The following is a 68820-nucleotide window of genomic DNA, read 5'->3' as shown; positions in this document are numbered from 1 at the left end:
CACAGACCTCCTTCTTCTCTGCGGCCAAGAATATCTTCAGAATGTTTTTCACGGTGCCCTTCCCTGCGGAGAGCCCCTGCCGGGGCTTCTGGCTGCGGGGCAGCTCCCGGTCCTGCGTGGGGCGGCTGGCTCCCTCCCGGGCCTTGTCCAGGAGCTTGTTGATGGTAGCGGTCACCAAGCTCCTGCCGGGGCCCTGCTTGTCCTTGGAAATCAGCCTCCCTACCTCCCGGGCCTTCTTCAGGCGGGGCTCACGGCCTGTGCCCATGAACTTGGCCTGCAGGAGCTGGAAGCAAGTGGGTCTCCGGTGGGCGTCCTGGCTCTCAGGTGAGTGGCCGGCCCTGCTCTCCCCGCCCTCTGCCCTCCTGGCGGGCGGCGGCTCCGAGGGCCTGTCCTGGAGGTCAGTGATATAGAGCAGCAGGCTGCTGAGGACGGCTCGGGTGGCCGGGCCGCACGTCACGCTGCTGACCTTCTTCCTGAGGGCTTGGACGTCAATAAGCTTCTCGCTGCCACAAGTCTTGCCGTGCTTGGAGCTGCAGGAAAAAAAAGATCAGTTGTCACAGATTTTATCTTTGTTATTTTCCAGGGTGACTCCATAGAACATTTCCTGTGGCGCAGTCGCATTTCAAATACCCTCAAAGTCCGGGGAAGGACAGAGGGCTGAGAGCCTGGAGACGTGGAGACGAGAGACACGTGTTGCCTCTCGGGCCACCGCTCGTGCCCACTGCCAGCCCACTGTCCTTCCACGGGCTTCGGAAAGTGGTGTTAATAGCTCTGCAGAAGCAGTTTGGAATGCAGATGCGCGCCTGAGCGGGACTCGACGGTTTCTGTCCTGGAGACATTACGCTAGTATAAACAGGGGAGTTAAGTGCAGAGAATTCCCACTTTCTGCAGGTTCTGTGTATCTCTGACTTCCAGTGTGAGAAATGAAGTGATCGTCGTGGTTATATCCCCACTCAGGGGCGTGGGCGGACTGCAGGCCCTGGGCCGACACGGGGGCCTCAACCTTAGGGAAGGTCGTGGGGTGGGACCGGAGGGCGGTGGACCCCTGGAGCTGCAGGAAGTTGTCTCTGCTGCTAAGCAGAGTGGATGAGGCTGGCCAGGCCCACAGGGCACCCCCGAATGCTCCGGGAGGTCCCCGCCTGAGCCCCTGTCCAGGGGGAGACGTTATCAGCAGGCAGCCCCAGGCCCTCGACCTCAACCCAGCTACAGACGGGCCTCCTGGGGGTGGGTCTCGGAAACTGGGTGGAACTTCCCCCTCCTGTATAGCCTGGCACAGGAGGGTCGTCCCTGGTGGGCTGAGGCATGTCTGTGAAGAGGGGCCCGGAACGCAGCCCTGCCGTTCTGCCGTCGAGTGACTCCTCCCAAGCGGACGATCGCCACGCCAAGCAGAGGACCACAGCCCGCCCAGACGGTCTTCCCACGGCTGTGGGTGACGGTAAAACGTCGACAGCTTCTAAAGGGGTGGCACCGGGCCACCTTACGCACAGCGCGTCCCGGCGGGAGGGAGAGTGCCGTCCTGCCTCGGGACGTGCTCACGGCGTGGGCGCAGCGGCGACTGCACGGCCCTGAGTGGACTTTGACGCCGCATTGAAAGGGAACACACAATGTTACTTTTCCTGCTTTTATGCATTTCCCAGAAGAGGGCTCTGCTTAGAGAGTCCACACACGTCTTCTTAAACGGCTGTGAGGAGGTGCCCAGGGCCAGAGGTAGTCCATCCTCAGCAGCCTGACCACAGCCCCGGAGCCCAGCCTCGGGTCCCCACACCGGCAGTACTCCTTTCGGGGGACTGACTGGGCACGCCTCCCCGCAGGCTCCCGAGAGCCTCCAGTCCACCCGGTGTGGTCAGTTCGCTCAGGGGGGCAGTGCTAGCTGTCCTCGGACACCAGACAACCGTGAAGACCCTGCCTGCGGGCGGCACCGCCACCGCCTCGGACTCCATCATCCACCAGGGTTCCCATACGTCTCCAGAGCCGCGGCGGCTGCTGGCCCAGGGAACCCGCGGGATAGGTCGGGCTCTTTCCCAACATCAGACGACCGTGCATTTGGTGCATTAAGCTCTAAAACAAAACAGAAACCTGAACCCATTCCTAAGCCAGAGGGGTGTGATCTGGCACAGCCACCGGGCCACACGGTGAGCACCAGCCAGATCCCGGGCCACAGCTGTGCCCATCCAGCAGCAGGAATGCCAAGGGGCTCGCCAGGCACACGGGTCGCCCACGCCGCCTACGTCCCTGCCCCGGACCAGGGCAGCTCCTCCCATTCTGGTTCTCCGACTGCGCCCATGCGGCACACCCGCCTCACCGAGCGCCCAGGACTGCAGGGACATCCTTGCCCACTACCAGCCGCAGGGTCATCAGAAACCTCACTTCTCCCGCCAAGGTGGGTGGTCAGGGGGCACTCAGGCTCCACGACCCAGGCCTCCTCCAGAGCCCACGAGCTCTGTCTCCACGCCATCGAGGCAGCCCGAGGCGCTGCGGGCAGGACCCACAGGGACAGGGAGGAGCCGCGGTCATGGGGGCTCATCGGCACAGCCACTCCTGCTGCCCTGGCACCGCGGGAGTGCCGGTCCGTGGCCTCCTAGCCTGGCTGGTAGCTGGTTGGCCGCCCGGCTAGCCTCATGTCTTCTGTGTGGTTCGTCGAGACTCTGCCGTTGACCTCATGCACCTCACTGGGTGCCCTGTGCTGGCCCGGGCTGGTCTCACTTCACCTGGTTCTCTCCCCACCGCTGGGCAGACTCGCGGCCTGAGCGTGGCTCCGGGACTGGATCGCCATCGAAGTGGCTTGTGTGTGGGGGGGGGGGGGTGTCACCAAGGATGCCCAGCTCCGTGCCTCCACCCAGCACAGGGTCTCACAGGCACATCACACGCGGCCTTCCCGGTGCCCCCCACGGCCCACAGCTGTCACCCACCTGGCTGGGCTTGGCAACCCCACGTTTCCTTCTACCCCGTGGCCACCTCTCTGCTGCACGAGGTCTAGAACGCTGTCCAAACTCTGTGGATGAGGCTGTGGCCCTGAGTTCTTGGCACCACCTCCCCGTGCTGCCCTCCTGCCTGCCTGCCCGCGCTGGCTCCCTCCTTCTGGGACCCGCACTCTGGAAGACGCTCGCGGAAGCCTTGGCACCCTGGAGCACCGGCCGCAGTGCTCATCCAGCCAGACCGACTCCCGGCCGACACCAGAGTCCAGACCCTCTCTCCAGGCCATGTGCGTGCAGGGCCCGTTGATGCTGGCGGAGCTCACTGCTGGGACTGAGCGGCGGGCGGACGCCGTCACCGTGCAGTCTCCTCCAGGGCCCATCGCCAAGTGAGGGTCCAGCTTCGAGGGGGAGGGTGACCACAGCACAGATTGCCACCTGACCGCACCCAGGGGCCTCGGGGCCCAGGGCCCTGGTGTGCAGGCGGGGGCTGGTGACGACCTGCGGATGGGCCGGCCACCCTGCTGGGGTTCCGTTCACCTTCAGGACTGCGGGTTGAGTCACTTGATGGCTGAGATAGCTGTGGGGTCATTCTGACGTCGGAACACAGGCCCCGAGGACCCGCCAGGTGGCCTCGTGCGGCCTGGCCACTTCCTCGACTCAGACCAAGGGGCAGCAGCTCTGGAGGAGTGCGAAGAGTGAGGGCGCCTCAGTGTGGACTCAGCCCCGTTCCTCTGCCGTCGCTACCCGATTCCTCCTGCCAGGGTGGCCAAACTTCGACGCCGAGCGTCCCTCTGTGTCAGGAAGCACGGTGGGGACACGTCCCGATTGTGTTTACCTACCAGCCTGCGGCGGGGCTGATGCCCGGGGACTTGCCAGGACTGGCTGGTCACACAAGAGGATGAAGATTCAGAGTGGCGCTGGGGGCAGTGAGCACAGAGGGTGACCACGCGGTCTCCTCCCGTAGGTAGCTTGTGTGTAACCGCCGCCCAAACACGGGACCCTCCTCGCCCCCGCCCACTCCTGTGCCATCTCTCTGTCCTGCTCCCTTTAGCCTGGGGAGGCCCTGCCCCCCGCAGAAACGCTGAGCTCTGTCCACAGGACGGCTGTGCAGCGCGCCCTCACCACGTGGCTGAGCTGGGCTCCTGCCGCCCTGTGGGGACGGACTTCCCAGGGCTCAGGCTGTGAGCTGCCCCATCTGGCCCTCTGACCCCACCTTGTACTCTGCTCCAGCTGCACTGGCCATCAATTGGTCCCTAGCTCATTCCTATCCCAGGGCCTTTGCACAAGCTGTTCCCTCTGCTTCATACTGCCCGCCCTCAGGGTTTCACCTGGACCCTCCTGTGGTCAGTCCCTGAGCTTGCGGCCCTAGCACCCCGGCTGGGGTCACCGTCGCTGCAGCAATCGCCATCGTCTGAGACTCGCACGCCGTTGCAAGCACAGGGTAGGTTTGGCTCCATGTGGGCCGCAAACCCATGTATTCTGCACCTTCCTGGGGCTTGCAGAGGGGTCTGGAAGGAGCAGACACTCAGCAGACCCCCATGGAGCGGCCCCGTCCGGGGCTCTCACTCACCCTGCGCATTGCTGTGACTCAGTTCCCTCCTGTGCTCTGTCCCAGCCCCACACTGAGCCTTCCCTCCTACAACAGCCACACTCTTGACGAACTCCTATGCATCCTTCATGACCCAATTCAAATGGCCTCCTCAGTGGAGCCTTTCCCAGTGGCTGGGTTATGCTGCCCCTACTGGTCCTGGGGAGGCTCCTCTGTGTCCCTGCAGGATACCAACATGGCCCTCAGCAGGCCTGCAGTCACGGAATCGGAATGGCCGGAGCGTGAGTTCTCCCGCAGGGCGGTGCGCAAGCAACCCGGACTTGCAGACAGCCAGTGCTTTCTTCTCTGAGCCACACATGCCCGGCCTGAGCGGCATGCTGGACGGACGGGCCCTGTGCATGGCAGGGGAGGACAGTTTGGGGAGGGTAAGTCATTCGTGCCTCAAAGCCAGGTGTGTTCCCTTCTGGTTGGTGCTTCCCAGAGACGGTCTGGGATCCGGATTTCGTGTTGGGCTGCTGCCCGGCCGGCTGAGGCAGGCGGACATCCTCCGGCGCACATTTCTCTGGGGCCCGTGTGAGTAGCATGGCCGCGATAAGCTTTCCTGGTGGTTCTGTTGGTGCCTCTGGCTACTGAGAGGTCACCTGGAAATACAGCAACACTGGGGTGTCAGGTACAGGATAAGCCTTGGCTTGCCAGCGGCACCGGGTCCCTCGGGGGTCTCCGTGGGGCTCTTCTGGTGGACAGTGCCTGGCCTTCACTGTCTGCTTTTTCAACCGACATAGGTCAGGCTGTGTCAGCATGTCCTCAGGCAGCAAGGGGATGTCCTTTGGCCCCCGTGTCCTCTTCTGAGATATGGGGTCTCCATTTGGAGGCAGACCTCCAAATCCCATGGCAACAGAGACGCCCCGGCCCCGCCAAGTGCATCCTCAGAAAGAAAGGGGAGAGAAGCCGGCCAGGATCACCCCCACAGCACCACTCCCCACTTGTCCTCCCCACGGCGGCCCCGGGTCCTGGGTGATCTGCACGCACCCTTTCCTGCCCTTCAGAGGACAAGCCTAGTGCACTCTCCCACGGGCCGCACACACCCTGTGCCCTTTCGCGCCCTTGCAGATGTCCCTTGCAGGCGCTTGGGGGACCAGATCCCTGAGCAGGTGGGTCTTGCCGCCCAGAGGCTTGTGGGGTAGTTGCAGCAGAAGTTGTGGGAGTCAGAGTCAGGGACCCTGCGCCCCCGGCCAGCTGCTTGGAGAGACGGGTGGCGGCACAGCCCTGGCTGATGGAGGCCTTAAACACAGGCAGGCCGAGGGTCCTCGGGCGCTCTCCTCATTCTCTGGGCACGGCCACTGCTGGATGCATCCATCCGCATCACTGAGAGAGAAAGCAGGCAAGTGTGGCCTGGGGTGAACAGGTGGTGAAGGGAGCCTTTGGGGCCACTTTGTGGCTTTCTGTGGGTTTTAATGTACTTGAAAACAAGCTATTACAATGGGGCAGTCTGGATGTAGGGCTGAGGGCCGACAGATGGGCTGGGGGGTCTCCCTGGTGTCCATGTCCCCCTGGGCTGTGCCCTGAGAAGGCCCAGTGTCCCCAGTGACCTCCTCAGAAACGGGGGTGTTTCCAGTTCTCTCCACGGACACCTGGCCAGGCCTCATGTGCCTTCTACTGCACGTGCCCGTGGGCCTGGGGCTGCGGACAGGTGTCAGGGCACCGGGCAGGCATCTCGGAGATGGGGCCGGACGGGCAGGGCCGCTGGGTTTATATTCTCCCCTCATGACCGCTTCCCCCTGGGCTTGCCCAGCGGGGGCGACGACCACACCTGCTGCTGTTCCACCCCCGACCTGGGGAAATCCCCCGACGGAGGGGTGGGTCCCAGAGGACCCTGCTGAGGCCATCGTGCAGCTGGGAATGGACCCTTCCAGTCTTGCCAGGGGACTTCCTGGGTGGGCTGCCCCCAGCCATCAGGGGATAGTGCATCTGCCAAACCCACCCCCAACCGGCTTCCAGACTCGGAGCACTGGAACAAGGGTTCAAACCTGAACCAAAACCTCTTAACCAGAGAGCCTGGGGACACGAATCCATCAGGTCAGCCTGACGTCTCCACGTGTACGAGCAGAGCAGGGGACGTGCTCCCGCCCTGAGGCCAGCAGTGGCAGGAGCCGGGGCCTGTCCCCGAGGGCTCGGGGCTGCCGACGCTGCCCAGCACGGTCGGAGTGGCTGCAGCCCTGAGCCCCAGCTTCCGAGCCCGCGCGCCCACCTGCCGTGCCAGCGGAGCATGGAGGGGACGCCCCGCACTGCGGGAGGACGAGCCCCTGCCTGAGCCCCGCACGCAGGATGTGAAGCCGCAGGCTACCACGGACGTGGACGTCCCTGCAGGAGGGGCCCGCGTCGCCTCGGGAACAGGACAACCGAGTGACGTGGACCACAGTGCCCAAGAAAGTGTAGTGGCCAAAAGGACGGGTCCCAAAATGCCAAAAGGGAGTGTGCGCGTGCGCGCGTGTTGAAACGCTCCTGCAGGACATGCACGAGGCGGCTTCCGGGGCCACGTGAGGGGCCCGGGAGCGCGACCCCGCCTGGGGGCCTCCGGCTCTCCACACGGCGCCCCGGGCGCACGGCTCGGGGATGTCGGAAGCCGCGGGCCCCTCACGTGGCCCCGGAAGCCGCGTGTCACCGCGTGTCACCTCTCAGAGGGCGTCACCTCTGCGGGAGCGCGGGTCAGACCCGCAGGGCTGAGCCCCCCCTCACCGCGCCGTGGCCTCGTCTTCCGCGTGTGCAAGTCTCTGCAGCGAGACGGGGACACGGTCTCCTCCTCTCAGGGGCCCTGGGAATTTGCGCTCTTTTGCCGGCGGGCTGCGAACAGACCCCCTTCCTGACGCTCAAGGACGGGCCGTCCCGGGGCCGCCGTGGTGGGCGAGCCCGCTTACCTCCACGGGCCTGTGCTCCCGAGGCCGGCCGGGCGAGTCCCCAGCCCCGACGGTCCGGCTGAGGGGCCCCCGCGCGCGGCTTCCTGCCTTTCCCCCCGGAAAAAAAAAAGCGGCGGGGGCAGCAGGCGTTAGTCCGTGACTCGGAGACCTTCCTCGCCAGCGCCTCCCGGGTCCGTCGCCTGCCAGCCGGTGCCAAGCCTTCGCGCCCTCCTGGGAAGCAAGGGGGTGACCCCTGGAGAGAGCCCGCCACAGCCGGGCGGCCCAGCCAAGCTGCCGAAGCGCCGTGTTAAGCGCGAGACGCCCCGGCTTTTATTCACACCAGACGCTACTTCCGAAAGACCCTGTCGGCCGGAGCAGGCGTGCTCGTTCTCTGCGCTCGCGGGCAGGGACCCGGCCACGGCGAGCGGCTCCGCGTCCTTAGCAGCGAGCACGGTGGAGCCTGCGGTGGCCCAGGCCAGGCCCGGCAGGCCGCGCGACAGCCGCAGACCACACCGAAGGAGATGCGGGGACGCACGAGGACCCTTTATTTCCCGGTTGTCTCAGGCACTCGTGCCAAAGGGGTTGGTTTTTAAGATCTAAGATCTAGTGTGATTAAAAACGCCGGCGGAGGTGAAGCGCGTGCTTCCGGCTGCCGCGCCCGAGGCCAGGAGCAGCGGGGACGTGCGCTTGGTCCGCGCGGCCGTCCTGGTTAGCGTGGTGGGCACCAGTGAGCGAGCAGCGTTAGTGGTGCACACAGTGAAACACCCCGACTGTCCCCGAGGCTGTTTGTGCTGCCGCGCTGGGAGGCTTGGGGCCTCTGGCGTGGGGCCAGTGATGTCCCGGGGCCGTGCGAGGGCAGGACAAACATCCTCGTGGGACGGACGGTGCATTTCATGCGGCAGGTGGGGTTCTGACATTGGGGAGGGGAGGGTTAGATGCGATTCTGGCCGGGGAGGCGTGGCGCACACCAGGAGGGCCGTGGGCCCCAGACAGCGGCGGGAGGCTTTACTTCTCCTCTGTGGACAGGCGGTACAGGGCCTCGCCCAGGCGTGCCAGCTCCTCCCTGTGCTCCAGGTCCTGGTATAGGCCCGCGGGAACCGCGTCCAGGCCATGCAGCAGCCCGAACAGGCAGCCCGCAATGGTCCCCGTGGCCCCGCTCTCGCCTGGAATGAAAAACACAGGTGCTCAGGGGCCTCGGGGTCGAGGCAGGCAGCCATGGCTCAGGGACCTGGCACTAGCCAGATCCTGCCAGTCCCCCTGGCCAAGAACTCGTGTCAGAGACCCTCTGGGCAGCTCCCCGGACCCGACCCCAGCTTTGCTCTGGGTGCACCGACCTGAGGGGTTTGCTGCCCCCTCCCACCCTCCCTCCTTGCACACCCGGACACGCGTGATTGTGTACGGACGCCCGTGCTGTCCTGGGGGCCGGGCGCACCGGGAGCCCACGTTTGCGGGCGGCACTGGCCCTCACCACCTCAGCCTCGGCACCAGGAACCGAGGGGCTCCAATGCCTATGGAGACTCTGTGCCCAGTGCGAGCTGGTGTTTGCCAGGAACCCCCTCATTTCACACCCGCAGGAGAGAGTGGGCACCAGGGGGCGGGGAGATCCTTCGCAGCCTCGGGACCGTGACGGCTGCCCCTGTAAGGCTCAAACCCGCGGCCGCTGATGCAAAGTCCCACGGAACCCTGTTTGGCCACAGGGTCAGCAGAACCATGTGGGGCTGTCGTAGCAGGACACCCACTCTTAGCCCAGTGGCCTTGGAGGAGAAGGGCACGTACCGTCTTCCCCAAAAACCCTTTCCTAGTGAGCTCAGGAAAATGGCCACGCAAGGCAGCACCCGCCCAGAGAAGGACACACATTCTGGGGGGCAGGAGGCCGGGCCCTTGGAGACCCTGGGAGGACACTTTGGGGTGAGAAGAGGGTGCTGGTCGCCCAGAACCCAAGACCATTAAAGAAGGCAGTCCCACCTCCGTGATACATGGCCCGGTGGCAGAGCTCCGTCCAGCTGTTCCCAGCTCCGAGGAGAGCATCATAGGCAATCATGGGGGCATCGTGGCCCCGCCGGCCCCCTCGGCCTTCCGAGCTCCATTTCCGGTAAGCCTGAAGGAACAGTGGGGTCAGAGTCACACAACAGCAAACCAGTGTTGGCTGGAGCATGAGCTCCCGGGTTCTTCCAGGACACAGGTGTTTACCTACTGGCTGTGCACTTATGGGGCGCCATGTGTATGCCAGGCACTGCCCCAGGGCTGGGCTAACCGTGCACAGGAAAGACCCATCTCTGGAGGTTCCCACGGGTGCAGGCCTTCCCGTGACAAACCAGCCTGGCCACGAGTTGGGGCAGCTGCCAAGTCTATGGTGACAGAGCCTACGCGGCCCTCGTCTGAGCAGAGCGCGGGCCCAGCGGGCGCCAAGGCCCCGAGGCAGGGAAGGGTGGGGGTTCCACATGAACCCCCGTGGGGTGCACCACACGTGGTCAGGCTGGCGAGAGCAGGGATCGGGCAGGGGCCGGGGGTGTGTGTGATGGGCTGTCACAGCCCCGTGTCCTGGGGACCGTCAGCCTTGGTCTGGGGCAGCCATACCATCTGTAGGACTGCCCACTGGGGCCTTCCTGCATCCAGGTGAGGTCCAAGGGGGCACACAGAGGGGCGGCAAGGAATACCCGAGCAGGAAGGGTGGCCCTCCCTCTTCCCTGACACCGTCCTGACACCGTCCTGACACCTGGAACGCAGACGTGCTAGCTGGGGCTGGGGCAGCCGGCTGGGACCACAGGGGTGCCCTCGGCAGGCAGAGGGGCCGCCCACAAGTGTGCTCAGCGCCTGACTGCAAGGGGCTTCAGCTCAGCTTTGGGATCCCTGGACGTATGGACGACACGTGCGGATCTTGGCCACACCGCAGTGACTCAGGTCTCTCCCTCGTGCTACCACCCCCGACGCCGACAGCGTCCGCCCGCTGGGGTGTTTGCAGCACGAGGAAGGGTGATGGCGCGCGCAGCCTTGTTCATCAGCCTCGACTTGAAGTCCCAACCCCAGAGAGTGTGCAGTGGAACAGAGCGTCTTTAACAACCCTATTTTCAAATTTTCTAGCACATACCATGCTTTTAGTGAGAGAAAATGGAAAGATGAACTTTTATCTGTTTCAAACATGCTTCCTCCAGGAAGGTTTCCAACACACACCACCCCCCGCCGCTGCCACGGCTGCTCTGGGCCCCTCGTTGCTGCAGTGGGGGCCTCCGCGGCCAGGCTCCACACGGAGCCGGAACACAGCCCAGCCGCGGCGGCCCCTCGGCAGGGACACCGGCCATGGCCGTCCCCACCCTTGGACACGGCCAGACTTACCTTGTCCCTCTCCTCTGCGTCATAGCGGTCGGGGAAGATGGCTTTGCTCCCCGTGTCGTCGCTGATCTTTCTCTCCTCCAAGTAAAACTGCCACTTAGCTTCAAAGTAAAACCAGTGCTCCTGGTACTCTGCAGAGAGAGCAGGTGCGCTGTGCCAAGGGCTGCCAGCTGGCCGTGGGGGCGGGGTGGGCGGCCGGAGGTGGAGGACTGAGCCCACCCCGGCCACGGCTCCGTGGCTCCCGCTGGCATCCACCGCCACTTTGAAACCACCGTGAGGAAGGTGGAGACGAGGGACAAAGTGACCCTAAGCCTTGCTCGACTCTGTTTGGGACCCAAGGCCCAGCCTGCGGTCCCAACTGTTCTCCTGTGTGTCCTGAGCCTGTACCCTGCCCTGACACGTGCAGCTGGGGCGCAGGCGCCGACAGGTGAGCCCCTGGGCATCCCTCTGGCGGGCGGCTGACATCGTGGCGCCTCCTCGCCAGCTCGGGGAGCCTCTTGGCTCAGGGGGCAGAGCCGACACCCGCAGGATGGGGGACGGCTCAGAGGCACAGATAGGCCCTAGCACAGGTGTTGGTGGGGCTCCGGGTCCTGAGGGACCTGCAGGCTCGCAGGAAAGCTGGCCTGAGTCCGCTTTACAAAACTAACATCAAAGCCACTGAAGGCTGGGGCAAGGTGACAGGGCCAGACAGGAAGGCCCTGAGGAGACCCGGGCTCGGCCCACGTGGGGACACTTCTCTCCCGGCCACTGGGCAGCAAGTCTGGGGACAGACGCCCAAGCAGAAAGACAGGGAACGGAGTTGCTAGTGTCAGTACTGCCCACGGGCTTTGTCACCACTAAGCAGAAAGCCCTGGAGCATAATTTTCTCCAGACGGTTTTGGGTTTCTAGTGAAAAGGGTGTGTGTCCTAGAAGGTCATAAAACTCTAGGTTGAACACATTTAAAATTAAACAGAAAGGGACGCCTGGGTGGCTCAGTCAGTTGAGCTGCTGGCTTCGGCTTGGGTCGTGATCCCAGGGTCCTGGGATCGAGTCCCGCATCGGGCTCCTTGTCCAGCGGGGAGCCTGCTTCTCTCTCTGCCTCTGCCTGCCTCTCTGCCTGCTTGTGCGCTCTCTCTGACAGATAAATAAATAAAATCTTAAAAAAAAAAATTAAACAGAAAGATCCAAGTCCTCCCCATTCCTGTCCAGGAGCGCCCCTGACGGCTGCTCTGCGGGAAAGCCTGGGGAGCTCTGGGGACTGTCCCCCATGCATCGGGAACACACCGCGTGGCCCGCACTCGGCCTCATTGACCTGTCTCTCCCTGTAGAAGGACGCGGCCCCGGGCAGCCTTGCCACCGCAGAGAGCCCGGGCTAAGAGTGACTCAAGCCAGGCAAAATAAGGCAAGTGTGGAGCTCTGTTCTATGATTAGGTTTATAGGGGACACTGCAGTTCACGGTGGACAAGAGGTTCTCTGCTTCCCTCCAGAATGGGCCAGTGGGCAAGTTTCCCAGCACTACGAGCTGGCAGAAGCAGAGGCAAAACTCTCCTGGTCACGTTGGTCTGGAAGCTTCTCCACACGCATTTATAATGAGTCCCCACTTGTCAAAGGGTGACAGTGACTCGTGGGTTTCCTGTCTCAAGACCTCGGCCTAGGGCAGCCCCGAAGACCACAGCCTGCTCCTGCACCCACACCCTGAGCCCCCTCTGCCCCGGGACGAACACGGACAACTTCAGAGCAGCCGCGCGGAGCTCCGGGCCCGCCCAGAGGGAGAGAGCCCTGCGCGGGGCCGGCCCCCGAGGAGAAGCCATGGGCTTTCTGGCACTGCACCTGCTTCTCCATCTGGTCTGTTAGGTGTCATTTGCCCAACGCCAGTGACACCACGATCCCTAGAGCCTCTGCCGGACAAGCCAGTGGACACCACATGGGCAGCCAAGGGGGGGTGTCTTCTGACCATGGGTTTGGGTAACTGGGACAGACAGACATTTCTGGGTGTAGATGTCACCAGCGGGCACAGATACCCGTCTGGGCTCCGGGTCCGGCTGTCCGTAAGCTTTAGGAGCAGTGTGGACGTCAGTGTGGGCGTCCCTCGTCCCGGGGGACGGGCTACTTTAAGACCATCCGGAATGCCGAAGCCCAGTGTGCACCCCTGTCGTCTCTCTGGCTGCTGTCAGACAGCAGGACGGCTGGGGTCGGGGTGTGGAGCTCCAACTGCTCGACTGTTCCTGGTCTCCTGGCTACAGGGGCCCCCTGGGCAGGTGTCACCCTCTGCCAGGGGTGTCTTGGCCCGCTTGGCGGAGTCAGGCCTCCATCTCATTGTGGGGCGGGCTGACCCCGAGCTGTCTGGGAACCTGATCTGAATGAGTCCTGAGTGTGCATCAGGCCCGCTGATGGGGAGCGACAGGAAAGGGGCTGGGCTCACCTGCCAGGTGCCGGATTGTCTTTTTACAGTACTCCTCGGCCAGCGGGACTGTCCGCACCATGTCCCTGCCCCACTGCTCCAGCGGCTTGCCCTGCGCAGCGTACGACGCAAACAGGGCCGTGCACAGGGACCCGAGGAAGCCTGCAGGGCAGAGGGCAGAACGACAGAACAACCATGGTTCTGGGCATGCTGGCCTTCCGTCTCCTGCACGAAGGGCTGTGGTGGGGACACAGGAGTGCCCGCTAGGCCTGCCCGAGGCTCACGGAAAGGACAACCATGCAGAGAGAGGCACGGCCGTCTCAGAGCTGCCCTTGGGGTCTCGCTGGCCGCTCTGGGAGGCACTGCTGCAGGCTGGGAGTCAGTGTCGGGTTCCCAGACCTGTCACCATCCTGACCCCCTGCCGTGACCACCCCCCCAGGGGTATCCAGCGTCCAGGCCGCGTACCGCAATCCGACTGCGATGCCTGCAGCCAGCAGTGTCCGGAACACTGGACAGGAGCACCCTGCCTGCCCGGTGTTGCCCGCGTGCCAGCAAACCCTCCGTGTCTCATCGGGGCTTTCATCCGAAACACACCGTGTGACACGTTTCTTTCATACGAGCGGACAGTCCATCACCCAATGTAGAGGTCGGGGTTGCGGACCCGGAGTCCTGTGGACCTCGGACTGTCGGCAGACGCTCGCCCCTGTCACGCATGGAGGCTTCCCGGGCGCAGCCCGCCTCCACCTGCACCACGAGCCAGCGGGCGCTCAGCACGGAGCCCTCCCCAGCCGGCCGGGACACCGCCAGCCGCTCCAAACGTCTCCCTGCCGTGAGCGCCCCCCGCGGGCGCTGCCAGGAGGGCACAGTGTGGCCACACCAGCTACAGTAACACTGAAGGTGGCTTGGAGGGCGCCTGGGGGGCTCCGTGGGTGAAGCGTCTGCCTTCGGCTCAGGTCACGATCTCGGGGTCCTGGGATCGAGTCCCGCATCGGGCTCTCTGCTCGGAGGGGAGCCTGCTTCTCCCTCTGCCTCTCCCTGTCCACGCACCTGCTCTCTCTCTCTCAAATAAATAAATAAAGTCTTTCGGGAAAAAAGAAAAGTGGCCTTGAAAGAGGGAAGAGTCTCAGGACAGCGGCAGGCTGGGAGGGTGTCCCCCGCCCTGACTCACACGTGGTTACAGGTTTGCGAGTTTCACGTCATTTTTTTTTTTTTTTAATGTATTTACTTGACAGAGACACAGCGAGAGAGAACACAAGCAGAGGGAGGGGGCGGGGAGGGAAGCAGGCTCCCTGCCGATCAGGGGCTCAATCCCAGGATTCTGGGATCCTGACCCGAGCTGAAGGCAGACATTTAACGACTGAGCCTCTCAGGTGCCCACGTCATTCTTTCTTAAACTTAGGAGCCGACAGCCCTTCTAGGTCATGACTCAGGGTCAGCGCTGGGGCCCCGCCTGCCCTCATGCTGTATGACGGACATGCGGTGGGAAACCCCGGGAGCAGCAGGCATCATGGCTCCAGGAGGACAAGCCCACAGAGCTCGGGGCTCCATGCTCTGTCCTCCTGTGCAACTTGGCCTGGCTCCCAGTGCCACAGTCATCCCCACGACAGGTGGGGAAACGGAGGCACGGCTGGGGATGGGCGCAGCACTCAGCAGAAGACGCCCGACCTATGTGACACACAGTGTATGCCCGAGATGTCAGCCCGGGGCCCAGCTTCCTTTCCCTTCCCCCCAGCGCACAGGGAGCCACATCTGCTGGGTTCACCCTCTCCAGAGTTGCCACGTTCAACGCCAAGCTGGCTCTTAGGTCGACCACAGAGCGTACGCAGTGCACGCCGGCCGACAGGCAAGCGAACCCCGGGGACAGCGTCACCTGTGGGATGGTTGTGGGTCATCCTGCCGCACTCGACGCTCACTTCCACCAGTGTCTCCAGGCGCTCTGGCTTCCAGTACCGCATGCCGATGCACATGGCTTTGGTGGCGGCTCCGAACCCTGACCCTGGGAGGAACACACAGCGCACCCAGTTTCAGACTTTGCCCCGAGAACCCCGCCTCTGGCAGCCGGACTTCCACGAGTGGCCGGACACGTACACACACTTAGGGAGCACCGATCCCAGTGTCATGAAGGGAGTGGAAAACAGGCCCACGACCCAAGTGCCCGACGACGAACAGAGAGGAAGTGGACGGCAAAGCTTCCGCACGTCGGAAGGTTGCTCTGGCATCGGACACAGAATTCTGGGTGGCTTGGGACGCACTCCAGCGCGCTCTCCCGGGAAGATGTCGGGCACAGACCCGCAGAGACTGCGTGCTGTAGCCGGACACGTTTGCTCGCTGTGAAGACCGCTCTGCTGAGCGGGACCTGCCACGGAGCGAGGGCGCCATCCCGGGGTCCCAGGGCCCCGGGGCGGGGTGACCACCACCGCACTGCCCTCCCACCTGCTGACGGACGGCTGGGCCATTTCCCCGGGAGGTGATGGCGACGACAACACCGTGAACTCTCCTAACCAAACCTTCGTCCCAGCACACGCTTTCTTTTCTCTGGGGCGGACACCCCGGATGGACCATTCAGCTCCTCCGAGCAGTGAGTGGTCACCTCGGAAGGAGCTGGGGGGTCGTGTGCTGTGTCCCCCTGACGGGCCTCACGGTCAGTCTTTCCACATCCTCACCGACACCTGTCGTTTCCTGACTTAATTCCAGCCATTCTGACTGGCGTGAGGTGGGATCTCACTGTGGTTCTGATTAGGATTTCCCTGACGCGAGGGTGTGCAGCGACTGTTCACGTGTCTGCTGGCGTCCGAAGTCTCCTGGGAGACTCTCTTCCTGTCCTCTGAGACTTCGACCACTATTTCTTCAAATCGTTTCTTTGTTGCCCTTCGCTCTACCAGCGACCCTGTCACAGGCACATGAGGTCGCTGTACGTCGCCTGTGCTTTTCTCCGATTTGCAAATTCTTTTTTCTCTGTGTCCCACTCTGGGTTGTTTCTACTGTTGTGCCTTCAGACTCACTAAGTTTTTCTTCTGAAAAATATAATTTCACCCAGTGCATTTAGAAACTCAGACGTCGTAATGTTTTTCTGAAAATGTGATTTGTGTACATCTGTGTCCTTACCTAACTGTTTCAGCCTGTGGAATGCCTACAACTTTACACCCATTCCATGACTCGAACAGCTGCCTCAGGCTTCGTGGGTTCTGATTACTGATTTTTCTCTCCATTATAGAATCTGTTTCCCTTCTTCCTTCATGCCAGTAACATGATTAGATGCCAACCTCAGTATAAGCCCAGAGTGGGGTCCGTCCCCAGTATAAGTCCAGACAGGGGGACCCATCCTCAGTATAAGCCCAGAATGGGGTCCGTCCCCAGTATAAACCCAGAATGGGGTCCATCCCCAGTATAAGCCCAGAGTGGGGTCTGTCCCCAGTATAAACCCAGACGGGGGGACCTGTCCTCAGTATAAGCCCAGAGCAGGGTCCATCCCCAGTATAAAGCCAGAGTGGGGTCCATCCCCAGTATAAGTCCAGACGGGGGGACCTGTCCTCAGCATAACCCCAGACGGGGAGACCCATCCTCAGTATAAGCCCAGAGTGGGGGACCGTCCTCAGTATAAGCCCAGTGTGGGACCGTCCTCAGTATAAGCCCAGAGTGGGGTCCGTCCCCAGTATAAACCCAGAATGGGGTCCGTCCCCAGTATAAGTCCAGACGGGGGGACCCGTCCTCAGCATACCCCCAGACGGGGGAACCCATCCTCAGTATAAGCCCAGAGTGGGGGACCGTCCTCAGTATAAGCCCAGAGTGGGGTCCGTCCCCAGTATAAGTCCAGACAGGGGGACCCGTCCTCAGCATAACCCCAGACGGGGGGACCCATCCTCAGTATAAGCCCAGAGTGGGGTCCGTCCTCAGTATAAACCCAGAGTGGGGTCTGTACCCAGTATAAACCCAAAGGGGCGTGTTTGTCCTCTATAAACCTGGCGGGGCAGGTCCAGGACCCAGGAGCTGGTGCCATGGAGGCAGAGATCTGGTCACGTAAATATGGCCCCTCTGAACACATTGGAGCATCCTGGGGACAGACCACATGCTGCTAGTACATGTTTTCCTAACTTTGGTGAAATACAAACTTAAAGGGAAAGCAGTCGAGAATCTTCCTTAAGATGAACCCAGGTTTGGTGTGGATGGACGCCCGGGTGTCCGCCGCGGCACACGGGAGCCCCAGCCGTCCCCCTGTGCTGCGCAAACCTGCGGTGTTGCTGGTTAGTGGACGGCACACGGGTTAGTGTCCAGGCTGCCGTCCCACATGCGCTTTACGGGGAGAAGAAAGCACTCCCTGACCCTTCTCGTTGAAAGGCGTGTGCCAGGCGAGGAGGTAGTTATCTGGCTTCAACTGCGAGCAGCCTTCCAGGGTGGCCGGGTCCGCCCAGTGTTCTGGAAGCTTCTCGAGGACCTCCACGTAGCGCCTCACCATCTCCCGGTACAGGTCGTCCAGGCACCAGTAGTCTGGGAATGAAAGAGTAGGAGGACAGGGTCAGCCTGAGCAGGAAGGGCAGTGGCCTTGTGAGCCCCCAGGGTAGCAGGGACAAGACAGGTGGCAGTAAGCTTCGTGGCCCCACGTGTGTGGACGAGGAGGAAGCTTCTGGCGACCTGCCACCCACAGTCGTGGCTCCCTGGGGATGTGTATCCTGCACATGGTTCACTCTGGCTACACAGCAGAGTCCAGACAAAACCCACAGTTCTACCCACGTGAGGACTGGCCCGAAATCTGCCTGTTCCCTGGGCTTCTGAGAGCCCGTGTCTCTGTGCAGGGGGCAGAGCCTCTGCACTCCGTTGGCCTTTTCCCTCCTGTGAAGCAGCCAGGGCAGCCTCAGCTTGTCCCAAACTGCCCCCAGTGTGTGAGGGCATCCCTCGAGGATGGCGGACGTGGAGGGGAGAGTAACTAATGTGCTGCCCAGCAGCTGTCAGGGGGCTGTTGCCCCTGGACGGTTGCAGGTGCCCCCCAGCACCGCCAGCTTGTCTTGTTGGGTCCCGGGGAAGGCTCCGTGGGTTATGCGACCTGCCCGAGCCCAGAGATGATGGTAACCAGAGGTCGAGGGCAAGGTCTGAGCATTGCTGTCATTAAAAACCCAGCGTGGTGGGTAGAGGCCACAGAGCTCTAAACGTGGGGTCCAGTTTGCCTTGTTCCATCAGAGAGCAGGGCGGGGTGGTGGAGAGGCCGCTGTGCCAGGCCAACTGGGCAGGGGGAAGGCGCCAATGGGACTTTCACAGCTACCAACAGACTCATTCTGTACCCAAATTGCATTTCCTCCCCTCTCCTGGGTGCACACCCCAAATTTGGGTGGTGTGGGGGAGGAGAGGAGAGAAGGAGGGAGCCCTGTCCCCCTCTTGGTCACCCCAGGCGCGAGGGAGACAGGTGCACTCGGCAAGCCCCTCTGTTCCGGGAGGGAAGCTCCTGCCGCCCTCAGGGCCGATGGGCCCTCGCGCCCTGGAGTTGTGGCTCCGAGGCGGGACCTGGTCCTCAGTCCTCCTGCCCCCAACTGCACACGGCGGGCGGCCTGTGGGACGCACCATGCATGGCCGGAGTCTTTTGGGGTGTGTAGAGAGTGTGTGGCCAGCCGGGTTGGGGGTGGGGGTAGTGAGCTTCGCGGGGCACACGGCTGCTGGGGTCGTCCAGACGACTTCCCTTACAAACAAACAGCCTTTCTTAACTTGATCTGGGGTTAGTGCGCCGGCCTTCCAGAATCCCTCAGATAATCCATTCTATTCTGGAATCACATCCTTCTGAAGGAAAAAAAAAAACCCTCCTTAAAAACAAAATAGCAACAGACAGTCTTGTGTTTCAGGCTACAATCCAAACCAGAAACAGGTTTTCCACAGCCGCCGTGCCGCCCTCGTCGGACTCTCGCCACCTTGTGACATGGCCTTTGGGCTCACCCTTCTCTGCCTTCCCACCCTGTCTCTGCAGAGACAAGTCCACTCACGAAACCCCCGTACGTCTCCCAGTCCACGTCACCATGAAGAAGACAGATGCCCACAGCAACTCATTTTGTAGTAAAAATGTCAGCTTTTCAAAACGCTATTACCATCAGGGAGCCAGCGATGGAGGAGACAGAGAGCTGGGTCTGGACAGGCTGGGTGCGCTCATGCGTGGGCCAGGCCCCACGTTCCCCTGCGGGTACACACACGCCCGTGACGTCTGCTGTGGTCCCCGGTGGGCTCACGCCCCCGTTCCTCCTGTGCGGCCGTGGCTGTTGGAGCTGCTGACCCCCAGACCAAGACACTGAGAAAGACAGGTGTTATCTACCCCGCCACGAGCCATCGTCCCTTAATAATTTATTGCGTGCCCGGTGCCCGCGCTGCCCCACCTCGTCTCACATAAGCCTGTGACTGAGGCGTTGTCATCCCGAAGAGCAGGAGGGAAACCAAGCTTGCGAGTTTGAGGCCCGGGAGTGGCAGGCCCCAGGGCCCCCGAGGCACCCTTGGGCGACGGGCACAGGGCCACACACACAAGGCAGCTTTGGTGACTGCGTGCCGTGAGCCTGCCGGCGTGCTGTGGACACTGGATTGCCCACCCGGCCTGCAGGGAATGGGACTGCTTCCAGGGCCAGGACTGATCTCATCCAGTTCCGCCCATTCCAGAGACAAGGCCCAAAGGAGCAGGTCACACGGGCCCTCACGACAACAGGACCCTGCGGCCCCACAGCGTGGAATGGCGGGACGCACTTGAAAATGCCAACCTGTGGTCCCACTTTGTGAAGGTCTGCGGGTCTTGGGGAAAGTGGTGAGGAATTACCATCCACCGGAGTCCTTGAGGTCCCTGGGCGGCCGCTGGCTGCAGGCGGTAGGCATGGCATGAGGAACTTGGGTGTTGGAAGCAAGTTACCTGGTCCCGTCCCTGCTCAGATGTGGCTGTGGGGCCCTTGGGCAAGTTTCCTGACCTCTCTGTGTCCGTTCCTCTTCTGTAGAGCAGTGATAATGACGTCAACCTTCGGGGTGATGTGAGGGTCAGACGGTGACACAGGCGGGGTCAGCACACACCACGCAGCACTCAGTGCCATGTCGGGGCTGGCGGGGCCCGTGGACGGGCCTCAGAGGCTCCATTTTGGCTACAATTTGCTATTTTTTTAATTTCTTTTTTTTTTCAATTTGCTATTTTTTTAATAAAGATTTTATTTATTCACAAAGACAGGGCACAAGCAGGGAGAGTGGGAGAGGGGGAAGCAGGCTCCCTGCTGACCCTGGGATCATGACCTGAGCCGAAGGCAGCCGCCTCCCCAACGGAGCCCCCAGGCGTCCCACAGTTCGCTATTTATTGATAAAAGATCCAGCTGTTCGACAACTAAATTTAAATAAATTTCCCCTTAGATTTTTAGTGACTTGAAGAAGAACCGCTGCGGTTTGTGGAGGTTCTGGGTTGGGCGCTCTCTCCAGCGACCCCTCGAGACCGGCAGGCCAGGCGGTGCTGGGCACGCAGCAGCCCCCAGTGCCACGGCCGGAGGCGGGGCTTGTCTGCTCAGAAACGAAGCCTCGAACGCCCCCCACCCCTTCCTCCATCTCACATCGGGCAGATCCTGCCGTTTCCGTCAAGAGAGCTCAGGCTAATCTCGGAGCCCGACCGGTCCGCGGGCGGCTGCGGATGCGCGGTGGGTGGACTCCGCCGTCACGAGAGACGGGGCGGGCATGGAGAGGACACGGGACCGCGCGGGGCGCCCGGCCACAGGTGCCGTGGAGGGAGCCGCGTTTGGGAGCAAAGCCCGGGGTGGGGGGCCGGGGCTGGCCTCGGGAGCGGCTCCCTGGGGTGGGTGGGCGTCCTGCTGCGGGTCAGCCCGGGAACAGACACCGGAGACACTGGACGTCCCAGCGGAGCAGACTCGGGGAGCTGCTCCCCGCTCGGCGCCCCTGAGCTATCTTATCTGTGCGGCTCCAGGCCTCGCCCGGGCTATTTTGGAACCAGCGGCCGATGGCATTCCTGCCCGGTGAGAGCAGAGCTAAGCTGGGCGGGCCCCCCGGCTCGGGCCCCCGAGGCCTCCTTGCCTCTCTGCCGCCCGACTTGCACCCTGTTCGCCGGAACCAACCCGAGAGCTGTGCTCACCCTCCGCTGCTTCCCTGAAAGTTGTGCAGACACGCGCCCCTGCCCACCTGCTGCCCAGGGAACACGGCACGACCCCGGCCCCCAGCGGCCAGACTCACTGCGTCGCCTCCCTACGAGCGGTTTAGGCAGCTATCGGAGTCCTAATTTGGGAGATGGCGTTTAGACTCAAACTCTTTGGGATTATAAGTAATCCCCAAACAACGTTATCTTAATGGGCCCAAATTTCCAATGGGCTTATTGTTTTTCTCTTCTTTCAGAGTGAAACCGGAGTGAAACCGGAGTGAAACCGGAGGGCTGACTGCCTGCAGGGAGAAGCTGGACCCTCTCGTGAAACATCCCAAGCGAGACATTCAGTTGGTTTAACTCTGGAGACACGTTTACAGACGTGAACCAAGAGTCAGATTTCGGAGGCCGATCGCGGACAGGCAGAGTGACACGACCCGGAGAGGCGGCGAGAAGGGGTGCTGGTGGCGGGGGTTGGGGGTCGTTGTGGTGGAGACGCCCGGCGCCCGCAGGACCGCGGCTGAGGGCAGGGTGGCCGGCTTACCTGTGGTCAAGGCCCCGGCCGTCGTCAGGTGCATGATGGTGTTGTCGCTCACTGGCCACGTCTCCGGGGAGAGTGGCCGCTGGTCCAGGCTCCCGCTTCGCTGCGGCCCCTCCGGGACCTTCCTGCCAGAGGCACTGTTATCCTTGTGGGCATTTCTGTGTCCGAGCGCGTCCCCCACGGCCCCCAGCAGCATCGCAGCCTTGAATTTCTCCATCGCGGAGGCCGCTCCTCTGGCCGTTCAGCTGCCCCACGCCCAGCCTTGGTGCTCCACGGCCGTGGCCTTCAGTGCCCCCCACCCCCCGCCCCGCATTGTGGCCACAGTGCCGCTGGGAGGAGCCCCAAATGGCCAGGCACGCCCCTTCCGTCTCGGCAGGTGGCACCAATGAGAACCTCTCCGGCCCCGCTGCTGCTCTGGCGCCTGTGGAGGAGCCGCGTGGTCCCGGCCCTCCCTTCTGCGTCAACAGGGCACTAGCTCTGAGCCGTGACAGCTGCAGCCACCTCCCCGCGGGGCGACAACTCTCCGCGCTGAGCCAGAGCCGGGGCTGGGGAAGGCGAGCACTGGCCTCCGCAACCTGGGCGGAGTCCACAGGGCAGTGCCTCGGGCGCGCAGGGCTCGGGCTCGGGCTGGCAGCCGCCCGCTCCGCACACCTGCTCCTGTGGGCTCTGCCCCAACAGCCTGGTCTTTGCTCGCATTTCGGGGAAATGGGACCGTGGACTCTGTGGCCCGACAGCATCACGTCGCGTTCCATTCTTTCCATGCATGGTTTCACTTTTTGGAAAACTGTTTTGATGACACAGTGTTTGTCAGAAAACCGAGGGGATGTGCAGGCCAAGGAGAGAAGCGCCTGGCGTGCCTGTGGGTGCGGGTCTTCCCCTTGGCTCTCGCGCGGCGGCCGGGCTCCGGACCCCAGCCTGCACGCAGACGTGCCCAGGTCCGCGGGGCGGATGTACTACAGGAGGGGAGGCTGCGGTGCGGGTGTGCGAACCAGGCCCTGGGGTTGAAACTGGGAGTTCAGAAGCAGCGTCCCCGCCCGCCGCCGGCGCCTGGGACCGGGTCAGTATCAGGCCGGATGTAGGGCCCATCAGCCCTGGATCCAAGGAGTGCGTCTGAGAACCAGAGCACTCCTTCCACGAACAAGACGCTGAATCGCACCTGAGCCCGGGACTGTTCAGTCAGCAGTTGGGACCCAGGAGGCTGTGGAACATCCTTCCAGCGAGCAGGGTCCTGGGGGGGGAAGCCGTGTGCTCCCTGCCCAGCGGGACCAGACACCCCAGACACGCAGGCCAAGGAGCGTCCATAGAGAGCAGCACCGTCTGCGGCCCATCCCTTTTGCTGGCTCTGAGGCCGTGGGAACCTTCCGCGAAGCGGCCAGGAGCAGCCCCACGCTGCCCGGCCCGTGTGGGCACGGCCCACCGCCTCCGGCACCTCATGGAGCCACAGGCGCGCGCGCCCCCCATGCAGCCGGAGTGCCGCGCTCAGTCGTGCCTATGACCCCAGCGTGGGAAGACGGGCCCTGCGTCGTGTGTCTTCACTAAGCCTATTACATACACTTGGCTGCTGGTGCATTCTCCGTCCACTCACAGTCCGCACTCCCGGGGCTCTGGTACCGGAGCCCATAGCTCAGGGAAAGCCTCTCATCTTCAATGGAAACAAGCACTTAGTGGGCACACGCCGGTGACGGAAAGGAGCACCTGGCCTGGCTGTCCGCTGTGGGACACGACCGTCTAAGCAGGGGTGCAGGCCGTCCACGGGGGTGTCCCCAGAGGGGCCAGGTTCCTGGGGGTCCCAGGGCACCCAGCATCTGAGCAACCGAGAACAGACCTCCCCACACCAGAGAAAATAATTTATTTTAATGTTTCTGAAGCCCCCGGCACTTGCACACAAGCCTTAAATACACAGAAGGAAAAGCAGCCTGGCTCTCTGCAGAGCCTCTGCCTGAGCCCCAAGGCTCGGCTGCGTCCCCACGAGCGGCCACGGGAGCCCCGCCACGCTGAGTCTTCAGAAGTAGCAGCTGCTGGTGACCCCGGGGTCTGTGCGAGATGACCACGCTCCGCAGCCTCTCGGAGCAGAACACTTACCTGGCAGGAAGCCGCGACCCCAAAGGATGCCTCAAACTTGTGGAGGTGTTTATTCTACAAAACCAGGCTCTCTCCGAACCCCCGGCTCACAAGCAGAGAAGGCCCTGTTTGTCCCCGTGCAGCGGTGGATGTGCAGGCCCAGGAGAAGCTGCACGACTCGGTCGTGAGTCTCGCGAGGGGCCACTGCGGCCCTGATGGTGGCGTCCAGGCCCCGAGCCCTCTTTCCTGCCCTCCACAGCCTGCTGACTGTTTGAAAGACTCCTCTCCCAAAGCACACCCAGTTCACACACAGCAGGTGTGCAAGCCCCCGCTGGCCCAGATGCTTCTGGAAACGCCAACTCAAGCACACATGGCAGGACACTGTCCACATACGGAGGACCCGAAGCGAACTTCCTCCCTCCTGTGAAGTGACGCCAACTCGTCTGTCCCATGAACTCGTGATGTGAAGCTCCTTCCGCACGAGGTCGGGTCCACACCGTGACTTTCAGAACACGCAGCTTTCTCCAGACGGGCCTTCCACGTTCGGACGGCCGCGGGCCTCGCGGGACGGTCTCCTCTGCCAGCAGACGAGGAATCAGACAGCGACGTGCCGAGCTCGGGCTTCCGGCAGAGACGAGGTGGAGGTCTCCGCACGGGTGACAGGTGACGAGACGTAGGCGACACGCACGCGGCCCTGGGGTGGGCGACGGGCCTCCCAGACTGCTGCAGGGACGCAACTCACATGCCGTTCCAATGCATAACCCGTCGCTTGTGAAAGAAAAACTTTATATGGAAAAATGTCTTTTTAAATGTTATAAAATACATTTTTTTAAAAAAACATACTTTACAAAACTTTTTAGGAAACTCATTCAAATGACGTTGGAAGGAAAAGACCCACGACTTGTCACAGTTGACAGTTGCGTCCCTGGAGTCACAGCCCACGTGTGCCGTCAGTGCACAAGCCGCCACACACCGAGAACCACCGAATGACTTTCACGTGAGCATCTATGGGGAATTAGAATAAAAATAGATCTAATAAATCTAGACATTTGATAATTGAGAAAATAGAAATCTTAAAATCACGGCACCAGGTTTATAAAATGTTGGGATCCCAGCAGAGGCTCGTTGGGGCAGCCGGGCAGCAGCTCTGACTAGCAAAAGTGCATGGCACGGCCGAGGACAAGGTCGCACCTCTTCGGGAGTGACGGGGAGGACAGGCAGCCAGTGGGAGCCCGGTCTCCACTGGCGATCACGGTACATCATGAACGCAGCAGAAGGCCCGGCCGCTCTGCGAACAGCTCCGGTTCCTTTTTCCCGAGTAGCATGCAGACCATGCAGCGGTCCCCTCATCGGACGGACGGGGACTGACTAACTGGACTCCCAAAGCGGGCTGGACACCACGGCCGGTGTCCCAAAGCAGCGTCTTCTAAGGCGCTCCTTCCGGCATCCGGCATCCGGCTCAGCCCTTTCTTTAGCCCAGGGAGGTCAATCCAGCGCCCCGGCTGGCGAGAGTGACCGCCAGGGCCAGCGCCCCGGGCACGGTGATCGGCGAAGTGTCCCTGTGCGGGAGGCACCTCCTCTTGGCATCTCGATGCATCGTAATCTTCTGCCTAGAAAGGGCTGCGCTTGGCGCCTGTGACGACCGGCCGCGCGTACTCCACGAAATCATCGATGAGGACAGGCCACGCTCCTACAGGAAATCAAACACACGGGGTTTTTTTGTTTTGTTTTCTAAATCAACAATTTAGACTAACAGCTTTATATTCAGAGCAGTCTTCTCACAGTCGGTGTCTGCATTCCAAGAGTCAAGTAAGTTTGTGTCCCAGACTGTTACTCTGAAGGAATTGGCCAGTGAAACCCATTTTTCCTGCTCTGGCCAGAGCTGGTGCTCTTTTCTCCCTGGGCCATCCCCCTCCAGCTTGAGCCGCCCCCACATCCCCCGTGGCCCGGACCACCCCAGATTCTGGGACACCCCCGCCGGCAGATACGCACTCGCTGTAAGCTGCTGGCTGCTCTGCACACGAGCTGCGTCTTGCCACCGCGGCTAAGCTCCCGGTAGCTGGGCTTCTGCCTACAGCCAACCATCCACCCATCTACTCACACGCGGTTGGCAAGCGGCAGCTCTGTGCCCGGGCGGAGGACACCCACAGACACGCACGCCTAGGCGGTGAGCCTTCACTGAGCAGCCCCAAGAGCAGGGACGTGAGGAGGTGCCCCAGAGGCCGCCCCCAGGCTGGGCGCCGAGACTGTGCCTCCCTCCCCAATGTGGCATGGCACCCAGGACAGCGGGCCTGCAAATGCTCCCTGACCAGCTGTCCTGAGACAGGTGGCAGAGGGACCACGAGATACGGAATCATGGGTACGTCAAGTTCCTGCTGGAATCTTCAGACCCACGTCAGCAGCATGACAGGGGGTCAGACAGGATGGTGTGGTGGTCGGGGGTTGGCTACAGGACCCCCTGCACGGCCCCCTTGGAAATGCTTTAGTTTAGGGGACATTCTCCCCTGGACTGAAACCGCATCTGAAGCCCTCTTTTTCCTGTGTGAGGCTGATGGATGCACTAGAGTGAGGCTATCATTACCGTCATCACCCCCACTGCACTGAGGCGGCGGGCCTGGAGCCGGGGGTGGGGGGACACTGGCCTGCACCCCGGGGGCAGGGACGGGTAGCCCGCACGGCCGTGGTTCTGGCCACCACCTGAAGCAGCAGGACTTCCCGTACCTTCTTCGTCATAGTTAGACATGTCATCTGCAATCATGTTTCCAAAATCCAGCAGAAGGTTCCAAGTGTCCCTTGGGATTGATCGTTTGTGATGTTCCTAATACATGAGAGAAAAAACCGCAGACGTGAGAAACAGACCTGACCCTCTGGAGTCCGACCGTCCAGTTGGCCTGGTCCGCAGTCTGGCGTGGACTGAGCCGCACCACACGCGCTGCTGGACGTTAGGGACAGTGGAGGCTTCCGGATGAATCTGGAACTACACAGGGCCGGCAGGCAAACAGGCAAGAGTAGACTTATTTAAAAACAGAATAAACATTTGAAATACCAAGATTACGTTTCAATCAAGTACTTTAAATCCCTACCTCACGCCCACTGATTCAGACCCAACGCAGGACGAGAGGCAAACTGCAGTTGGACACGATTTATTTCCCTCTATGCCAGGAAGGGGGATGGTCTAAAAGCATGAAATTCAATACCTGAGCTGCAGGCGGCCCCCCGGGGGTCCTGCCCTACACGCCCGGCAGGCCCGGTCCTCTCCCACCCTCCCCGGGCTGCACAGTGCTCCCCTCTCAAGGGACCCCGCACCCTGCTCACCCCGTCTTTGTGCATTTCTCTAAAGCCACGTGTCAGGCCTCGACTCAGCAGCGGCCCCCGTGCCCTGGGAGCATTCCACCGAGATTCTACCCGCTCTCCTGCTAGGGCTCTGGCGACGTTCCTAAGTTCCCGCCTGCCTCCCCATCTCTGGGAACGTCGGCCACGGAGGTCGCTGGCCCCAAACTAGTAAGTGGTGGAGCAGAGTCAACGTGACGGGCGTCTTGGCTTTCCCACGCTGCTTCAAGGAGGCCCCTAATCACACGGGACCCCTGGGGGAGGCTGGGCCCCGGATGGGCCGGGGTCTGTGCTGCGAGAAGGCCCGCCCCCTCACACGTTCATGGAGTAAGTGACACGGTAGGTCTGGGCCCAGTGACGTCACGTGACTATCCTGCAGCAAGACCCCAGGCTCCACACGCTTCCCACTGTGACACCTGCTTCCCGTACTCCTCCTGGTGAGGACAGGCTGCCCCACTGAGGCCCAGCGCCGCTCAGAGGCCCGCCTCCAGCACAGACAGGCCGTCTCCAAGGGGCCAGCTAGCCCTCCTTTTTCCTTCTGGGCATCATAACCACGTTTAAAAATGTGTCAGACTACGAGCGTGCTGGACAGCGGGTAACCATCCAGTCTGGGGCCAGGGTCAGCGTCCAGGGCGTGTGTGCCTGATGCATTCTTCAGGAATTCCAAGCTTCTTGGAGGAAGCACAGGATTAGTTGGTGTCCCTCAGAGAAGGTGGCGGATGGGGGACTGCCCAGGTCTGTAGGGCGTCTGAAAGCCTGCCTGGGGGGTCTGTGCATTGCTCCCTGAACTGATCGGACATGGGCCTTGGGACAACCCTGCCTGGAGCTCCACGGCCATGGCGCTCTGCACGGCAGCGTGGCCTTGTGGCCACTGTTCGGAACTCCTATGACCCACCACTCGTCCGGAACACCTCGATCAGACAACACAGCCTTGTGATCGGCTGACCCCTCCCACTGGGCACACGTAGCAAGCGGCAGGAGGACACTTACCAATAAGAAGGAGTTCCAGAGATCTAAAAATTTAAACCTCCCAGGTAATACTAAATTCCAGTATGCAACAGCCATTTCTAAATCTGGCAAAAAAGAGAAAGAGCAGTTAATAAATCCTAATTTCTTTTTCCACTGCCCAAAACGTGACCACTTCCTACCGCACTGATATTCACTCAATCGATAAAACTCAGCACTCTCACCCACGAGTCAGATGAGGCCCAACCCCTATGGAACAATGTTCCCAAAACTGTGATGTGAGAGCTCGGGGGGTCTACGCGTTTGTGACTCAGACGTGCGAACGGTCATCACACCGGTGCCGGAGACATGCATCCTCGTATACGTTGAGCTTTCCTCACACCTGACTGGACCGACCTGGACACAATTTGCACATGTCATTTATTACTGGTGCCTCCCAAGTGGCCCTGCCATCTGCCACCACAGCAGCGCAAAGAGCCAGACTCGGAGGTAAGCCACACACGCACTACGAGATCTCCACCTTTCTCAAGGTCACGGCAGGGGAGAAAATGTCCACGGACGGACATTTAGCTCTAGACTGGGTATCAGAGTCCACACCGTCCATCTTCCCCGACACGGACCCCGCTGCACGGCTCAGGGGAAGATGGTGTCTTATGGAACAGGGTCGCTGAATTCTAGGACTGCAGGATGCTATCTTAAGCCCCAGTTGTTGGAATACTGACTCGTTCTCTGCTTACTGTAACTTAAACATCTTTTTCTTTCTGCGCACTTGACGTAGCAAGTGCATTAAGGGGCTGAGCTGAGCCTGCCCGTTGAGCCGACAACCTTTCATCTCAGGTGCGCGCCGCCTTTGCACAATAAAGCACAATTGTGCTGAAACGGTTTCCTAATTACGTGTTTACATCCAAACGTCAGGATGCACTAATGTGAAAAACAGACAAATAAAAACTTAGGGTAACAGATTCTCTTAAATGCAAAATATCCAATGAACCACTTTTCAGAAAACTTTCATCTAATTCTTGGTTGGTCCCACTTGGACAACTGACTGAAGCAGGAGTGCAGGGACACCTGGCCGGCGCAGTCGGTTGAACGTGCGACTCCTTGTCTCAGGGCTGCAAGTCTGAGCGCCACGCGGGGTGCAGGGGTTAAACGAGTCAGACAGAAAAGCGAAGCTGTCACCCGAGATGCCCAGGAAAACCGCATGAGCAAAGCAAAGACTGAGTAGCACCAACTTTACATAAAACGCCTATATTCCCCCTGTTTAAAGTCAATACAGACTTTCTCAGTCTTAAATACGCTGGAGTCTTAATGAGAAAGAGACGGCCAGGAAGTCTGCAGACTGGCCGCACGGGACAGAGGAGATGGCTTGCTAGCCCCCGCCTGCCGCCCTCGGTCGAACACGGAGACCCTCGTGACTTTGAAAGGTTGTCAACCGAGATGCACCCCCCCACCGCCCCCTGCCCTGCCTCCATCCCTGCCCCTTCCCCGCCGGGAGGGGCCTGCAGGCCAGGAGACCCCTCCGAGAACTCCATGCCAACGCAGAAGAGCCGTGGGCGGAGTTCTGCCTAAATCCGTGGCCCAGAGAATCCCGTGGAACCACAGAGGACGGCTGCGGGAAGCCGCTACGCTCTGAGGAGCTGGCGGGTGTGGGGCGCAGCCTGAGAGCCCGCACTCCGGGCGGGCCCCCAGGTGATGCGGGCTTGCGGGCCTGCGGATCTCGCTGGGCGCCGCCCAAGATCAAAAGTCACGCTGGGCGGGTTCCTTCCCGGTTCTCCGCCCCGGCAAGGTGCCCCGGCAATCGCCAGACAGACGTTCTCCCGAGCAGCAGCTGCCCGTCCCGCTGAACGCAGCCGATTCCCTTCGAGCATCAAAAGGGAAGAATCCCGTATGCGGCAAAGTAGCAACACACGTGAGGAAGCATTTCTAACGGAAACTTAGCTACGCTGGGACCCTACAGCGACAGAATGAAGCAGACACGAGGGCCGCCGTCTCACGGCCGCCATTTTGAAATTTGGATCAAACTAATTATCACTCTGAAAACTGAAATGAAATGAGATCCAAGAATGAAGCTGCTCTAAACAAAGCTTCCCTCAGGAAGCACAATAATCAGCTCAGACCCGAGTTAGCCAAACTTGAGGAGCGCGCGGAGGGGGCATTTCTGGTTCGGTGAGTAGGACACAGGGAAAAGCAGGAAACAGAGAGAAGTCAGGAGGAGAGAAGCAGCTTAGGAAGAAATCCTGCCCGACAGCAGAAAGGGCGCCGGTCCTCCCCAAACGAGGGGCCTTCTTACAGGTGCCGCGGGCAGGGCACGAGCCCAGCCAGACCCTCCAGCACCAAGCGTCGGTCTCCAGAAAAGCCCGGAGCACGCCCGGCACCGCTAGCCACAGGCTGTAAACTCTAAGGGTTACTTCGCAGCCTCTGGGAAAGGAGTGGCTCGGAACAGACATGATAAAGCACAGGTTTTAGCTCCACAGTAAAATGTCGGCCCATAGAAGAAGAGTCTTGGGCATACCTATTAGGGCTACCGTAGAGAACAGGAAAACCCCACATCGAAACCCCCAGGACGTAACAGGTGAGGGCAGAGACGTGGAGACGGCGCCGCGGCTCGGCCAGCGACAAGGTCAGGAGGGGCCGCAGCGGAAACAGTACGGTGGCTCCTCGGGAACCTCAGCCCGGCCTCGTGGCACAGCCCCGCAGCCGCCCACGTGCCAGCAGGGCCGGAGTGGAGAAGCAGGGGCTCGAGCAGCCAAGCGACAAGCCGCGTGCGTGGCAGCGTTCCTCACAGCGGGTGAGAGCCGGACGCGACCCGAGTGTCGCCGTGGAGAAGCGTGTGAGCAAAACGTGGCACGCGCGGGGACGGTCTTTCAGCCTCAGGAGGAGGGACAGCACGCAGCCCCGGTGAGCCTGGAGAGCACCGCGGTAAGAGGAATTAACGAGCCACAGCAGGTCACACGCCGGGGGCTACCGCGGGAGTCGACTGCACAGGCCAGGCGGGCGGCCGGCGGCGTCAGGGGCGGGTCCGGCGCTCGCTGGGTGAGGAGCTGCCCCGAACCAGCATCCTAGAAGCCCAAGAAAGTAATTCCACATGGAAATGAGTGAGCAAAAAGCATGACACGTCATCCTAAGCAAACACGACAATGCAAACAGATGGGCAGTCCAGGAAAGCGCGACCTTCCGTTTCAAGCAGGTGCACACGTCAAGAAATGACAGGACGCGGGGACAAGAGCACACGTGCGGGGACGCGGGAGACGAAGCTCAGGAGCCAGACGTGGCAGAGCGCTTCGGAAAGAGCTAGGCCAGGAGGACCCGGCCAAGAGGCCCGACGGGCAGTGGCTTGAGGGAAAGCAGCGGACAGGGAAGGCAGCTCATCCGGCAGAGCCAGCCGGGAGCTGCGAGGGTTTTCCCGAGGACGCCGGGGAACCGGCCCGTGATCTCGGCCTGGGAAAAAGGCACAGAAGCAAGTGTTTATCTTGCCGTCCCTAGATGAGCCGTTCGCTGGGAGTGACGCATCTCCTTGCCAGCGTCCTCCACGTCGGACGTGACAGAACGACAGAGGTGGCCACGCGGGCAGACGGATGTGGGCAGTTGCAGAAGCCGTGGCGGGCGTCCCGAACAGAAGATGGCCAGAGGCGAGCCTACGCAGACGGCCCTCACTGCCTAGTCTCCCTGCAGGCCGGAAGGCGCGTCTGCGCTGGCCTGGGACAGCCCCAGGCACACACCAGCACCACCACGCAGCAGACCAGCCACCTTACGGGGTGTCACGGAGGCAGTTAATGTTTTACCCGTTTTTCTTAGCTGTCCTAACACAATTAAAGGCACTACTCATTCTGTTAGACAAACCAGAGGCTGGTCATCCAGGCCTGCTAGCCCAGATGGTAGGGTGGGTAATTTAGGAAGCGACCTGGGACCCCCGGCTTTCCCCCAGCCTGTGCCTCTTTTGCAGACGGCCCCTCTGAGGGCCACGCACACCTCGGAAGCTGTCCCTATACACCACACTGCCTTCCCTGGCGGTCCCCTGGCCCTGCCACGGTGCCATGGTGGTGACAGCTATGAGGATGGAATTTTCTGGGTGTGTAAGTCTGTACCGCTGGGAACAGAGCCGTGATCTTTCAGACGAAAGCAAAGCGGAGGTGCAAAGTGTCCTCAGACAGCCAGGGCCGCGGACGGAGGCCTCCCAGCTGGCTCTGAGGCAGGCAGGTAGGAGGCGAACGTTGTCTGTGTCAGAGCGAGAGCAAAAGGCAGGGGCTGATGTCATCAAGACCCCACTGCACAGGGCAAGATGACGCTCCAATCAGCCAATGGTCACAGTGAGCTTGACCGAAGTCACACAGCTCCCCTCCCTGGGGGGACAGAGGAGCCTGCCCGCCCCCCTCTGGGACAGAAGCTCTCTCCACGTGCGCCTGCATTTGATATGCTGACAGGAGAAGGAAGAACGTCTGAGACGGAGACAGAAGGTAAGAAGCTTTACGGCTCACACACCTGCAAACGTGCACGAGTGAAATTGGGCCCTGAAATCAGCGGTTTCCAATGGGTTTTCCTATCCATGGATTCTCAAGCCCCTTTTGGTTTCCTACTTAAATCTGGTTACTGTATAATAGTGCTTTATATTTGAGAACGCCTTCTTCAAAACATTCTAATACACCTGCTGAAGCCTATTTAAAGACCACATAAGGCCCTGCTCTAAACCTGTAAGACATTTTACTGAACTAACCATATCCGTTACATTACACAGAAATAAATTATATGGTACTCAGGAGGAAAAACAAATGAAAATAAGCAGAATAAAGCCCTCAAAGAAACCAAAACAGACTGAAAATTTAAGTTAGGAATTTCCCAAAATAAGTTATATTAGAGGACAACTGTTCGAGTCGGAAAGAAACATGGACATGTGATCCAGGGCCCATCAGAACCGTGTTATGCCTCCAGACCAGGACAGGACTCCCGTCCCCTGGCTGGTCCCCACAGTCCCACCTGCAGGTCACACACCTCCTGAGGCAAACACTCCTGTCGACACGGATTGATTTCTCTGACCCGTGAGTCAATGCGACAGAACAGAGAGCACTTGCAAATCAGTTTACATTTTGACATTTAAATACTGAAACCCAGAAGTGGAGAGTGACCACCGCGTGGCGGGGGTGGAGGGCGGCCCGCCCGTGCGTGGTGCAAGCCGCCGGGAGGAGACGGCTACGGCAGAGCCCTGCGGGGGCAGGACTGACACGGGGCTGGTCGGACTCCCTCTTGGTCTCACGAGGATGTGGCTTCTCGCGACGGTGCACTTTACACTCACCTAAACCCTTCTGCCCGGGGTTCTTAGCGAAGGAAAAGGTAAACTGATAAAAGTCCTTAAACTTCACCGGGTCCTTCAGCTCCTGCTCCAGTCTCGGCAGAAGGGCCCGCAGCTTCTCCGTGCTGTCGCACCTGCGGGGAGACAGAGCGCGCCGTGGCCGGGGCAGCCGCACCTTCCCGCGGGCTGCAGCCGCCCGAGGCTCGGGTCCGGGAGGCGGACTGCTGGCGGGCCCCTGCCCCGGCGAAATGGACCCCAGCATTCCAGAACCGCCTGTGGTGATGGCCGCACAGCACCGCTCGGACACCGACCCTCCGACCTCCAGGCGGTGGTGCGCGAATGCTACACCACGCGTTAGGCCCGGACTAGAAATAAAGGGAAAAACAGAGCCCACGACTGCTTGCCGTCCCTGTGCGAGCTGGCGCACAGGCCCACTTTGACCCACACGCAGGCCCGGCCCTGACGACAGACGGGCATGACGGAGGGACCCCTCTGCCCGGCCCCCTCGGGGCGCCGAGCCGCTGGGCCACCCGCAAGCTCCTCCGCTTGGGGTCACTTCCTTCCGGCTGAGCTCAGAACTCCGAGCATGATGGAACACAGAGCCGCTGCTGGAAAACTGGGTTTTCTGGGTGGGGACGGGGCGACCCAGGGGAGGGGACTGCGGGGACTTATCAGGATGAGCGCTGAGTCAGGTGCATGACTGTTCAATAGCTCCGTGGTTCACCTGAAACTACTAGAACAATACATTAATTAGACTGGAATTTAAAAAATAAATTACCTTAGGGACGCCTGGGTGGCTCAGTTGGTTAAGCGGCTGCCTTCGGCTCAGGTCATGATCCCAGAGTCCTGGGATCGAGTCCCACATCGGGCTCCTTGCTCAGCAGGGAGCCTGCTTCTCCCTCTGCCTCTGCCTGCCACTCTATCTGCCTGTGCTCACTCTCGCTCTCTCTCTCTCTCTCTCTCTGACAAATAAATAAAATCTTAAAAAAAAAAAAAAAAAAAATTACCTTAAAATAAGTAAATAAATAATAAAACTGGATTTTCCTCCAAGAAGTCAACAACCTTTAAGAATATTAAAAAGTGGGGTGCCTAGGGGCTTAGTGAAGCAACTGCATTCAGCTCAGGTCATGATCTCAGGGTCCTGGGATCGAACCCTGCATCGGGCTCCCTGCTCGGCGGGGAGCCTGCTTCTCCCTCTGCCTCTGCCCCTCCCCCTGCTCCTGCTCTCCCTGTCCCATGTGCTCTCTCTCTCAAATAAATAAACAAAATCTTTTTTAAAAATTATAAGAAAGAGTATTAAAAAGCCTTTAGAGCAGAAATGTAGAATAGGAAACCGTAAAATGTGTCTTTATAGTTCGACTCCCCAGCACAGAAGTACGAGCAGGCTGCGGAGATGCGTGACCCCACTCGGCGGGGCTTTGCAGGGAGCAGAACGGCCGCGGCAGTGGCCGTGAGCCCAGGAGGTGCAGAACTACAGCTCCCGGGACCCCCATGGAGGGTGGTTGGGGCAGCGCCTTCCCCAGCACTGGCCTTCCCTCTGGGGGGCTGCTCCGGGCCCTCCCATGTGCCTGCATCACCCCAAACGAGCAGTGCTTAACAGTTAGCTACCCCGACCCCGACGGTCCATCACGGAACTCACGGTGTGATTTCCGCGCCGAGTCTGTGAGGCCCCGGTCTGCCGGCTCAGGGAAGTCCTCTGTGCCGAGCACACGCCCCTGCATTCAGATTTCCTGACTTACGTGTCCCACGGGTGGTTAACTCTTCTGGCTGCTTCTAGTTTTCTGGGAACAAAGACGGCTGTTAAAAGGGTCTCCATACATGCATCCCGGTGCACACGCACGTGTGCTGGCTTAGGCACAAGCCCCAGTGGGCCGGCTGGGTCAGCAGGTCCACAAAGCTCCAGTGATGTGGTGTCACACTGTTTCCAGAGACTGTCCGCCTCACACCCCCGCCAGCAGGACGGCAGGGCTCCTGTTCGCCCCATTTCCGCTGTCACGTGTGACTGTGTCTTACCTTAGCCGTTTCACAGTCGGCTGTAGTTTTAACCTCTACTTCCCGGGCGTCGGTAAGCCTTGTGCCGTGACTGGCTATCTGGAAATTCTCTTTTGTCAAGTGCCTGCCAAGCCTCCTGCCCATTTTCAGTTCGGTATCTTTTTCCTATTGTTTCCCAGGCTTTGTTTCCACATGAAGGGCACAAGCCTTTGTCAGCTAAGCTTGGTTGAAGTTCTCTCCCAGAACGTGGGCTGCCTTTTCACTTCCTTGGTGGTGTTTCTTGACGATCAGTTCTTACATCCTATCAGTCTCCCTTTTCACAGTGTTTGCTTGATGTGTTCAGATTTTCCCTAAGCAAGGTCATCAAAAGATATTCTCGATTTTCCCAGAGGCTTCTGGCTCTTGCCTTTAGGCTTTCACACAGACAATTACGACCCACTGGGAACTGATTTTTTACATTTTTTTTTTACATGATTTTACATTTTTTACGGCGGGAGGTAGGGATCAGGCTAAGTTTTCCTCCGTGTGAGTAGCCAAGGCTCACAGAAACATTTACTGAAAAGGTTCCTTTCCTCACTTCTCTGAAGTGCTGCCTTGGCAATACGTCTGGGTGCCTGTGTACGTGGATTTGTTTCTCGCTCCCCACCCTGTCCCACTGGCCCATTTACCTCCGCAGTAGTGCCGTGTAGTCTTAATTACTGTAGCTTGAAAAGTCCTATTAGCTGAGAGAGTGGACCCTCCCCTTGCTAAGAACTGCTGGCTAGTCCTGACTGCATTTTCATACACATTCCAGATCCATCTGTCAAAGTACACAAACTACTACTTATTGGGGTTTTGATTGATATGACACTGAGTTCATAGACAAATTTAGGGATAAAATACTGACGGTTCCAATCTACAAATGAGTGTATGTCCCTATTTATTCAGGTTTCCTGCGTCTCATTGAGTTATTTACTCTCCGGAGGTAGCACACACCTTAATCAGATTTATCCTAGGAGTTTTTTATTTCTGATGCTACTGAAAACAATTTTAAAAATTTTTAAAATTCACTTTGTTTTGTCGTGTTGTTGCATTCAGCATTCTTAAAATAAGACTGATTTTTGTTTGCTCATCTTTGGTCCTGCAGTCTGGCTAAACTCACTTATTGATTTGAATATTCTACAAATGGATCAGACCAGCTAACACCTCCTGTTCAACGCTGATAAAAGTAGCATTCATGTTCCAGTTAAATGTATATCCTGTAGGATCTGGAAGGAATCGGAGGTCAGCTTAAGGACAGTCCCTTGTATTCCTGGTTTGTGCCAATTTCCCTCTTTTTCAAATTAAAAATTTTTTTTTTCATTTTTTCAAGTCAAAAAATTATGAATGGAATTGAATTTTATCAAACCCATTTTATGGATTTGAGATAACTCCCCCCTTTCTGTTGTTAATACAGGACACTGAGTGACTTTGTATTGTTTAACAAATCTCATAATCCTGGGCTATAACAAACTTTGTCATGACAAATTATCCTGGTTTTTTGGTTGATTTGTTTTGGGGAATGGATTTAGTTAGCTGATAATTTGTCTATGATTTTTGCACCTTATGCATCTTCTGAATCTCAGGACTGGGAGTGGCCAATAATTGTCCGTTCTCACACATCCTCTTGGGCTTGCTTGTGCAGCGCATTTCCTAGAATATCTTCTCTGGGTTTTGTTATCCAGGTTGTGTTGGCCTCAAAACAAATCAGAAAGTGTTTCTTCCGCTATGACTCTCTAAGGAGGTTGTGTGAAGTTGGTGGTATTCTCTTCATTAAATGTTTTGTAGGATGTGCTGGTGCACCAATCCTGGCCATTTGTTTTCTTTTTGAGAAGATTTTAAATTACAAGTTCAAATTTAAGAGCTACAGAACTACTGATGTGTCCATTTCAGTAAATTGTATTTTTAAGAGAAATCCTCTCTTGCACCCAGTTTTTCACATTTACTAGCAGAGGGCTGTTGGTAATATATCCTTACATTTCACCATCTATAGCATCTACAGGGATGTCTCCCTTTTCATTCCATGTTGGTTATTTGTTACCTAATATTTTTGTAAGTGTTTTCAAATGGCAACCTTCTGGCTTTATGGATTCTATTAGCTTCATTTCTATTTCCTTAAATTACTGTCTGTTTAAAAAAATTAATTCCCTCTGCACTCTTTAATTTTCCTATTCTTTTTCTACTTCTTGAGATGGATGCTTTCCTTACTGATTTTCAACTCTTCCTTCTAAAATACGCATTTAAGAAGTTGAATCCTGCAAGTTTTCATGTGTAGTGTTTTCTTCATGATTCAAAGTATTTTCTAATTTCCACTGTAACGTCTTCTTACTCCCAAGGGTTGTTCAGGAGTATACGATAACCGCACACATTTCAACCTATCAAGTTATCTTTTTGTTCTACCTTAACTGTATTGTGGTCAGAACATACTTTGTATCATTTTAATCCTTTGAAATTTGTTGCAACTTATTTTACAGTACAGTTTGTAATCCATATTTATAAATGGTCTACTCCTCTTCTGAAAAGAATATGTGTTCTTCAACATCAAAAGCCATGTTCCAAGTACGTCCATTAGGCCATTGGTAGCGCCACCCAAATTTCCTATTTCCTTAGTGATTTTTCACCTCCTCATTCTATCAGTTGCTAAGATGTGTGTGAGAATTCCCCATTTTGACTGTATATTTGTATCTTTCTCTTATAGTGCTTATTTTTGCTTTAAATAATTCATTGGCTTCCATGTGAAATAAACCTTTCCTCATAATGAAACGTCCTTCATTATCCCTAGAATTACTTCTTGCTTTAATGCTTATTTTAATATTGACATAGCCACACCAGATTTTTTTTGGTTAAATGTTTGCAAATTCCATCAACTTTTATCCTTCAAATTGTTGTGTCCTGATGTTTTAACCCCATCTACGGTAAACGTATCCACAAGTTATTTTCTAAGATCCATCCAGCATTTAGTTCAGCTACACTTCATGTGATTATGTAAATACTGACACATCGGCTTCCAAGCCTCCATTCTATCATGTGCTTGCGGCTTGTCCTGCGTTCAGCTGATTTTCCTTATGTTCTTTCTTTATCTCATGTTCTTTTGGATTGAATTTTTTATCACTTTATTCTTGCTCTGTTAGTTAGGAGTTATACATAAATCACACACTCTCTGCCATTTTTATAATGATTGTAACATACACAAAGAGAGCAAGTATTTTCTCCCACTGTTCTGCCTTTTTAACAGCGTCTTTTCTTAAGGAGAGCTTTTAACTGTGCTGAAGCCCAACTCAGCCGTTTCCCCGTTACGGCGCTTTTTATCCCTTCTCTAAAAATCTGTCCTGGATCTGGGTTTTAATAAAGACACTCTCCCACGTTTTGTTGAGAACTTTAGAGCGTTCTGTGTCCTGTACAGGAGTGCAAGCCAGCCCCCACGATCTCTAGCCGTGGCCCGAGCAGACGCGGTCTCAGGCTCACCCGGTAACCTCAGTGTCAGCGGCTAAAAGGAATCTTCTCTCCCCATCGGAATGACAAACACTGATAAGCAATCTTCAGATGGAAGTAGGAAGACTCCACGACTTCGCTTCGAGACTTGCGCAGTGCTACAGGGGCAAAGCCCCTGTGCCGCGGGGCCAAGGGGAGGCCCACCGAGTACGGCGCAGTCCAGAAGCGGGTGCACAGCGCGTCCACTTCTTGTTTTCACGACGTCAAGGAATCTCACAACATTTACTCAGGTCACTTACGAATCCGCAAGCCCCCAGAGCAAGGATGTAGCATCGACTGTTAAACAGAGGTGTTCCCACCACTGTCACGAGTTAACGGCCGGGGAAACGTGTGAAAAATAGTAACGGAGCCGACATAAACCCAAAGTATTTTTTAAGGCTTAGTGCTGTTTAGACGACAACCACCTTTAACCTCCCTAAAAGCACCGAGGATGTCTCTACGATGTACTAAGTACTGCACTGCGCACACGGTCCTGCAGGGCCTACCGAGGGCCGTCCCTCTCACCCGCCCTGTGAGACCGGAGCGCAGCGCCTCTGCTCAGTGCGAACTTACCATCTTCAGTCACACGCTGTGTACTCCGCGCAGGGAGGCATGAATTTGTCCAACATGTTTTGGGAAGGTTCACACTCAAAATCTTTAAAATACGTTTTTAACTTTTAACACTTAGTAGGATAAGAGGAATTTTTAAAATTTACCTGTACAACATATTTCTAGATAATGCCTAAGAAATGGCAGTAAGTGTTTCCAGAAGAAGCATTTAATTCCCAAATCTCCCATCTGGGGAGCTTCCAGCAGATGGGATAAAGGGCAGCCCGGCGCCGAGAGAATGCTGCTTTAACAGGTGTTTCCATCCCAAACATTCCCTGAGTCCTCTGCGGCGCTCCTGGCGCACAGAACGTGAAGCCACATACTGTCGCGCAGGAGTCACCACGACGTCTTTGGTTTGGTTTTACACAACCAGCAGCGATAGGGTTAGTCCTGCAAAGTGTCTGTAATCTCACAGACAAGGCTGATAAATATCACAGATTCATCAGTTTAGTAGAAAAAAAAAATGTTCTATTTTTTCCCCTGGGATGCTGTATAATCCATGCCTTAACAACATGTTTAACTTAGACTTTCCAGCTCCTTCAGCAGCTAAAAATAAGCCAGTTTAAGCTGTCGACACTGAAATATCACAGTATCAGCAAGGCAAGCAAGTTGGCATTTATACTACCCTATGAGATAGCTCAGTAAGCTTAACGATTAAAAGACATTCGTGTCACATGCTTTCATTTACTTCTCTGACTTATCTGACAAGTGAGAAACATCTTAAGCTATTAATGAAGTTTTTATTCCCACCCTGTGAGTAGAACAGAGAAGTGTTACAAGCAAAAAACCAAAATGATATTTTATTGATGATTAACATAGCAACACAAATAATACATTTAGGACACAGAATCCAGAATCGAATGGCTGAAAACAAAAACACCCTGATGTCTGCTGTACAGTCAAAACTGGAAGGATAAAAATTAAAAAGAAAAAAGAAAAAAATTACAAAAGGGATTAATCTGAATTAAAGTATTAAATAAAACTTTACTCGGAAAGGCTTAATAGAGCAGATTAGAGGCACAAAAAATTTATAAGATACACACAGAAAATAAATTAATTTGAAATTAATGTTTATAGGTTGTTGAAAAATAATGTTGAAAGTACCATCCTTTTTGAAAACATTTAAACCGAGACCAATTTACTCACCCAAGCTCTGTCATACCAGCCACAAACTCCTTTTTGCTAAATTCGCACTGTGTCGCTGCCCCGAACCTCCAGGCTATGACCAAAACACTGACACTAGCAGGATCTAGGCTCAGGTCATCACAAAACTGCTGAATCCCGTCAATTCCAATTTTATTTTCATCTTGTGGGTCTACAGTTAAAATCAAGAGAGAAAGAAATTTTGCTGTTTTGAAAAGTAGCACTAACAGGGATGGTTGGAGTCCCAGCCCGACCAAGCACGTCTTGGAGACATCAACCGATGGAACACGATTTTTTACTGTGTGTGGAACGGCAATAAATAGTAATTTACACGGAAAAAAGCCCTATTTTAAACATCGAGGTCACTGGACTTCAGGGGAAGAAAAAATGAGTACTGCAACTTCTTTGAGAAGACTTCATCATTAAAAAAATATTTGATTTCCATAAAGTAAAATAAAAATTCCAGTTTACACAATTCTAGTTTGCCCAAAGGCAAACTCTACCAAAACCACTGCATTGCAGGCGGGGGCTGGCCGAGGCGGGGAACTTGTGACTCTTAGGTCAAGGTCATAAGTTTGAGCCCTACACTGGGTGCAGAGATTACTTAAAAATTTTAAGAAATCTGCAATTTTAAAAAAAATGCTGCATCTGTAAAGTGTTTATAATATTGGAAGTTTTTGCCACAACACTGCCAAAACAAGAAACTGATGTTTTTCTTTTTAAAGTGGGATTTCATTTGCTATAATTTTAGTGCTACTGTACATTTAGGTTGCAAAATCATTTAGTTCATGCATCCACATTTAATAGCTTAGAAACTCAGGACTTCCTCACTTCCCATTTCTGGTAGAAATGAAATTAAGGAATTTAGCATTTCTTTATCAGAAAATCAAATAGTAAAATCTCTTAGAAAAATCTCAGTGAGACCTCGCCAAACTAGGACTAGTAATTTCCAACAGAATGCGTATATATTAATACATCATCATGGCTCAAGTGTTAATTTTGTTGGCTATTGGGAAGGTACCAATAGAAAATTTGTAGCTTCTTTGCTCAAATGAAGATTAAATGTGATACACTTTTCTTCCATCATACAAAATTTAACTGTGGTCACTTAAGTACTATATGCTACATTTTTATAAACATGTCGTCACCAAAATAAAATAAAATAAAATAAAATAAAATAAAATAAAATAAAATAAAATGTATGCTGTAATTTAAACAAACGAGAGCACAGGCTTCCTGCAGCCTGTTGCCCGTATAAGGAGAGAACTGCTGTCCTGCGGCCTCTGCTCTCACCCTTCCTATTGCCCAGAGCTCCCACAGTCCCAGATGCCCTAAAGGGCACACCTGCCCTCAGTGCCGGCTCATAAATCTCAGGTGCGCTGGGAACAAGATTTTAAACGAACTGCAACTGCGGAAGTGCTCGCTCATTTGCATACATTAACATAACAACCGACTCATCTTCTCCAATCTTTGAACAACAGATTTATTTCTAGACCCCAAGATGACTGCATAATGTGTCTACTTTAAATGACAAGAAGTGCATGAATAAAACTAAATGATAAAAAGATGCTGCTTAAACTACAGAAGTAGCTCTAAGTATTTTTAAAGACACATTTGAATCATTTCAGGAATCCGCATAGCACGTGATTCACAAAATTAGCTCCACAATTAACTTAGCCAAAAACACTTAAACCACATTAAAGCTTATTAAAAACCATGATTTTTCATTTTGAAAACCAATGTTCATTTTTCAAACAAATCTGGTCTTTCTACCAGAGTATGTTTTTGTGCCAAGGATTAAAAAAAAAAAAAAAAAAAAAAAGGTGGGTTACAGCCTCTGCCTTAGGCTCAGGTCATGATCCCGGGGTCCTGGGAGCCAGACGGCATCGCATCAGGCTCTCTGCTCAGCGGGGAGCCTGCTTCCTCCTCTCCCTCTGCCTGCCTCTCTGCCTACTTGCGATCTCTGTCTGTCAAATGAATAAATAAAATCTTTATAAATAAATAAATAAATAAATAAGAAAAGAATACATAAATAAGAATTTAAAGCCCAGGAGTTATTCTGTTTGGGTTAATACTTGTTTAAATGAGGTTTTTTTTGTCTTTAAATTCTGGAAATAGAAGGTTAACCTCAGAAACTTGTAGAAAGAAAAAACAGATAAACCCTGGCTAGTTGTTGCCATGGACTCCAGCGCCGACCGGCGCGTGAGATGCCACCTGACGGCCCACCGGGGGCTCCGACGCGTGCAGACTCGTTGCAGAGACTGACTCCGGCAGCACGGTCGTGTTCTGACAGGGAAAGCTCCACTCTAAGTGCCGATTTCAAAGAAACAGCACCGGTCCCCAATGCACAGCGCAAACGTTTCCTTGCTAAGAGCTTTCCCCCTGCGGTTCCTCAACAGTGCAGGGGCTCCGGGCCCACGGTGCGGCTGCACGGTGTGAGCAGAAAGGTGACTTCTACCCTGGGGCCAGAGTTACTTCTTCACCTGCCTCCTCCCCAGAACCCTCCAGCTCACACAGCAGTGTGCCCGGGACAGCATCCCGCAGCGCACCACGGACCCTGCCCAGGACGGGCTCACCACCGCTGCGCCGGCAGACCCTGTCCCATCACCCCAGCCCAGCCGCTCTCAGTTCCCTTCCAACAGGCTGGATGTTGCAGCTGAGTCCCAGAAAGAGGAGGAAGAACCTTCTGGAGGTCTTGTGAACTCGGCACAAGAAGCCAGAATACACCTTCCATTTTCTGGAGCTGGAAGTGAGCGGCCAGCCGTCTTCCCCCTGCTCCCAGCCTGTGCTTACCTTTGTACCTGTCATACAGCTGCTCCAGCTTCTTCCTGTCCACCCCGCTTCTCATGGGTGCCTGGAGGCAAGAGTCTGGGTTCGGCAAGAAGTCGTCTGCGGCCACGTCTACTTTCCGCTCATGCTGCGCTATGTGGCAGGCCACGGGGAGGAAATGCCATAAACCCAGGCCCCTGCTCTTCCAAGATGACCTCTGTGTACACAGCAGGAAAGCCAACACCACTGGACCAGAGCTTCAGCGTCCCATGACTGCTGCTGGTGCTCTAGCTGGACTTGGCTGTTTCCCCCGCGTCAGCCTCGCCGCAGAACTCCAGGACGACACGTCTCGCTCTTCATCAGTCGGGAAGACTGCACGGTCTTCTGAAGACTGAAATGACAGCCACGGAAGAATAAATACGCCAAGTGTGACCTTCAAAAAATTATGAGGTTCAGTGTTTTATCACAAAATACACTTTGATCTCTACCCTTCATTTTGCATAAAACACGACATTATTTTTTCCCTAAGTCTCAGGAAAATCCCTCTTTACACAGGAGCCCGGGGACGCAGTGAGGGTGGGTGTCGGACCGGAGGCCTGGCCCCTCACCAAAGCCCACTGTAGGGTCCTCTTCAGCGTCGGTTGATTCCAGGCTCTGCTGAGCAGAAGGGCTGCATGGTGTGAGAACATCAATGTTTCGGGTTTTCCCGGTTTAAGATCAGCGGAGCCACAGTGATGAGAATATACACAGGTAAATGATGACGTGGTGGGCACCGATCACCACAGTCCCTGAGCGGCCACAAAAAGCCCGTTAGGACTAAATGTGATCATACGAATAACAGAAACATCTGTGTACGTGAGACAGAAATAAATGGAAAAATAGGGCAGAGGCTGTGGGAGGTCGTAAACAAGGGAACTGCCAAGTCTCTGTACTATATATAGTCCATAAGGAAGGAAAACGGCGCCCAGACTTCCAGATACAGGCCAGCCAGGTCTGGGCTTATCTCAGGTGACCTGGTGAGAAGGACATCAGCAATGCAAGTGACTCACCAGCCTCGTGCATCAACAGACGTCAATGCACCAGATGCCGGTGCTCTGAAAACACTCCACAGACCATACAGGAGGGAGAGTTTCACTTGAAAGGATTTACAGTTGTTATGCCCCCCCAAAAATGGGTCCGTGATTAAAGGAGCGAGACTAATATAAAGCGAAGGTCAAGCAAAGCTTTATTTTGCGCCAAGCATCAAGAATCTAACGGAATGGGGTGCCCGGGTGGCTCAGCTGGTGAAGCCTCTGCCTTCGGCTCAGGTCATGGTCTCAGGGTCCTGGGATCGAGCCCCGCATCGGGCTCTCTGCTCAGCGGGGAGCCTGCTTCCTCCTCTCTCTCTGCCTGCCTTTCTGCTTGTGATCTCTATCAAATAAAAAAAAAAAAAAAAAAAAAGAATCTAACAGAACGTTCGGGGCGCACCTCTTACAAGAGAGGGCGACCTCTCTCCCTTTCACAGACTAGCTTTCAAGGGCAAAGGCCATGCATTTGGGCCTGGCCACGCACAGGTGACCAATGACGCTGTAACACGCAGAGAAAGCTGCACAGTCATGCTCGGTGACCAATTGAATTACAATTTACCCTAGTAGACATTTGACCCAGCCTATCACCTTGGTCAGAACTGGCGCCCAAAAGGTGCCCAAAGGGCGGGGCCCATACTCCTTGGTAGCTAGGGAGACAGTATGCGCCCCCACTGATCGGCTGTCTCCACCTGGCCTGACCCACCCTTGTATTTGAGCTTTGTTACCTGGGGCTGGTTTCCCGGACTTGTTTTTAAGTGCCCTGGGGGAAGCGGAGCAGGGACAGTTTAAGGGTTAAACAACAAGGTTATTGTTTAACCTTAATGGAAGCCTCTTGCTCAATAGGTCCTTACAACAGTCACTCCTGTTCAGCAAAGGACCGGATGGTTTGCAAAGCCACACAATGCAGGCCGGCTTGCAGGCCGGCTCACAGCACTCTGCTGTGGATGACACACGAGCGGAGACCGACGAGGTAAAGGGCAGGAAAGTCAGGGTGAGACTCAGACACACAGCACATCCGAGAGCTGAGTGCAGGCTAACCCTTTGGCTCTGAGCTTCCCAGTTGCCAAACCAAAGATGAAGACAGGATTCTGTTTTCCTAAGATTTAGAAACCTACCAGTGGCCCAGAGGTGATCCAGCTCTTCCTGGCACTGAAACCCGAAGGAGTGGCCCCTGTGGTCACTCCTGGGTGACTGCCCTGTGCCCCTCCTGCCCTTTGCAGCAGAACAGCCCCTCTGCCAGGCCAACCCCACAATGGCACGAGCTTCCAAAGCCTCTGCTGACAGGACCCCTTGCTTCGAGCAGAGGACCGTTCAGCAGGAGACCACCACGCAGCTGCCCAGGTCCAGTCTGGGCATCGAGGGGTTTCCACCAAGACAAAACTCCCTTCACAACAAGCCCAAGCCATTATCTGCCTTTCTCACGCTCATTGGAACACAGTGGAGGCTATGTGTGACGTGTGATCTTTGCAAAAATGTAACGCAAATATGTAATGGCTGATTATTGTTATTTTTAAATATACAAATGTTTTTAAACTTTACATTTTAACATCTAAAACAGTAAATCCCAATGGCTACAACTCACATAAACAAAAACTCTTTGGGCTCCAGCAATTTTTTAAAGTGCCCAGAGGACCCGGTTCTAGCAGGTCTCAGAAGCGCCAAGGAGGCAGAACATGGGGCCGCCTGGAGCACGGGCTGTTGGGTCACCTGGGGTCTTGGGTCCCTTCTGGGAACTAGAGAAAATCTCAGATCCTCTCTCCAGCAAAACATGTGGTTTTGCATAAAACTTGGGGTTTTTCACAGATCACTGAAGCCTATCGACTGGTTTTTCGGAGGGGAAGGGAGGTGAAACTTAAGTTAGAAGGCCCAGTAAGGCAGATGAAGGGGCCTCGTCTCTGTTGCAGCTACCCAGTTCCGCAATGCGCAAACGACCGGTGAGCAGTGTACCAAAAAAACTTTATTTACATACACGGGCAATGAGCCTGTGGGATATACTTTCGAACCCTAATTTAGACTCTAGGGAAATATATAGAATATATATTCTGTATGTTATCTCCTGAAATTGAGCCACTGAAAAGAACTAGACAAAGAGCTTGAAGTTGTATTTTCTGGTAAAATCGCATTTAGCTAAATTAGGACAGATCTCATATGCTTTGACAGTAAGCTGACAAAAGGGAGAGCAGCATCTTTGCTGAAGGCGATGGCCTCCCTGATGGGGGGTGGGTAAAGCCCAGTGTCCCTCAGAAACTAGAGTGGAGAGAGATGTCCGACACCCAGCCAGGGCATCACTTAGCAGTGCTCGTAGCATCTGTATTAGGCAAATCGCCATCTGCGCTAGATTTTAAAATTCTATCATGGTTGTAAACTAAAATTTGGTGCACATAAACAATGAATCTCGGCCATAAAGAGGACAAGATACTGAAAAACGCTAGATGTGGACGAAGTTTGAAGACATTACACCAAGTGAAAGAAGTCAGACTCGGAAGGCCAGATGTCGTGTCCATTACAGGAACTACCCAGACAGGCCAGTCTACAGACAGAAGCAGTGCAGTGGCTGTCTGGGGCCTGGTGGGGAATGCGGAGTGGGGAGTGACCCCTCAATGAGTGGGGTTTCCTTGAGGGTCGTGAAGTGGTCTGGAGCTCAGCAGAGGTGGCGGTAGCACAGTACCGTGGGTGAACTCCAGACCACTGGATCACACACTTGAAAATACCTGATTTTATGTTATGCGGATTCTGCTTCCAAATAAAGTTCAGCGTGGCGGTCTTAGAACCTCCAGGACCAATCAACAGTCTGGCACGCGGTTAGGTAGGCGGCCTGCTGCACCAGCGTCACGCAGCCGACGGAGCTGCACCCAGTAAATGCTGGCAGACACCTGAAAGATCTCGTGTCCGGTCTTGAGGGACTTCTGATCAACACCTCTTGGAACTCCTAACACACGACCAAACGGTTATATCAACAGCGTAAAGAACAACACACTCTGGAAACTCTAGAAAAAGAGGCACAGGACTGCGCGGACCCAGCCCGGCCAAGTGGCTCGAATCGTTACTGTGTAAGTTACCAAGTTGGTAGCCAGGCGGAGACCCAGACAAGCCCGTCCTTCTCCGTCCATCCCAGGCGCCTCGCGGGGCACAGGGCGTTGGCTCCGCGTGAGTAGCAGCCACCATGGGTCTAAGCTCAGCCCGGAACAAGTCTGCTGCCAGAATGAGCAGGAACGGGATTCTCAATGCAGGGACAGCAGCGCGAGTTACGCCTCCCAGGTTTCCCCAGAAAGTAGCAGCGACTAAAACCGTGATCGCCAGCTAAGAACAGAGACCGCGGGTGCTTCACACGTCACAGTTGGTAGAAAAAGGAACTGGCATAAAGCTTTCTAGAAAGAAATGTCTCATAAGCTAGAAAAATGACAAGGGCTAGAACAGCCCTGGACGGGCTGAATCCACGTAAAAGTAACGAAGGCCCGTGTGGGCGGGACCAGGGCCTGCCCCTCCAGCTCAGAGCCCTCTCCGGAGGGCATCAAGGAACGTCAGCAGCTTCTCGGGGTGGTGGTGGTGGTGTTCAATTGTTTCACTTTGTTAAAGTACACAAAATTCTTGAACGAAAATAGGGACAACTCAATAAAGATGTTTTAAAAATCTCTAAGCTATAGTAAAAACTAAAACATTTCTATATAAACCAAGATTGCCCAGACACAAAATGGAAAAAAAAAAAAAAAGGGGTTTTTTGTTTTTTTCTTTTAAAGGTTTTTATTTGACCAGAGAGAGCGGCAGCACAGGCAGAGCGAGAAGCGGGCTCTCCACGGAGCAGGGAGGCTGATGCGGGATCGATCCCAGGACCCCGAGATCATGACCACAGCCGAAGGCAGACGCTTCACCGACAGAGCCCCCGGCGCTCACGACAGAACGTCCCCTTGGGGCTGCGGGGCAGCCACCCCGCTGCAGCCCGCGACGCCGACTTGTCACTACGCGCGGGCAGCCGGCGGGGGCGGAGTCGGTCCGCGTCCCGCGACTCGCTCCCGGGTCTTCACCGCCGGCGCGGGCGGCTCCGTCCTCTTCGGCGCGTCGCGCTCCTGCCGCCCCCGGGCCGTCCCGAGCCTCCCGCCGGGTTCCCAAGCCCCGCATCCCCAGTCCCGTTTCTCCGGCCCGCCCTGACCCATCTCCTTCCCTCGCCCTCACGCCTTCACCCTCCCTGCACCTCCATCCCGGCCGCGGCCGCCGCTCGGAAACCCCCGCCGGCCGCGCGACCTGAGAACGACCGCGAACGCGCTCCTCCCGGCCCCGAGGCCTCTGCGCACCGAATCCCCGTCCGGTCCCCGCCGGGGTCCCCGCGTCTCCCGTTCCCGAGGCTTCCGCCCGCCCCGTTGCGCTCGGGGCCCCTCGGGCAGTCCCGGCCGCGGGCACCTCACCGGCCCCGCCCAGAGTCCTGGGCCCCGGCCCGGCGGCGTCCCCGCGGCTGGACAGCGGCCCCCGGAGCGTCGGCCCGTCCGTCCCGCTCAGCGTCGGCGCCGCACCGCGTTGCCGCGTCCCAGAACTCACCGGACACGGGCGCCCCCACCGTCTCCACGTCTCGTTCCAGAAGCTTCCGCGCCGCCCCTCGCGACCTCCCTCCCGCCGGCGGCTCCCTCTGCGCCGGCCGCTGCGGCCCTCGGTGTCGCCGGCGACTGCCGGGAGCGGGTGAGCGAAGGTCCGTCCGCCCCGCGCTCCTCCCTCATCCCTGCGGGGCAGTCCTCGCCGCCCGCGCAGGGCCCCGCCCCGGCCTCCGACCGCCCCGGGCTGCGCTTCTGTGGACCCCCGCGACCCCTACCGGCCGCCCCGCCCGCCGCACCTCTGCACCACGGCTGCCCCGCGACTCCGCCCCGGCCCCGCGCACCGTCGCCCCACCTCGTCCCGCACCCCGCGGAGCACCCCCGGCCCGAAGCCGCCCGGAGACCCCGCCGCTCCCGTGACCCGCGGGCCCCAGTCCCCGGCGCTCCTTCGGCCGCAGCGCGCAGGAGGGGCCGGTGGGAGGCGACCCCGCGGGCCACATACCATGCTCCCCCGCGCCTCCAGCGTCTGCCGGCCCGGCCGTCTGCGCACGCGCCCGCCACGGCCGAGCGGTCCTGATCGTCGGCGTCTGCGCCCGGACACCCGCCCCGGAGAGGGCGCCGGGGACGGCGACGGGTCACCCCGCTGAACTCCAACGCCCGGCGTGCACCGCGCCGCCCGGGGGCGGGCGGCACCCAGACCCCGCCCCGGCTCCCAGCGTGCATTGCGCCGCCCGGGGGCTCACGGGACCCCACCGCCTGCGCTCCTTCCCGGCCCCAACGTGCACAGCGCCGCCCCGGGGCCGACGGGACCCAAGCGCGCCCTCTCCTACAAATCCCGAAATGCAGTGCGCCGCCCGGGGGCCGACGGGACTCAGGCTCCGCCCTCCTAAGCAGGCGCACCTCCCTCCGGCGGCGTCCTCGGCGGTGGCGCTCCGGAGCGGTCGACGGGCGATCAGGACCCTCCCCGCGCCGGACCGCGTCCGGGTCCCCGCCCCGGGGGCGGACCTGCCGCCTGGAAAGGGATGCGGCTGAGGCGCGCCCCTGTCGGGTCCTCCGCTGCGGGCGCCGGAGGGCGGGGTCCAGGACGCACGTCTGCCGGGCCGCGTCCAGGTGAGCCGCGCTCGCCGCTGAGGCGCGGGACCTCGAGGCTCGGTCCGCGGCGGTCTCCGCTTCCCCGGCCCCTCGGCCGCTGCTGCTTCCGCGGGCGGCGTGCCCTCCGCGGGTGCCCCGCGCTCCCCCGCCCCCGGGTCGCGCGCACGCCCGGCCTCCTGGTGCGCGGACACTCGCGTCCTGCGCGGAGCTGGGCCGGCCGCCGCGGTCGCCGCTCGGCTCCCAGGTTCCCGCCTGAGACCCCGCGGGGCAGCCGCGCGGAACCCGAAGCCCCTCGTGCGTCCCTGCGGCCCCCGATCGCGGGGGAGGGCGGCGACCCCCGCCGGCCGGCTGTCACCGCGGGAGCTGGCGCGGCCCGTCCCCGACCCGGTGCCTTCCTGAGGCTCTGCCCTCGGGGCTCTCCGGGGAGCGCCCGGGTAACCCCAAGCCCGGAGGAGCGCGACGGGCCCTGACGCTCGCTGCCCTTGCCCGGGCGTGCGCCGGCTCGGCCTCCCGTCGTCGAGCGTTTGTGGGGTCGCCCTCGGGGTCAGAGCGTCTTCCCGGTTCCGAGCGCCGTTCTGTGACTCCGACTTGTTGCTTTTTAGTTTTTTGTTTTTTATTATTTCTTTAAAAGATTTTATTCATTGTCAGAGACATCGCCAGCAGGCAGAGAGGCGGGCAGAGGTGGGGGGAAGCCGGCTCCCCGCCGAGCAGAGAGCCCGACCCAGGGCCGCCGAGACCGTGACCCGAGCCCCCCGGGCGCCCCCGTGTACATCAGCTGTTTAGAAAGTAGTGCGTCCGCGGTTGGGGTAGGGAATGCGGTGGTGGTTTCGCGGTGAACGTGCCATGGCTGAGTTTCCCTTCGTTCCCTCCCTCTGTTAACGCAGTCTCTGAGTTCACCGACGACGTGCGAGCCTGAAGTCGTGTTCGTGACACCGTCCGCGCTGTCGGGTAAGAATCCGGCCTCCGCCGCCTAGTCCGTGGGCTCTCGGAGTTCGCCGCCAGCTGGACCGCGGCGGCTGCTTCCTCCGGGAGTTTGCTCTCTGAGACCCTTCCTGTCCTGCTCGGTGCCCGGTCGTGCTGCATCGGGAAGTGTCGCTGGTATCACAGAGACGTTCTTCTGTCGGGGCGCCCGGGTGGCTCAGGTCATGGTCTCAGGGTCCTGGGATCCAGCGCGGCGTTGGGCTCTCTGCTCCGCGGGGACCCTGCTTCCCCCTCCCTCTGCCTGTCTCCGTCTGCTTGTGATCTCCGTGTGTGGAATAAATAAATAAACGATCTCTAGAAAGAAAGAAAAGATTTTGATGTTAAACCGTTCCCTACAAATGATCTTCACGTTTTCCTCTTTCAGAAGAAGCCGAAGGACCCTACGGACTGGTGGACTGCACTCCCGCCTCGCCCGCACTGCACTGAGCGCCCTGGGATCCTCTGCCTGTGGCTCCAGGCACCGGTGGCCTGTGGTACCAGGTCAGTGTGCCCCACGCTCAGGTCTTGGTTCCGCGGACCGGATGCGGCTGGTTCCTTCGCGGGGCTGTGTTGGAGCCCGGCTGGGGTGACCTTGGCCTGACAGGCAGTGGCCCCCTGTACTGCTGTGGGGAATGAACTAGATTCTTCCCGGCAGTTTGATCATGAAAATTGGAGAAGGTGGGTCCAGAAGGTCTAGAGGATGCGGGACCCTGGGTGCATGTGAGCAGAAGGCTGGGAGGCAGAGCCATGAGGTTTCCACGTTTCAGACCGTTATAGAAAATTGAAGAAAGTAGAGGAGTTCCCCTCCCCATCTGCCTCCCCAGCCCCATTCCCCGAAGGGACGTCAGCAACCCCTGGACTCTAGGGCTCTGTCTCTCATCCGATGTCTGAGGAAATAGTCCCTTTACATACCTGCAGTTCCATAGAGCCCAGAGTTAGGGGCATGTGGGAGAAATCTTTAGCTTGGGTGACTTCACTCTGAAAAAGGCTGGTTTCAGACAACGTTATTGTGCTTTGCTTTTGAACTCTTTATCCAATAAATGATGTAACATTTACGAATTACTAAAGATTTTCAAGTGGATGAGAGTAAAGTGACTTTCATACGACAGTGAATTAAAGGCATCAGAAATACTTCTAAGAAGATTTATTGGAGAGAGAGCGGTGCGTGCTGGGGGGAGGGACAAGGGGGAGAGGGAGAGAGAGAATCTGAAGCAGACTCCCTGCTTAGCATGGAGCCTGATACCGGCTCAGCCCCACCATCTGTGAGATCGTGACCTAAGCCAGAACCAAGAGTTGGATGCTGAACCACCCAGGCCACCCCTAAAGATATTGGAAGTTTTTGTTGTTTTTGATTTTTTTGAGTGGGCTTAATAGTGAATCCATTTGCCTTTTTTTTTTTTTTTTAAGATTTATTTATTTACTTGACAGAGATCACAAGTAGGCAGAGAGGCAGGCAGAGAGAGAGAAGGAAGCAGGCTCCCCGCTGAGCAGAGAGCCCGATGTGGGGCTTGATCCCAGGACCCTGAGATCATGACCTGAGCCGAAGGCAGAGGCTCTAACCCACTGAGTATCCAGGCGCCCCTCCATTTGCTTTTTTATCCTAAATAAATACCTCCTTATTAAATATTTGTGTTCTTGATCAAGTAATCGCATCAATTTTAAGATAAGTTTTGGGAATCGTGTTCTGCATTTATCAAGCAAGCAAACCCGTTAGAGATTTGGCTAGGCTGTGGAGATACGTTTTAACTAAAGTTGAAATATGTGTAAATGAAACCTTTGGGGGTGGGTCGTGTTCAAAGCACTGATTCTGGTGTTGCTCTGAATGGAAAGTGACCTTGTGTTTTACTGCCGCAGAGACATCTTAAAAACCTTTGGCTCTGGTTTAGGGTGTTTCCTAGTCATGGATACGTTTTCCTTGTTCTGCAGTGTAAATGGTGATCATTAAACATGAGGAGGGTTTAGTGGGAAATGGTAAGCCTTTACATTCAATTCTTAGAGTTTTACTTTGAGATAATTATTTTCGATAATACATACAGTTGTGAGAACTAATATAAAGAAATCCCATAGGTGTTTCACCCACGTATCCCCAGTGATAGCTCCTGACAAAACATGTGGTGTAAGTAGAAGACGGCTTTGGTCCGATTCTCCCACCGACGCAGACGGCGTGTTCTGCGTGCACTCGTGTGTGTGCTCAGATCTGTGCAAGTCTGTCACGCATGGATTCCGGGGCCACCAGCACTGCCAAGACACACCATTTCCATCCACAGGGTCCCTCTGCCCCCTTCCCTGGCCCCTGACCGCCCCGTCCGCTCTCCCCTTCCACAGAGTGTCATTCCGCAGTGCCGTCTAAAAGGAGTCGTGGGGCCCGTGTGACAGGCTGTCCTCGTGCACTCTTGAGATCCACTGAGTTTGGATCAGTGAATCAAGATACAGAAATTCTAGGACGCCTGGGGGGTTCAGTCGGGGAAGTGTCTGCCTTCGGCTCCCATCATCATCTGGGGATCGTGGGATCAAGCCCTGCTTCAGACTCCATGCTCATGAGAATGCCTCTCCCCCACTGTTTGTGTGCATGCATGTGCTCTCTGCCTTTCTCTCTCTCGGATAAATAAATACAATCTTAAAAGTATAGAAATTCTAGAAATTCATTATAAAAACAATAAATCCAAAGTGTCTTTTTTATAATTGAAGGTAATAATAATAAAATACTGGAGCTAAAAATGTTTATTATTTACTCAAGAAAAAGCATGTAGCAGTTCAGGAGTGCATAGGATTTGGTAGCGAGTTTGAAGGTTAGATGAAATTGAACTTATGAAGAAGGAGTGATTTATGTTTTCGGAGTATAAATAATTTCAGGTTCATGTTCATGAATCAGATTTGTTTTGGTGGAAATATTGTATGACCACAATTAAAATATTCCATGATTTCTCATAAAAATTAATAGCCTGTCACGTGTCGTGGGGTAGAGTTATACTATTTAATTTCAGGAACTGGTCTGGGGAAGGAAGCAGAGATGAGTGGAAGCGCGTCATTCACAAGCTGTGTGGCCAGTTATTTGTCTGCAGTTTGAAATCCATATAAGAATCTCTTCGATCTCTTAGGGAAAATGGGAAGCATTGACAAGCTTTGGAAATCTCTATCTTGGTTCTGAAAAATACTAAAAAAGCATGCGCTTCTGAAGTAGTGATTGAATTCTGTCTGTCCCCTGGGACAATAGAAGCCGTAAAATGAGTCATTAAAATGGCAGATTAACTAGTTGCTAGGCATTATTATGATTCATCACTTATTTACTTTTAAGGTGGTAACGTTTACTTAAAGTTATATTAAAACCGTGACCTAAAGTCGGGTAACTTAGGTGGCACGTTCTCATGTATCCTGCCTCGTTGGAAGAAAGTGAACTATCGTAGGTACGTGGTTCTTTATGTGACCTCAGGAGCTGAGGGATTCGAAAATGTATTGAAACTGAGAAGTTTCCTGACTTTCTAACCAGAGTACTGAGCCAGAATATAATTTTTTTTGGTGACTTTTGATGGGCAGGTGTCCTTCCCGTCCTCCAGTCGTGGTGTTTTCGGTTCAGCCCTCACCAAATGCCCGGGGGGCCGGTCCTTGCGGAGTTTTTGTGCTGGTTTTCCAGAAGTTCTGTTTGGTCTCCACCTTGTCCGGCCTGTCCTTTCTTGGTATTGTCAGAATTTTACCTCCAGAAATGTCACAGTCTCGTTTTTGCTGCCTCTGATCTGTTTTGCCTGGGAAAGCAGATTATGCTTGTGAGTGTTGGGGTTCCCGGTGACACTGAGGTACGGCGGCGTGTTTGAGTCTCAGACCCCCAGGGAGGGAGACGACCGGCACATTTGTCGTGACGGCCCATGGGGTGCTGCTATGAATGACTCATTCATGCTAATGTTTTAACCGCAAGGCTTGTGTAAGTGGCAGGTTTGGTTTGTTTTCTTTTCTGAACAAGTACTTGCGCCTGGTGATCTAGTCACCAGGTTTCATTGGTTGCTTTTTAGGGCGTAGCTTGCTTGGCCTGTCTTGTGTTTGTTACTTTTTCCTACCTCCGAGGTGATTTCTTCTTGGTGGCCTTGCTGACACTGCTTCGTGGTCACTCGCTCCCCTGGAGGACACAGCCCTGCCCTCCTGGTGTAACCAGGAGCCACAGCCGCGGCACCCACTGCTGCCCACGGCACAGCCTGTGGTGAAACTTGGCCTGTCACGGTTGGTCCTGTCTGTGCTTCCGTTGCCAGGATCAATGCCCTCGTGGTGCCTGGGCACTTCCTCAAGAGAGGGAGAGACGGAGCCTACGTTTGGATCATAGAGGATGTTTGAACATTGAGTAAAGCCCTATTGATCCAGGTGTGGTGGTGTTTTGTGATTTCCTTTTTCTGCGTTTGACATCTGTGACTTTGGAAATTCAGCAAAATATCTAATGATTTTGGTAAGAAAACAGTATGCTAGAGTAAGCTAATAGTAGCTCAGAGGGTTTCATTCAGAAATGTGGAGCGTGTTTCCTCCAGGTGCTTCACAGATCTGAGGTAGCGGAAGTTGATGGTGTTTTCTGGCCTTTAATATGTGGACCCTCTTAAGTCGAGTTGGGTTTTGTGTTTTGCACACAGTAGATTCAGTAGGTATATGAAGCTAAGTTTTCTTTAAAAAGAAAAATTGTCTTTAAACTCGGCATAACCTTGCATCCCAGTTCTTTACCAGGCGCCGTACTTCAGTGTTCAGCGTTCGATTAGGTCCAGGTATAGTAGTTAAGATATTATTATCGAGAAAAAGTAACTTCTCCAAAAAAGTGGTAGCTTTCCGGATGTAATTATTCAATACTTTTAACTCTGATCTCAGTGGGAATGAGTCGTTGGTTCAACTATATGTGACAGTAAATCTCTTCTTCAGCTGAAAATGTGTGTGTAAAATGCAAGCTGACATTGGCGGAGGCCTTTGGACCGTGTGGCCCTGTCCTCTAAAACTGGACCATGAAGGTGCTGGAGGAAAACTACTTGTGGGTGCTGCTTGCACTGCTCCGTGTGGTGGCCAGCGCTGCGGAACATGAGCAGGTGGCGAAGCACGCCATCAAGTTACACCGAGGCCGCGGAGCCGCCGGCGCGCAGAGGAAGCAGTGGGTCCTGGACGGTTGCCGGAAGCTCTCCGGGCTTCTTCGCCAAAAGACTGTGGTTCTTAACAAACTGAAAAGTGCGATCAGAGCGGTGGAGAAAGACAGCAGCCTCTCCGATGAAGAGAAGCTATTTCAGGTGCACACGTTCGAAATTTTCCAAAAAGAGCTGAACGAAAGCGAAAACTCAGTGTTCCAGGCGATCCACGGCCTCCAGAGAGCCCTGCAGGGGGACTACAGGGACGTCGTGAACATGAAGGAGAGCAGCAGGCAGCGCCTGGAGGCCCTGCGAGAGGCTGCGATCAAGGTCAGTGCGGCCCGCTCTGGGCCAGAGGGCAGGGCCCGCGGGGGTCCGGGGAGAGGGCGGCGGGCGCTTGGGCCCCTGTTCGCAGCAGGGCGTGCGCGGGAAGTGTCCCTTCCTTGTGTGGGACATCTTAGCACAGCTTGCTTCCAGGACTTCTAGCAGCTGTTGTGGTGCTTTTCTCTGCTGTGGAAACATCCAGGTGATTAAAACGGTGACTATAAACCGACGTGGAAGTAAACGTATTTGCAGCCACCATCAACATTTTGATTCTGACAACAGTTCTTTTTAGCGTGAAGGTTGGCTGTCGAGTGTCCATCTGCTGAAGATTCCAATACTAAAGTTCGTTTTCAGCCATATGTGCATTTGAAATCAGCATTTTGACGAAGCGTATTTTTAAAACGGAGAGACGAAAGTATTGCCGTATCGGATGTGGTATTTATGTATGATTTTTTTAGCCGTCATTTACGCTGTTTGTTATGTCAGACACTTTAAATACCGATCTTCCTTGACTCATGATGGGGTTTTGTCCCAGTAAGCCCGTCGCAAGTTGCAAATACAGCAAGTCAGAAGTGCATTTAAGTCACCCGAGCTGCCCAGAGCTGCAGCAGTGTTAGCTGACACGAGGCCCGCTCCGTAGTGACGCGCTGAACACCTCACGTGCTGTGTTGAGTTCTGTACTGAGTGTGAACACAGAATGCTTGTCGCTGGGGCCGTTGTGCACCACGTGGTGGCTGGCCGATGGGCAGCTGTGGCCCCATGCCACGGCCCAGCGTCATGAGAGAGGATCCTGCTGCCTATGGTAGCCCGGAAAAGAGCCCCTCAGAATGCCAGGGGTGGTTTCTACTGAGCGTGCGTCACTGTCACACCACCGAGAGGTCAGGAGGTTTACGTCCAGCCATCCTAAGTCAGAGACCATCGGTATGTGAAATACGACATTTTGGTAGAAAGCGTGTGGTGTTAACACGCAGTTCAGACGGTGGAGAGGGTACAGACTATTAAACTTTCTTTACCAAAGGACAGTATATTCGGTAGAAACACGGTGATGGGGTGGATGGCTGAGTCAGGGTCAGGGTTTTCGACCCCCTTGATTCAGGAGCATGTGTCTTTGGCGTGTGTGACTGTGTGTTGGCAACAGACCTTGATGCTCTCATCTGAACAGATGCCGCTGCCTGCCAGTGGCCCAGGACCTCAGGTGTATCTGGAGCGCGGCCGTCCATACATGGTCGGCGTGGTGTCTGCGGTAGAGTCTGTCCAGTGAGGGGCTCTGCGCGAGTAGATGACCTTCAGAATTTACTCCAGGGCTATAGCACGTTCGTTGGTGTGTCCATCACGCAGCTGTCCCTGACGTTTTCGGAGCTCGTGACGTCCGAGTGATGGAGGGTCCTCGACCTCTCCTGGCCGGAGCCACACACACGATTACGAACGGATTTGGCAGTGAGAGCGTGTGGGTTGGCGTGGCCGGGCCAGGCACTCGGATGGAAGTCCCGGCCTGGCCTCTTCCTAATAAACCCAGATTTCCTTTCTCACCAACGCACAGGAGGAGACAGAATATGTGGAACTTCTGGCAGCGGAAAAACATCAGGTCGAAGCTCTCAAAAGCATGCAGCACCAGAACAGAAGCTTATCCATACTCGACGAAATTCTTGAGGATGTGAGAAAGGCAGCCGATCGCCTCGAGGAGGAAATAGAAGAACACGCTTTCGATGACAACAAGTCCGTGAGTAGCAGTCCGGGACGCGTCCCTCTCCGCTCGGCTGCGTGCAGCTGAGTTCGCCGGCGCGCCTGTCGCGGTGTGGACTGGAAGTGAAGACGGGACCAGAACACCTGCCGGGCTCAGAAAGAGACTGGTTTGTCCCGTGGGAGTCCGCTAGATAACCCTTGCCTTTGCCTTGCATTTTTGTCGGTGCCTCACCAGTGGCTCGTCTCTGTCCCACTTTTGCCTTCAGGGGGACTGGGACTCTGGTCTTAAGAAAGCTTGCCCTGGGACAGTCAGGTTTCAGTGCGGATCTGCCCAGGGGAGCCGTCAAGTCCTTCTAGGAAGCGTATCCGACGCAGGCTCTCAGACATCTCACTTGTTCTGACAGGTTGAGGATTCTCTGGGGAAAATGACATTAATGCCAAAAATTGGCTGTGAGTCCTGAGAAGGACGCTGAAAAGCCTGCGGTAGGAAAGCAGGTGGGAACCCCACTCAGGGCGTGAGCACCGCGCAGGCTGCTCTCGGGCATCGCCGGCCAAGGCAGGGAGGGGCGCGAGTGTCTTCTTGAGGGAGCTCGCCTGCCCTTTACGCAGTGCTCAGCGAGCTCTTCCGTGTCCGGCCATCGGGCTGTCCCTGCCACGCCCCCCCAGTTCACTTCTGCCCCCAGCACCTTGGGTCTGTGCGGATCCTGCAGACAAGGGCTCAGCCCGGCACGTCCCCCACTTCAGAGGTCCGTCACGGGTTCCAGACCCTCTCCTCGGGCTCCCAGAGCACAGGAAGACAGTTTCTTTGCTGGGTGACGGTGACATTGTGAAGGACACAGTTGAGGAACAGCCAGGTGTTAAGGGGTGAAGAGTGGATGCCGCTCTCCGCTCGCCGGGGCGGCTCCCTCCTCCCAGCCGGACGCTCTCCGAGCCCCTGCGCCAGGGTTTACTGGGAGCCGCCTCGTGTGGGCCTGTGATGAACTTAGCCTCTCGCCCCCTTCCCTCCCGCAGCCCCGTCCTGTGGGGATCTAGTGGCTTCCTAAAAATGCCCGCACTGCCGTGAGCTCAGGTGAGGCTACGGAGCGCCCGTGAGGTGCTCGTTTCTCCTCGCATGTAGGAAATCACGCGGGTTGTGGGTGCTGTCAGCCAGGAAGGGGGCTGAGGACCAAATGCGTGTTTGTTGGTACAGGTGTACCCTGAGTCAGGTAGAGCAGGTGTCTGGAAGTCATAGAAACCCTAAACACTTCCAGCCTTAAATCGCCTCTGTACTTGAAATAATTTTCCTCAACATGTGTTCATGAGCACGTGTCCGTGTTTCATCACACGACGGAACACCGGAGACGTTTCCTGTCACTTTTTTATGGAATTTTTGCTCTAAAAATTGAGAACATTTCCTTGTTTCCAGTGACACAGTGTTGGTTATTCTCACAGGTGAAAGGGGTCAATTTTGAGGCAGTCCTTAGAGTAGAGGAAGAAGAGGCCAATTCCAAGCAGAACCTCACAAAGCGGGACGTGGAGGATGATTTGGGTCTCAGCATGCTGATCGACTCCCAGAACAACCGGTACATCCTGACCAAACCCAGAGACGCCACCATTCCACGCGCAGATCACCACTTTCTAAAGGTCATCTGTCTGTCTGCTCCCCTCTCAGAACCCCCACTCCTTTCGCGCTTCCTGGTGTTCATGCGAAGTAAGACGGAGCTTTATTTCCTGAGCGTCATAGGGTGCACAGCCTTCCTCCCAACAGAGATTTTGCTAGCGTTCCGTGTTTTCTGTGACTTGAAGCAGCTTCTCTTCATCTTTATTTGTTCCCAAAAGAATAAGAGAATAAGGCATTTTAATATTTAAAATGAAAATTAATTTTTCTTTTGGGAATTTGGGAGTCTGTGAAGTCAGGAGCTGCTCTGATGGGCTCCAGCTCGGCCCTGAGAGGGAACATGGGATGAGGCCAAGAGGCTTCGGCTCCGGCGTTGTGGGTGGCTTCGTGTAGACGTGGGTGTGGGATGAGGTCCAGCTCCCCCAGAGGAGGTGACAGGCGTTCTAGACTGAGCTGGATTCACGTCTGTGCCCTCTGGGGAAGCCAGTGGGATAAAGAAGATACGGGATTACGGAAGGATCTGCAGTTGACAGAGCTGTGGGTGGAGATCACTGCTTGGGCTTGGACCGGAGAGGGTAACAGGTACAGGAGTGACTGGGGCAGCTCAGGGAAGGCTGTCGGGCTCCGGACACCCTGCTGGGTCTCCAGCGTCCTCCCGGGTGCCGGGATTTTGCTGCTCTTCAGGAGGATGGAGGCACCCACTGAGAGGAAGGTCTGTGACCCCCAAGGAGCGCTGGGAGTGGCTGACTCCTGGGGTGGGAGGGACTCACACCTGGAAAGTCCGCCCAGCTGTCGCCTGCCTTCATTGCCTGCGGGACGGGGAGGGGCCCGCTCCGCAGGACGCCTGCTTTCTCTGCCGCCAGCCCCTTCTGGTCCTGCCCAGGATTACCTCAAGTGTCTGTGTCTGTTTTTTGTTTATTCCCCTCCAGGACATCGTTACCATAGGAATGCTGTCTCTACCTTGTGGCTGGCTGTGCACAGCAATAGGACTGCCTACGATGTTCGGTTATATTATCTGTGGCGTACTTCTGGGGCCTTCGGGACTGAACAGTATTAAGGTAAGAGCAGAATCTGACTGTTGTAGTCTCCTTTAACAGAACACTGAAGAGGCACGGACTAAAGGGTTTTGACGTTTTGAACTTGAATTGATAAAGATAGTAGTTTCTCATAAACCATGTTGAGGAAGATGCTCTACAAAACAGTTTCATAAAAAATGTCTAAACCGTAAGGAAATAATTTTGTTCATTAGTGAATGGATGACTCGACTAGAGAAAAAATCCTGGTACATGTCTTTAAATTTTATTAGTTTCAGAATTTCTGTTTTCAGTAATAGTATGAATTATATTATTCAGACACTGAAAACAACTGAAAATGCTGGATTCAGTATGTAATTCAAATATTTGTACCATATGGTGAAGCTGGTAAAGTAGTGACAAATTAACAAGCCTAAACGTGGGGTGTTGTGAGAGCCCCGGGAGACTGAGAGTGCTGGGATAGAGGCGGCTGTTGCTGAGGCTGGAGCAGGGGCTGTGGCAGCAGGGGCTGTGGCAGCAGGGCCTGTGGCAGCAGGGGCTGTGAGCTTCAGCCTGTGTTGCCGGCACTCTGTGGACTCTTGAATGGGCCGTCTAGATACACACAGTTCCGACAAAAGGAACAGAGAATGGCCAGAAGGAGTGTCATGAGTCCCACACGGAAGGAGCGTGCGGGGTGGTGAGGAATGCAGCAGAGCCCTCAGGAGGAGGACGGGCAGGCAGGCAGGGAGAGTTGTGGGCGCTCCACTAGGGGCCTCTCCCCTGCGGCTAATGGACACACCCCGCCGGGCAGGCGTGCTGCAGCTTCTCTAGACCGGACAACAGAAGAAGATGTGAAAAAAGTCCTCATCCCCAAGTAATCTTCACAGTGGGTCTGATTGGCAGGGGGATGGGGGCTGTGCTCGGGCTCAAAGCCCAGGACCTTCCTGGCAGGTCCTCTTGTGGCCTGGGCTCAGCGTGGCAGGGTGGCCTATGGGAAGAATGGTTTTGAGTTTGTTGTCTGTTTTTTTTAAGATTTGTATATTAGAGGGGCGCCTGGGTGGTTCAGTGGGTTAAGCCTCTGCCTTCGGCTCAGGTCGTGGTCTCAGGGTCCTGGGATCGAGCCCCGCATCGGGCTCTCTGCTCAGTGGGGAGTCTGCTTCCCCCCGCCCCTGCCTGCCTCTGCCTACTTGTGATCTCTGTCTCTGTCAAATTAATAAATAAAGTCTTAAAAAAAAAAAAAAAAGATTTATATATTCGAGAGGGTACCATGGAGTGGGGGCAGCGGCAGAAGGAGAAAAGCTGAGTCCCCGCTGAGTGCAGAGCCCGATCTGCGAGATCGTGACAAAGCCTGAGATGGCGACTTGAGCCAAAACCAAGAGTCGGACACTTGACCAACTGAGCCCGCCGGGCGCCCCTGGGAAGAATGGTTCTAATTCAGTTTTCTGAATAAGTGATCTCCATGTGTTTGAGGACAAGATGGTGTGGGTAAAAAAAAAAAAAAAATATTTGTAGATGAAAAATCTCTTCCTGCCCTTGTCCCATCCCTCCCTTTCCAGAGTATTTACAAATGATAGCAAATACAAATGTATTTTTCTATTTTTATTTTTTCTTCATAGCAATGACTGCTTATAAGGATTAAGGCTAAATGATAAGTAAAGGCTGAGTCAGGTGAAAACTACACTTGGAAGCTACAAATATTACAATTCCTAACAAATGTGCTGTACTTTGGAAAAAATGTCATTACAGTAGACCAAGGTGAAAACCCGGGCGTACCAGCCAGAAGTGGGAGGCGGTTCACGGAAGAAGTGTGATGGTGCCAAATACTTACCTTTTCCTAGTAGGAGGTTGATAAGCTTGTGCTCATTATGGGGAGAAGAACAGGTTTAAGTGTATTAGTTTGAAGCCATAGGTTACAGCTTTGTTTTAAAAAGGGAGGAAAAGTAAAAGCAGTAAGGAAAAGCCAGAAGACGAAGGAGTGGGAGCAGAAATCTGTTATCACGATGAGTAGAAGTGAAATAAACTTCCCTACTGAAAGATACGAGTTTGTGGTGGTGTCAGGAAAAATGCACAATAAGCAGGATTCGATGAAAATGAGTAAGAAAAGTTGAAGTGAAAGGAGGGAGATGGCAGTGAAAGAGAGGGTGGGGCCCTTCCTGTCCGTGGCGGGCAGGCTGTGTGCGTGTCCTTGCACAGTGGCTCAGGGTGAGTGTCGACGCGGAGAGGCCTGTGCTTTGCTTTCAGACGTCCGGTTCATGGCTCCACTGGAAACCACCGGTGTGAGTGATGTAGGTGGTGTCGAGTAGAGCAGTGAGGAAAGCATTCTCTGCTAACCACGTCACGGCATAGAAAGTAAATCGCAAATGGAAAACCAGAACAAACACAGAACACAGGAACACGGTATCTCGAAACCTGTGGGACGTGGCCAGCTGTGGCGCCCAGGGAAAGTGGGTGCACGTAGTCGTGTGCAGAGGCGCGTGAGAGCGGGCCCTCGGGGCTTGGTGCGCACCACCCTCCAGGGAGAGCGAAGGCAGAGCAGTAGCGGCTCCTGAACCTGGAAGCAGGTGATTCATGAGCCAGTTCTTAGGAAAAAAGATAGAGAGTCCTTCCCCTAGTGGAGGAAATGGGAAAGAACAGTGCAGTCAGGAAGGTCAAGTCATCTCAGGTGCGGAGCACACTGAAGGTCAGTTTAAAAAACACGCTGTGTGGGGCGCCTGGGTGGCTCAGGGGGTTAAGCCGCTGCCTTTGGCTCAGGTCATGATCGCAGGGTCCTGGAATCGAGTCCCACATCGGGCTCTCTGCTCAGCAGGGAGCCTGCTTCCTCCTCTCTCTGCCTGCCTCTCTGCCTACTTGTGGTCTCTGTCAAATAAAATCTTAAAAAAGATAAAAAACACACTGCTCTGTAGGGATGGTCCCACTGGGTATGTTAGCATCAGATTATCGTGTGACGCACACCTCGGATGTGAAATACATGACTGTGCGGTTTAAAATTGTGCTTGCAGTCTGTTGTGCAGGTGGAGACCTTGGGAGAGGTCGGTGTGTTCTTCACTCTTTTCCTCGTTGGCCTGGAGTTCTCCCCGGAAAGGCTGAGAAAGGTAAGGGCTTCACCAAGCTGTGATGTTGCCCCCAATTTAATCATCGTATGGTTTCAGTTTGTTTCCTTTCAGTGTGGGCTCATGATTGGGTTATCAAATTAAACTCTTTTTTTTAGAGATTTTATTTATTTTATTTTGACACACAGAGAGAAAGGGCACAAGCAGGGGGAGCAGCCAAGGGAGAGGGAGAAGCAGGCTCCCCGCTGAGCAGGGAGCCCGACGGGGGGCTCGATCCTAGGACCCTGGGATCCTGACCCGAGCCGAAGGCAGAGGCTCGACCAACTGATTCACCTGGGAGCCCCTGAAACTAAACATTTTAGAGTAGGTTTTAGTTTGGTACTATTCGGAAAGATAAAAAATGCTAGAAGAGGTGAAAATTAAATGCATAAAAGTTAGCTTCCGTGGGGCTGATTTCATGAGCAGTCTGAGAAGTGACGTGTTTGCGATTACATGATGGGGTCCCTCCGAAAAGGTCAGACACTGCTCGAGGCTGAACTGCCACAACGTCAGATGTTCAGTGTGTTACCCTAGAAAAAGGTCTTTCATTCCTAAACGAGTGGCAAACCGATTCTGTGCTTCTGTCCCTGTAAAGTGCCAGTACCTGCAAGGCCGGTGGCCGCCGGGACCGGGCGTGTGTGGAAGCGGTGAAAACCGGGAAGCGGCTGGCCCTGAGCTCTGGGGGCCGCCCGGGTGGAGAGGGGAAGGGAGCTAATGAGGAGCTCCTCCCTCGCAGAGGAGGACAGCAGCCCGCTGCGGAGCTGGCGGGAGGGGGGCGGAGGGGCGGCGGGAGGGGGGCGGGGGCGCCGGCGGAGGGGCGGCGGAGGGGCGGCAGGCCACTGTGGTGCCTGAGGACCCCGGGCGGGCCGGCCCAGCAGGGTGACTGACGAGCCTTCAGCTGCGGGTGCAGATGCTGCCTCTCCGTCCAAGCGAAAGAATCAAGCACGAGTGTTTGGAAGCGTGAACCCACGGAGGTGTCAGGCTCCGCGCTGGCGGTTCTGTGACAGACGAGCGGCCGCCGTGCTGTGGCCACGCTTCCGTGTGTCGCGGGAGACGGGTTGAGCGTTGTTGGTAACAGCAACGTGCATTAGCGCGGCCGCCTTGCTTCACCCTGTCCCTCTCGGACCTGTCGTTTCTCTGCCGTCTTGCTTTTCCCTGGGGAGGCTCCGCCGGTCCGTCCTCCGGTCGCTTCCTCCAGTGTGCTTCTCGAGACGCGCCCTCACGGCCTGCCGCGGGTCACGTCCGCGCGTTCTCCGGGGGTCTGGGCTCCGGGGGCCCCCGGCTTAGCCTGCGCGCCGGGCGTACCAGATGCGGAGCTGCCAGGACGGGCGCGCGCTCTCCGCTGCGCTGACGGGCGCGTTGTGTGGCCGTGGCCCGGCGGGGACCGGCCGGGTCTGCTGGGTTCCGTGGGCAGGAAGGTCTCCTCGCGGCCGTCCTCGCTCGGCGCTCGCGTGGGCTTCTGCGGCTCGGGTGTGTGCGGCTGAGAGCGGCGGTGGCGAATAGCGTGATTCCCGCGGTTTGGGACAGAGGGGCGGAGCCCGGCTGGGGGCGGGGTTGGGACAGAGGGGCGGAGCCCGGCTGGGGGCGGGGTTGGGACAGAGGGGCGGAGCCTGGCTGGGGGCGGGGTTGGGACAGAGGGGCGGAGCCCGGCTGGGGGCGGGGTTGGGACAGAGGGGCGGAGCCTGGCCGTCTCCGCGCAGGACCGGCGCGCCATGGACCTCAGTGTCCTGCGCAGTCAGGGGTTTGATGATTCGTGTGTCCGGGCTCTCCTCCTTCAACCTTCCTGGTTTTCCCCACGGTAGCGTCTGCGGTTAGCGATTGGCGGCGGCACGCGGACTTGGGGGGACGCAGCCCGAAGCCGCACGCCCTTGGCGCCATGGCTGGCCAGCAGCGCGCCGCGTTTACCATCGCACTGGGCCGGGCGCCCCGGGGGGGGCTCGGGAGGAAGATGTGGGAGCGTCTGGTCGTCGTGGGACGTGGTGTGAGAAGTGGGAGGGCGCGTGGACGGCCCGGCCCCTGTGTAGTGACCTTGTCTGGGGGGAGCCAGGGCTCCTCTCACACGGAGCCTGGCGTGGCGGCCGCCTGCAACGGGCTTGCGGGTTTCCCTCTGCCTAGTAAAGGACACCGTCAAGTGACACGTTTGTTTGCCTTTCCTGTTCTGCAGAGGAAGTCCGGGGCGTAGCTCCAGGGCAGCCTGAAGTAGCCAGCACGGTCTCAGGTCACCCATGTGCTCTGTCAGGGTGCGAAATCGTTCAGTAGGTTTTTGAAGGACTTGCTGGAAGGCCCCCTTAGGTCTCCTGTGAAACCACCTGAAAGTCTGATTAGAAGCTTTGCAAGCACTGAGTCCTGGGAGCTTCTTCGTGATTGGTGCCGAGCAAAGTTGCCGTCGTTGTCTCCTGACCGCACGGTCTGTCGCGTGTCTGCGTCCCTGCCTGGCCGTGTCCTGGCCCCCACATCTGTCTCCCACGTCGGCCATTCGGTCTCTGTGTGCGAGCCGCGTCTTCTCCCTTTTTTCTCCGTATCTGTCCCCTCAGTAGACCCTTGTTCCAGACGCTGGTGGCTGCGGACTGTGAGGCCGTGTACACAGCTGTGTGGCCCTGCCTTGTGGGCCTCCGGTCTTGGGATTTCAGAAGCATGTGTGGGGTTGTGGACAGAGACATGAAAACGGAGCTCGAGGGGGTGTGTGTCTGGTATGTGTATGTGCAGATGTGCGGGGTGTACGCTGCCCTGACTCTGACACGGGGAGTTGCCTGGGGACCCTGCTGAGCAGCCAGCTCTGATATGTGTGGCCTGAGGGCCTGTGTTTCCGGGAGTGCAGGGTGGTCCAGATGCTCTCTGTAGAGCAGGAGTCCTCTATGGGCACTGCCCACATTTCCCACAGTCCCTTGCTCACTGTGCTTCTTGGGCAGACAGATACCCATCCTCCGGACCAAAGTGTGGTGGCGACCTCAGAAATCATCAGCCCAGCCTTCGTCTGCAGACGGAGGATGCAGGGTAGAGAGACGATTCCCTCCCCAAGGTGCACAGCCAGCCAGCTGGCCAGGACAGAGTCAAGCCTGAGCTCCGGGCTCCACTGCGGGCAGGAATACCCCCGCCCCTTACAGGAGGGGCTGCCTGAAACTGGGAGCGCTGGGGCGCCTGGGCGGCTCTGTCGGTGAAGCGGCTGCCTTCGGCTTAGGGCATGATCCCAGGGTCATGAGATTGAGTCCCGCGTTGGGTCCCCTGCTCGGCGGGGAGTCTGCTTCTCCTCCTTCCCACTCATGCTGTCTCTCACTAGCTCCGTCTCTCTCAAATAAGTAAAATATTTTAAAAAAACAACAACTTGGAAATCTTAAAATCCAGCATGCCAGCCTCCCCAGGCACTGTGGCTAGCTCTGCAGGTGCGCCCGGGCCTTCCCACCGCTCCTGGCTGTGACAGGAAGAGGGAGAGCTGTTGGGAGACCATTAGCCAAGACAGCGATCACCACTGCCAGGGGCAGGAAGTAGGGAGTGTGGCATCCGGACCTTGGAGAGGCAGCCTCAGGGGCTAAGCATTCTCTGGGCTGGCCAGAACCTCATGCAGAGAGCAGATCGGCTCTGTGCTTAGGGCTGAATCCCAGTTCTTTTGCCTCCGTCAGTCTCCCGCCATTTGACTTGGGCTCGACAGTGCCAGGAGGCTCTTACAGTTCGTTCGGGAAGTTGGAATCTGTGGCGGACAAGCAGGCTGCCGGTTACGGCCGTGGGAAGAGCTGTGGCCTCAGGAAGAGCCTCCCGGCTGCGCTGATTCCCAGAGATGGTGCTGTGGTTTTGAGGGAAGTGCGGCTTCTTGTCAAGAAGCAGAGCGGCGGAGGACAAGGCCACATCCTTCAGATCCCCAAAAGGGAAACAGTGTGTTCACACAGACAAGGCTGGCCAGCCCGTGGGGTCTCGGGCATTGGCTTCAGAGCCTCTGTGCTGAGCCCCTCTGCTCCTCTTCCGGGCCCCCTCATGTCCTTGCCCGAGGGCCTGGGTGCAGGAGTGCTTGAGAGGGTGTGGGGCTAGAAAAAATGAGCCAGTGCTTTCCAGTAGGATAGGATGAGTTTCAGGATGATGTCTTTTGTCAGTATTTACCGTTCCTGTTGGTGTCAGTGTCAGATTGCCTTCATTACTGTGTCTCCTCCACGCAGCTGAAAACCCGAGAGGGTTTGACTCAAACCTGACAGTTTCCATCATGTCTAACACAGTGCTAGGAGAACACCGAGGTACTCGTCAGTACTGGGGTACCGAGCCGAGCTGGCTGCCATGGGACTCGTGTTTCCATCCAGGGAGGGGGAGGTGGTGCTGTCCACTGTGGCGACGCGCCGAGAGGGTTAGGTGATGTGTGCAAGGACACGTATCACACAGAGAGAGGCGTGTGTTTCGTCCCTGTGACAGCACTGAGCACTCGGGAAGCCAACAGGAGCGGCCGCTGTTTTTATTGTGTTCAGATCGTGACTTTGGGTATTGGGCTGATGAGGTGTTTAGGGCAGAGCTCCTCCCTGGAAGACCGAGGCCCGTGTCCGGGCAGCGCGTGCGTGCTCTGCGCATCGTCACTAAACATGTGTAAACGGATGTGTTCTCTTCCAGGTGTGGAAGATAGCCTTCCAGGGACCGTGTTACATGACGCTGCTGATGATTGCGTTCGGCCTGTTATGGGGACACCTGCTGCAGATCAGACCCACCCAGAGCATCTTCATCTCCACTTGCTTGTCCTTGTCCAGCACACCGCTGGTGTCCAGATTCCTCGTGGGCAGCGGCCGGGGCGAGAAAGAAGGTAGGTGGGGCCGGGTTGTAAGTATGCGTTGGGGTACCAGGTGGTCATTGACTCGGATTCCCTCCGAAGGCTGTTAGATGAGTCACAGCTCTGCCCCATCGTGGGGCTCTGCGGCCAGTCACGGTGTTCAGCTTTTCCAGTCTCCACTGGACTAGGAAAGCGGCATTTCCGTGCTTGTCCATTTAGGATAGTTTGAGGACCACGTTCAAGAGAAACAGATCCATGTTGGTAAATGAAAATTGGTGGCCTAGGAGATGAGCGTGCTGCACCTGAGCTGAAACCACGAGGGGTCA

General features: G+C 56.6%; 3 protein-coding genes across 3 annotated transcripts in view; 1 reads left to right on the top strand and 2 right to left on the bottom strand.

Moving 5' to 3' along the window:
• Positions 1–8244: 8244 nt before the first annotated feature.
• Positions 8245–21943, bottom strand: ADPRHL1 (ADP-ribosylhydrolase like 1). Its single transcript, XM_032880980.1, has 7 exons — positions 21691–21943; positions 17390–17554; positions 14940–15065; positions 13091–13231; positions 10692–10819; positions 9324–9456; positions 8245–8521 (listed from the first exon to the last, which is right to left on the bottom strand). Exons 1-7 carry the CDS (start codon positions 21902–21904, stop codon positions 8364–8366), a joined length of 1065 nt encoding a protein of 354 aa, XP_032736871.1. The 5' UTR covers positions 21905–21943; the 3' UTR covers positions 8245–8363.
• Positions 21944–25316: 3373 nt separating this feature from the next.
• Positions 25317–43635, bottom strand: DCUN1D2 (defective in cullin neddylation 1 domain containing 2). The gene is made up of 6 exons (XM_032881003.1): positions 43355–43635; positions 40565–40733; positions 33332–33462; positions 28069–28151; positions 26470–26566; positions 25317–25438 (listed from the first exon to the last, which is right to left on the bottom strand). The coding sequence occupies exons 1-6, from the start codon at positions 43407–43409 to the stop codon at positions 25359–25361; spliced, it is 615 nt and encodes a 204-aa protein (XP_032736894.1). The 5' UTR covers positions 43410–43635; the 3' UTR covers positions 25317–25358.
• A 12211-nt stretch (positions 43636–55846) lies between these two features.
• The window catches only part of TMCO3 (transmembrane and coiled-coil domains 3), a 33505-nt gene continuing 20531 nt past the window's right edge, over positions 55847–68820 (top strand). Inside the window, exons 1-6 of the mRNA XM_032881002.1 lie at positions 55847–56380; positions 57915–58094; positions 59489–59680; positions 60584–60712; positions 63667–63759; positions 68341–68527. Coding sequence (XP_032736893.1) covers positions 55937–56380; positions 57915–58094; positions 59489–59680; positions 60584–60712; positions 63667–63759; positions 68341–68527 — 1225 coding nt within the window. The 5' untranslated portion in view covers positions 55847–55936. The remainder of the gene's footprint in view (positions 56381–57914; positions 58095–59488; positions 59681–60583; positions 60713–63666; positions 63760–68340; positions 68528–68820) is intronic.

Source organism: Lontra canadensis, unplaced genomic scaffold (genome assembly GCF_010015895.1).
Source record: "Lontra canadensis isolate GAN:19392208 unplaced genomic scaffold, GSC_riverotter_1.0 scaffold73, whole genome shotgun sequence".
In the NCBI taxonomy this organism is placed as follows: Eukaryota; Metazoa; Chordata; class Mammalia; order Carnivora; family Mustelidae; genus Lontra; species Lontra canadensis.
Note: the sequence above shows the minus strand (reverse complement) of the source record. Positions and strands in the feature narration are given on the sequence as shown.

What these genes read in the sequence shown, in the direction of transcription:
- ADPRHL1 (XM_032880980.1), bottom strand. Translation starts at nt 21,904, where the DNA reads ATGGAGAAATTCAAGGCTGCGATGCTGCTGGGGGCCGTGGGGGACGCG. An exon ending in GGCCGGGGCCTTGACCACAG is followed by an intron (nt 17,555 to 21,690) that starts GTAAGCCGGCCA and finishes TTTCATTCCCAG; the next exon opens with ACTACTGGTGCCTGGACGAC. An exon ending in CCGGGCCATGTATCACGGAG is followed by an intron (nt 8,522 to 9,323) that starts GTGGGACTGCCT and finishes TTTTCATTCCAG; the next exon opens with GCGAGAGCGGGGCCACGGGG.
- DCUN1D2 (XM_032881003.1), bottom strand. Translation starts at nt 43,409, where the DNA reads ATGAGAAGCGGGGTGGACAGGAAGAAGCTGGAGCAGCTGTATGACAGG. An exon ending in GCTGTATGACAGGTACAAAG is followed by an intron (nt 40,734 to 43,354) that starts GTAAGCACAGGC and finishes TTTTAACTGTAG; the next exon opens with ACCCACAAGATGAAAATAAA. An exon ending in GTCTAACTATGACGAAGAAG is followed by an intron (nt 25,439 to 26,469) that starts GTACGGGAAGTC and finishes GATTTCCTGTAG; the next exon opens with GAGCGTGGCCTGTCCTCATC.